This window comes from Dermacentor albipictus, chromosome 2 (genome assembly GCF_038994185.2).
Source record: "Dermacentor albipictus isolate Rhodes 1998 colony chromosome 2, USDA_Dalb.pri_finalv2, whole genome shotgun sequence".
Taxonomy (NCBI): Eukaryota; Metazoa; Arthropoda; class Arachnida; order Ixodida; family Ixodidae; genus Dermacentor; species Dermacentor albipictus.
The window spans coordinates 136,579,955-136,645,946 of NC_091822.1; the positions used below are offsets into that span (position 1 = coordinate 136,579,955).

At 48.3% G+C, this 65,992-nt stretch overlaps 1 protein-coding gene, 1 long non-coding RNA gene and 3 other non-coding genes across 6 annotated transcripts; 1 reads left to right on the plus strand and 4 right to left on the minus strand.

The window, feature by feature from the left end:
* The first annotated feature begins 4,204 nt into the window (after positions 1–4,204).
* LOC135918356 (uncharacterized) lies at positions 4,205–44,217 on the plus strand. Of its 2 annotated transcripts, XM_065452041.1 has the most exons (8): positions 4,205–4,314; positions 6,517–6,647; positions 12,063–12,355; positions 22,660–22,920; positions 27,832–28,020; positions 37,802–38,092; positions 40,309–40,786; positions 44,074–44,217. In XM_065452041.1, exons 1-8 carry the CDS (start codon positions 4,223–4,225, stop codon positions 44,082–44,084), a joined length of 1,746 nt encoding a protein of 581 aa, XP_065308113.1. In that variant the 5' UTR covers positions 4,205–4,222; the 3' UTR covers positions 44,085–44,217. The 2 variants fall into 2 exon arrangements, with proteins under 2 accessions (XP_065308113.1, XP_065308122.1); XM_065452050.1 differs by lacking the exon at positions 44,074–44,217 and having other exon boundaries at positions 39,769–40,346.
* TRNAQ-CUG (transfer RNA glutamine (anticodon CUG)) lies at positions 9,180–9,251 on the minus strand. Its single transcript has one exon. It is a non-coding gene; the product is annotated as a tRNA-Gln (tRNA).
* On the minus strand, positions 9,262–9,333 carry TRNAE-UUC (transfer RNA glutamic acid (anticodon UUC)). The gene has a single exon. It is a non-coding gene; the product is annotated as a tRNA-Glu (tRNA).
* LOC135918352 (uncharacterized) lies at positions 15,118–19,420 on the minus strand. Its single transcript, XR_010569636.1, has 2 exons — positions 18,946–19,420; positions 15,118–16,156 (listed from the first exon to the last, which is right to left on the minus strand). It is a non-coding gene; the product is annotated as an uncharacterized lncRNA (long non-coding RNA).
* On the minus strand, positions 31,735–31,807 carry TRNAM-CAU (transfer RNA methionine (anticodon CAU)). The gene has a single exon. It is a non-coding gene; the product is annotated as a tRNA-Met (tRNA).
* Positions 44,218–65,992: the final 21,775 nt, after the last annotated feature.

Sequence of the window (65,992 nt, forward strand, 5' to 3'; positions counted from 1 at the left end):
ACTTCATCTTTCTTTAGAAATGAAATTAAAATATTCGATTCAACGATTTGGATATTCAAACAGCCCTAGGTGCTACCTTTTAGTAATTGCCCAATTGACTCTTCCTTCGGTATAGGTCGCGCTGCCTCCTTTTGGCATTGGTGGAGAACAACGCCACGTGAATTCATCACGACGGCGATGCAAGATCAGAAGTCTTCTTCTCACGTTGACGGCTTTCAGTTAGATCCGATCATACTAGCCAGGTGCAGATAATGTTGGTGCAGATATAACGCTATAATACATTGGTGTTATGGGCCGCGCCATTTGAATCTAGTGCCCTTTTATTTCCCACCAGTTCCAACGCTTCGAGAGCCCCTATTTTGCCTTCAACAAAGGCCAGCACGCGCCTCGTGCTTCCGGCTTTGTGCTACGTGTTTGCGTCTGCGAGCCGCCTTATATTTGGCGGTGGAGGCGCTTGCGACGAAAGATGTAGTTGCCCACATGTTCTAAATACATCCAAACAAATCAATCATTCGGCACTTGTAAGGTAAATGTACACGGGGCGACCGCAGAAACGAAGCGCACAGGGCGCTGTGTGTGTCAGGTTTCGGTGGTCTCCCCTTGTAAATATTGCGCTGTAGATTTACAAACACATTCTTGAAATGGGGAATTATGGCAGACGTTCCGATTCCAAACTTTCCTTTGCCTCTTCTCCTCTTGACGGGTCGCGAACAGGCCTGCTCGTGCAATAATCGCTTCAACATGCGCAGTAGAGAGAGAGAGACTCTATATTAGAAAAACAGAGAATTCTGCCGTCGCGTATACAACCGCCGGCATGCTACACTGCATGGATATGGGAAATGGGATTAAAGGATTCCAGAGGAGAGAGACTGCTAGAAAAAGATAATAAAAATAAATATGAAATGTGCAAGTGGAACTGATACTAGTATTTTCAGGTGACATGGCGTGTGAATGTAGGCTTTTGTATATAGAATTTTCAATCTTTAAAGCTTTCCTGTTAGACCAATTTATGACAGGTATTCGAACAATAAATCCAAAACCCTCCGCTGTGTTGAAGGGCCGGGCATTGGACCTAACATGCTGGGTGATGTTAACGGATCGTGGCAAATCGTGTCCATTTATTGCTCAATAAAGCTTCTCTAGTCGCGCTACGCGGGACATTCAAGTAATATGTGCTCCATTGTCTCTAAGTTGCCACAGTTATCACAGTAGGGGTTGGGGGTAAGCCTTATGCGGTATAGATAATTGTTCGTGTATGCCACGTTCAGTCGAAGACGATGGTACGATGTCTCTAAATGTCGAGGAACTGGTCATGGAATTTTCGGTCTCATTTCTGGGTTATCATAACGCAGGATGTTATCTTGGTGAAGCGGCAGATTCCAGATGCCGCGTCACCAACACGCAGCCGCAGCGCATATTTTCACAGATGGCTCTACAACTCCACATTGCTCATCGTGCGGACTTTTATTTCCCTCTACACAGCAACGATTCTTGTTTCATCTTGAGCGCGTGTCATTCTCTACTTCAACTGAGATATACGACATTAAGGAGGCCCTTGTGTATGTACTTCGACAGCAGCCGCCCAAAACATGGGTGATTTTCACGGATTCAAAAGCAGCCCTGCAAAGAATGTGGAAAACGGCACAAGCGGTGTATTAACCAACCTGCAGCATTTAACATTGCTTACCTTCACCACAAGGCTAAGATTGCTGGGCATTGCATCAAGTTCCAGTGGATACCTGCCCATGCCGGTATTTCGGGAAATGAAAAAGCGGATGAAGCTGCCCGAAATGGATTAAGCACCGCAATTTCAAAAGAACATCTTTTACAAGAGCCGACGCTTCAAACATGGCAAAAAATATGCCTACCAAGAAAAAGAACATCCGTAGTAAAAATATACCTTACTTTATTATTTCCTTACTTTCAGTACTTTTACGGTTTAGCGTGTTATTTCACGACGTAGTACAATCAACGTATGCTGTGATACAGAAAATTAAAGCCGGATCAGTGGTGTTTTGAATTGAGGTAAAGAAGTAATAATCGCCCAGAAAGCTTTAGAAATTTGTTATGTAAAACTTGAAAGATGCACCTCAGGGAACATGAGTGAAAGTAATAATTTTCTCATTTTAGTATAAGTTGTGAAAATAAAAAAAGTCTGAAAGATTCAGTATAGGCCCCTGGATTTTAGCTCCCACCTTCTCTAAGTCAGACCAGGCAAAATAATTATCATGCCTATTTCTTGGTGTTGATAGTAGACATAGCGATGTCATTGTTACGTGGGGACGCAGTAGCTCCGCAAATGTGAAAGCGGTTTCTATTATGCAGTGCACACTTTTTTTTTTCATTGCAGCAGACACCTCGTCTACATTTTACTGCATTTTTTACACCATGCAGAAGCCTCTTTGCAGTTGATTATTGCATCCGATCAGCTTTGTTCCCTGACCAAGCCGGTCAAATGCGTGTTCAACTGGTGCTGGAGCATTCACTGCTTTCTTCAGGTCAGGCACAGTATTATAGAGTAATGCTGAGAGTTGCACAATATTGTAGCGTATTGAATAAGGAGATTTGCATAGGCGGTCTTAAGAATGTAAGAGATTAGACTGCTCATCCAGCCGCGGTCGGTCTGAAATCGATGGCGTGGATCTCTGTGAGTGAAAACCCCACACGACGGGCACGATTACTCGCAATAATTTGTGCATGCGCCATCGAAACGCTGATGGATAAAAGCAGCCCACGGTGGGAAACATAAATGTGCACTTGATATTAGTCGGACACAATAATCAAACTAACACGCACCCATGAGCATCTACCGTTGTTTCAGACATATTTAAAAGAGCCAATATGCCTGATGGGAAATATATACGTATGTGTCTTCACGGCCGTCGTCATTTAAAGGTTAGGCCGCAGAGTCAACGAAAATGCAAGTTTTGCGTCATTTTATTCAGGAAGTGCTAGGAGCGCTGGAAGGTAGTTTCGGCAATACCTTCAGTCAAAGTATTATTTTTCAAGACTCCCCAATCTGCCACAAATCTTTAATATATATACTTCACTCATGCTTTAAAACGATCCATGGTGTTGCTTGTAGAATAATCCAATGGAAATGTTAACAACGTGTCGAAATACTGTCGATCAGAATTGACTGACTTCTATAGGCCCCATACGAGGATTAAATAGTGGCTGGGATAAGTTAAAGTGTCACATTTTTGCTTTAGAACCTGCCAGTACTCCTTACAGCTGCCTTTAGAATGAAGAGGGATTCCGGTGAAACTGAGCAGGCTCTAACCCACGTTTCCAGGAATGCGCCTTGACCTGGTCAGGATAACGCCTGGCGTGAACGTGCGCAGGATTTCCCATCTCTGGTCGCGTACCGCCAAGCCTTTCGGGAATTCAAGAATAGCGACGTAGGCTATCATTCCATGAATTATACCTCGCCTGTTGTCGTCCTGTCGAGTTAGCAGACCGGGTCGTGGAAAATAAATGTTCTTCACTAAGTGTGAAAGACGACCGTGAAGCCGGTAAACACTTGGTTATAACAATGCGCGTCTGGCACCGGCAAGTGGGTGGCCAAATAGCGAGCTAACGCCCGCGAAATCCTATTCTTTATAGCAGTTCTAAACACTGTGGGACAGACGGAGCTTAAAGGACCGGGCGAGAGAAGCGAGCAAGAACTGAAAGCCATGCAAAATGCCGATTTCACCTTTAAACTTCCCCCCTGCCTTTCCTGTCAACGGGAGCGCGCAAATGCATGGCTTTCTCGGACTAGGGCACTTGACAATGTCGCCTTTAGTCGACCACAAGGAACTTCCGCGTTCCAGGAGCCCGGGGATGGAAACACGGAGGAAGGGAGGGAGCTAGCGTCACGCGATTATACTGAAGCCAGAAAATGTGGACTGCGCCCAGAGCACGCTATTCCGGAAAGACAACGAGTGTGGCGACAAAGTGCGGCGTCCGCACAAGCAGCTGCACCGGAGGCGACAATTGTTGGTGCGCTGCAAAAAAAATGGCTGAAAATATTTAAAATATTCAACCCGTTCAATACGCAGTCCATCCAAACTATAAACGGATCCAAATGTTTCAACTTCTTTTAATGCCTAAATAGCAACTGTGCGAACAGATACTTTATCTAACGAGATCAAATATCATCAAATAAAGACTGTTTCGTAACCGCCAGCTTCCTGGCCAGCCCTCCGTAGTGGGTAAGCGCCATTGCTCTGGAACAAGAATGGGAGATGACATTTACAGCATCGTCAGCATCCGGGCCACGCGGCCCAACAACAGGCCGCTGCGCGGCCTCTCGGGCTCCGAGTATGACAGGCAAGTGAACCTGCAGGGCTTGCGGGATAGTGTGTATTTGTGTGTGCTGCGGTAACACTAACAGTCAGGGTAACGTCCCCGAGCAGCACTGTTGAAAATGAGCGACTCCGTGATGGACGGTGCCACACACGCTACACTGTGGACTTGCTGGGTTCTGAGATCAGAATGCAGCCGCGGCGGCTGGCAAATAACGCTGGTTTTGTTGCTCCCAAAAGCTGCTCGAATTTGGTCGCAGTGTTGGTCTGTACAAGTGCAAAAGAGTGATTACCGGCCGTCTCATGCTGAATGCGCGTACATATGACGTGTAATTGGCGGTTATATATAGTTACGAGATTGCCCGGAGTGTGTATACGCGCTATTGGAAAACGTGTCGCTGACGCTTTCGAACAGCAGCGCCCGTGTCAACTAGAATTTCCGCAGCCACATTTCGGTGATTAAAAACACAATGCTGCCACCTAACACCGCCCAGCAACGACAGTGTCAATACATGCTAAGACGACGCGTCGATGATTGGTGTAACGTTAGGATGTAAGTTTGATGTGGTACTGCGCTATCAGCGTCAAATTAAACGCGAACAGAGGAGCGCGTGGCCGAAGCATAACTGAAGATATACTGCGCGCCGCCCAGCCATCACCATTGAAAGGCGTGCATGTACGTACGTCCGGTTTGACCACATTGCCCGATGATGCTCCCTCTTTTCTAGGATAGTTTCGTTTGTGTTCTGCTTCTCTTTTATTTTAAAAGCAAGAAAAGATGACGTCCTATAAGTGATGATGACGGCGCAAGCAGTACCATGTGCACCGCTATTAGCGTTTCATTTGAATCCGATAGCACATAGTTCCATCGAAATGTGCGATAGTACTCGCCCTATATGGCGATATTTAGCTTCTGTATTCTTCTGTTTCTGTTTTTGTATTCTGTTTTCTTTCTTTTATTGTTTTCAAATAAAAGAGAACCGAAATTCGCCCCGCCGTGCAACAATTGTTCTTCGGCACCTGACGCAAACGCCCCTGCGGTTGTCGAAGTCCGCCCAGGAAGTCCGCCTCAGGAAGTGACAGAATACTACATCAAATGATCAAACGCTTGCACCCTGAAACCCACAGAACACTAGCGGCACTATTTAGCTCCATGTTCTCTGCCGGCTGCATTCCGTCCGCCTCGAAAGAAGCAATTGTGATTTCTATTCTCAAAGTGGAGGCAACGGCCTTTCCTCACCCAATAGTCAGAGGCCTATAGGTCTGACCAGTTGCCTATGCAAACTTTTTGAGAAAATTATTAACCGCCGCCTCATCCATTGTATTGAAAACGACAAAATACTCGATCCCTTACACAACGGTTTCAGGCAACGTAGATCCTCAATAGATCGCCTTGTCCGCATCGAGACAAATATCCGTGATTCGTTTGTTCACAAAAAGTTTTTCCTTGTCAGTATTTATAGAAATGGAAAAGCCATACGACACGACTTGGCGCTTTGGAATCCTGCGTGATCTGCCTGAAATGGGAGTCTGAGCCAACTTACTGAATGTGATTCAGAGCTACCTCTTCCATCGCGCGTTCTGTGTTAGAGTTGGTAACGTTCTGTCTCGTCTTTCCCGCAAGAGGTTGGTGTTCCACTAGGTGGTGCGCTGAGCTGCACTCTTTTTATTGTGAAAATGAACTCGCTCCACACTGTCATACCACGTACCATGTTTTATTCTGTACATGTTGATGACATCCAGATAGGTTACAAAACATGCAATCTAAGTATATGCGAGCGACAAGTACAGCTTGGCTTAAATAAGTTGTCTAAGTGGGCGGACGAGAGAGGTTTCAAATTAATACCCCCCCCAAAAAAAAAAGTGCATGTGTCCTCCTTTTCAACAAGGGAGGTGTGCTACCAGACCCCGTTTTAGACCTTCATGGATAACGACTATCTGTGAGCTTCAAACATAAATTCTTATGTATTGTCCTAGTAAACTGGTATTTTTCTTACATCTGAAGTATCTTAAAGCGAAGTGCCTCAAGACTATGAACCTGTTGAACCTGTCTCTCTCTCTCTCTCTCTCTCTCTCTCATTATAAAGACTGAATCGTTGACGCACTGGTTGACTGATTCCTTCCGCACCCTTCATAAATGACATGCGAGTCTCAAGCTCGTGCATTTGTACTCGTGCAAACATTGTGTCAGGCTTTCGTGCTCGTGCAGACTGTCGTACTCGTGCAGGAACCGGCGGATGAACAAGGCGTGCAATGTGAGCGTCGGAGTGTGCGCCGCCCCCGTCATTCTGGCCCTGGTCGTGCTGCTCGCCATCGAGTATCAGAAGTACTCCCTGGAAAAGGCGCGGCAACAGCGAGGTACGGGCTCGGTACTTCCGATGCAAATATTTGAGATGGACGAAGGAGTCTTATGAATATCCTCTTTGAAACAAGGCAGTGAACGGCGTCACAGAGGTCGCTATTTCTTGCGTCCTTGTACGTTTCTTCTTTTTCGCTAATAATAGTCGTGACGCCTCTTAACGGATAGTTTATTTTTTACATAATTTAGTCTCCTAAGGTCATGCTTCCATTGAATGAATCCTTCCAATGAATCCTTCCATTGTAGATTCACGTGTTCTTAGTTACACTGCCTAAAGCCTTGGGCAGGGTAACAAGATGCTCATTTAGGTCTGGACAAACACGCAGATATGCTGAAAAAACATGTCCTGTGGTGGGTGTGCTACTTGCACAGCAAGAGCACACCTACGGTCGTGCCATCTGTGGACGTAATATTTTGTTGTGACCTTTTGTTGCCATCGACCACTGATTGTACGCCTTACTTCAAGCAGACAACCGCATTTACAAATGTAAGTCCTGGAACCATTACACCTTTCCACATATTCCGGAGCACCTCGTACCTATTGTATCACCGTAGCGTTCTGAGTTTCATTATGGCAGCATTTCTCTTCCCCTTTACTGTTAGGGCACATTCACACCGGCGACTTGAGGAGGCCGCGCGACCGTTTGCGACTCGCAATCAAAAAGCGACCGAAGGCGACTGATGTTCACACCGGCAAGCCCGGCTGAGCGCGACCCGCAAGTCGCAATCCCGGAGATTATCGTTCTCAGCGAGAACTCTCGGAATCTACGCGGAATTTGAATGCGACGCCGATGGAGGCCGGATGTAGACACACGAAAGATCACTTCCGGTGTGCCGCTGATTGGTTTATCAATTTTGCGACCACGGTCGCGCGACTGAAAAATCGCGCAGAGAGCGACTCGCCCAAAATGGTCGCTTTTCGAGAAAGGCGACCGTTTGCGACCATTTGCGACTGGTCGCAAAGCGACCAACTTGGTCGCGCGACCTTCCTCAAGTCGCCGGTGTGAATGTGCCCTTATTGTTTTTTCCTGTGTTTCCATATGTCTATTGCCTTCGTTTATTCATATATCAATGTATTTATATTCTTTTACGCGAGGTGTATTCCTGTCCTTGTATTGACACTGTCTGTTCAGTGTTTTCATTGAATACCATAACACCTGATTTTTAAAGCTAAATTTCAAACCTAGATTATCGCCATCCTGTCAACAGATATTAGCCAGACGTTGCATATCACTTGGCTTGTTAGCTAGCTAAACAATGTCGTCCGCATAGAACAAACCTGGAAGCTGCTACTCTACTACTGTACCCGCCTGTTTGTGTGGGCGATTGAACGCTGTATCACTTCCTTCTAGCGCCCTTTCCACCCTCGCCATGTACATCATAAACAGCAGTGGGGATAAAGGGCACCCCTGCCTCAGTCACTTGTTGATAACTTTCTCCTCGCTCCTCATCCGTTCCCTTTCAATGCACACGGTATTTTCTAGGGTAAATTTATCTCAAAAACTGTAGACAATCGTCGTCTAAACCTTCCCGTTACTGCAGAAGTGAGTTAACAAGATTTCGCTCGAGAATCTTCCATTGAAATAAGAGTTTCTGCCTTGTTGGCAAGTTATATTTATTAGCCTAATTCATAAGTATTTTGTAACATTCTTTTGCTTAAGCAGCGCGAAGCGTTTTGAGCCTACCGCCTAAATATGACAAGGGAACGAAAGGATAACAGCAACAACGTAAAGCATTGAAAGTATAACTGCAACGGAATAGAGCAGAAAAGAATGAATAATAAAAAGAACAAAGGAATGAAAAAATAAGTACAACAGAATAAATCGCAAGAGAAGGAAACATACGAAAAAGCAAACGAATGAATGGATGAAGACAACACAATATCACACAGAAAAAGCAAGGAAATGAAAGGATAACTGAAACAGGATAAAGCAGAAAGGAATGTAACATAGAAAAAACAAAGGAATGAAAGGATATGTACAACAAAATACCGCACAGAAAAAAAAACGATGAAATGATAGGATAACTGCAACAGAAGAAAGCACGAGAGATTGAAACAATAAAAAAGAACAAGGGAATGAAAAGAATCACTGCAACAGAATACCGCACAAAGAAAAAAATGAATGAAATGATAACTACAACAGAATGCAGCACAAAATAATGAAGCCTAGGCAAAACAAAGGAATGAAAGGATAACTTCCGCAGAATACAGCACTGAAAGAGAAAGCACGGAAATGACAAAAGAACGAATGGGAAAGCGTAGTAGAATATCTCAGAGAAAGAACAAAAAAAATGGAATGATAACTGCAACAGAATACAGTAGAAAACGACAGGTAATTTGTATCTCGCACTACAACTAAGTTTAAAACCTATCCTTCAACAGCCGTTTCTAAATTTAGAAAAAGCAACAATAAAGTGGCGGGGGAGATCGCAAGCGGCATCGCGATTACGGTCATGGAGAAAATATTCGCCCCTGTGCAGCGGTGGCGCTACGAATGTATTCTATAAAAGGAAAAAAAAAAGAAATGTTTAGGTCTCACCGAGATTTGAACTCGGATCGCTGGATTCAGAGTCCAGAGTGCTAACCATTACACCATGAGACCTCCAAGCCTGTTCCGACGCCGGGAATCGAAGCCGGGACGTCTGGGTGAAAGCCAGATATCCTAGCCACTAGACCACGCCGGAGACAGCGGCACCCGAGCGAACTTTCGAACCGGTCGCTGTCTGCGGCAACCACGGGGCATTTTCGATGCGTTTCGTGCAGTTCACTGCTGACGATGGTTATCGCAGCAACCGCAAGCTCCCGATTGTTCTTCCTGTCGCTGAATAATATGCAGCTTCGTTCGCTGTACTTGCTGAGGCTTGTTCTCGAAAATCATATTTAAAATTATTAAATGAGCTTGGCGGACATTCGCAGTGTTGAGGAACGTTTACGAGAGGGAAGTTGGCGCGGTGTGTGTTACACTAAATAATAGAAGAAAGGAAGTCTGTAAAGGATTATGCTTCTGAGTTAACAACAAAGATGCATTTTTTTTTATTCGTACTTTCGGGTGCGTGCCAAATTTCTCTGTATATTTTCCCTCAGCCTTGTGGATTTTCGCCGAAAAAGCACACATACCCATGGGGGAAAGCCAACCTGATGTTCTCAAGCCACGAAATGAGTGTGATGAATGCACACACTGGCGCTGCTTAAACCTGTGCCTAAACGCGCTAGCCATATATCAATGGCGGCACTTGAGGCTTCCCTTCGACCGCAAGCGTCATGTGGTTGAAACTACTGTTGCATTTCTAGAACCATGTTGAACCTGACGCTCTTGAACTGATCCAGAGACGTCGCATGTATTTTGCGCTAAACAACATTGTTAGGTACAGTGCAGGTCCAGGTGGGTTCTTCGTTTTTTGTGGTCTCTCACGTTACATAATGACAAATGAGATATGTTTGAAACTAGCGGACGCGGACGTCCTGGCATATAACCATCAGGAAATAGCGTTAGCAGCACTTCGCGTGCGCAGATCTCAAATTTTGGTTGGCTTCTGCATGTGCGTTGCCGCCATCGTGCGATATTCATTTTGTCAAGTCATTCCTTCCTATTTTTTTTTCTCAGATCCAGGAGCGTCAGCTAAATTAGATACGCGAGCTCTTTCAAAAACCTTTGCCAAATGCAGCATATGCAATAATGGAGTCTCTCAACCCTGTAATCAGAGACAACCTAAGCAAAGTACGAAATAAGGTATTGCTAACTGCAACGTGATTTCAATTTGGCTAAATGTGGTATAAATGGGTATAGTATATACCACTGAAGCAATCTTGTCAAAGCCGCACAGGGCTGGTAATTGTAGTTTTCTTGTTAACAGTCTTTAAACAACGCCTAAGCAGACGACGCGTGCACCGTGTGGTAGTCGTTATGACGTACGTAACTCCCTCCATGCTGCCTCCGAGATCTTTCAGTGCGTCCCGGACGCCTCCCTATCTCGGAGGTCATACCGAGTAGTACTCAGAAGCTACTCATTGTAAGTCTTGCGTCACTTCTGCCGAACGGTAATGGCTGCTTTCTTTTTAGTTTTAGTATGAAAATGTGACTTAGAGCGCACAGCGGGGCAAGGGCACGAAACGACGAAGTGCCGAAGTCACAGTAACATGGACGACCAACTAGCCCGGTCTCAAACCTTCGCATGAAAGGTGGTTATTTCTGCGAGCTTTCTATGACCCTGCCGCTCGTATTTCAAACGTGAAATTTTGCAGGGATAGTTCTATGTCTACACTATCCTAAACAAGGGTTCTTATGCGATCCTTATTTTTGTTGCTTTGACCTTTAAGGACCATAAACCATCTTCGACAGCAGCACGCCATATCAACCGAAGAAGAATGTGGGTTCTGTGCATGCGCACTACGTCTGCCGCTATTTCTTGCGTACATGTTAAGTCACTTGCGCCCACCCACCTTTACGCTAGCTCCCACTTAAGGGCCCTGGAATGTTTTGTAAATGTCTGAGTAAACTGGTATTCTAATATAGTTGATACGATGGTGACCCTCTCACATTACGGATCGCCAATAGTTGGTGTTAAGATTTATCCTCCTCTCAACTCAACTAATTGAAAGGTATGAGCAGCTAACGTGGCCTTTTTCTGAGATCGTTTGACGAGCCTATATTTCATAGACTTGACGATGGATCTTCTCGACTCGGACAGACCTCAAACGTGGCGCCAGGTGGCGCCTTATGCGCTAGCAAGAGCTTGGTGGCGCAACCCACCGTCCCGTTCCAAAGAGGACGCTCGTAACATCCATCCATCCATCCATTTTTGTTTGCGTTGCCATGTGTTAAACCAAAAGCCTGCAAGAGGCTCGCACCGCAACGTCTCGCAAAGTGTTTGCATTTAGCGCACACAAAGCGCGTCGAGCGTTTTCTTTACACTTGGGAGATTTAGGTTGTCCGTAAACGTATTACTCCCTGCGGGATACCAGGTTACGGAAGCACCCAGGACTAAAGCCCCTCAATTTTGATTCGCGTTGGTGGCGCCATCTTGTGGTGGAAATTTTAACCATTCAGAGAGCTAGCACAGAGCTAATATATCAGCCACCAACTATATTCCGCCTAACTGGTGTTGTAAAGCTAAGAAAAAAGACTAAGACAGACGACGGAAATTAGAAACATCCGAACGCGTTGTAGTTCGACAAAGCGTCACCAGGTGTTGATACTGCCGTCCATGGCTCTGGTGATCTGGTATTCCGCAAACGGCGACACCTTCAGCGACAATCTATAGCTCTGTACCACGACCTACAGTAGGTCGTGCTCTGTACCGTCTATTGGAGACGTACAAACGAAAGCGGCATACAAGCCTCTTGCATCCCCTAATATAAAGCTACCTATATTGTCTTTCACGTGAGCTCGCGCTCTCCTGCCTGGCACGCAAAGCCAGGGCAAAATTGCAGTCGACCAACTCCACGAGCGGTAACACGACTGCGGGCCGCCCCACCCACGATGCGGGCAAGGCGAGTTCGGAGGCCGGGTCGCCGCCCGCACGCGACCAAGTGGTGTTCCCAGCCGAGGCCGTGCTGGCGGGCCTCCTCTTCAACCGGCGCCGCTTCTTCTTCGGCCGCTCGGTGGACTCCCACCGGGGTCCCTGCGTTGTGGCCGCCCCGCAGCCGCGCTGCCTCGTGGTGTGGCAAGGGATGCCAGCACGATTCGAGGACGACTTCGAGTACCTGGTACGCACGCACGAGGGAAGCGGGCACATATGCGCCGAGAACGACGCGGCTTCCGATATCTTGCCGGAAAAATTACTGCGTGGTCCGATTTATTTGATGTTATCAGATGTTATTGTTAGCGTGCACACCGGCTCTCCAACGCCTTACTGCGTAGCGAGTTTTTGTCGGTTATGTAGCAAATCGTGGAACCAAAGCAGGCAAGAAGGGAAAAAAATTGCTTCGCGGCCCTTGTATTCGATTAGTGGGGCGCAGCTAGGGCACCATAACTGACTAAAAAAAATTGAGCGCCCCCTCCGCGTCTCTTGCAGCTGGACCACGAACTGCAGGTAGGGAGGAGCAAGATCTCACAGCGATAAAGCTATTATGGGGTTTGAAAACTGTAGATAAGGAAGAGGTCAGGGACGAAAGATACGAGTTTGTGCCAGCGCCGTCTTAGTCGTAGTGGTTCGATCAACAAACCGCATCCGACGGGCGTCAATCTCTGTCTTCCAAGTAAATGTAGTTCTTGGTGACGCGAGAAGGCAGGCGTCCGTGCACCGACTATAACTGTAGATCGACTGCGACGCAGTAGAGGCGCAGTTCGAGCCGCTGCCATGAAACTCATCTCGTTCGCCACCGAAGCACTGCAAGCCGAGAATCCTTCGCCGTCCAACCTGCAGGTTATTTCGGATAGGTGCGAGTAGTCTAGGTGACTCTGACACCACACAATTATGGCGTAGTCTTCTCGTCTCTCCTCCGTAGTGCCAGATAGTCTGCGGAAGGAATGAAGCCGATCATGCCGCACATCGGTCAGCTACTCGTCGAAGAACTCGAAAGTTATCTTTGCATCGAACATCTGTAAGCAATCACGAAAAGGTAGCATGAAAATATACATATACACATCTATACCATGAGGAAGAAAACGCTTTCTTGAAAGCAGTCACAGTAAAGTTTTTTGAGGGGGTAGAACTTAAGTATGCCTTCCTATGGCAGAAACTTTTTTCTTGCTGAAGGCATGAAACAATTTCACTTTATTTATTTATTTATTTATTTATTTATTTATTTATTTATTTATTTATTTTATTTATATTTAATCGTTTATCATTTACTATTGGGACCATATGCTACCGCAGAAGAGGCGTTAAATTGCAGAAGGAAACCCTATATTGGTTTGACAATAACATTTCAGTATTATATAATAGTTCGAAGTACAACGACAGTCTTGAGTGACAAAATAATACACAGTACACCGTTCAAAATACGTGTGTATTGCAGCACTTTTTGTTGCTAATGGGAACCGCGTCTGCTTGAGTTAGGAAGCAAACAAAAAAAAATGCTGTATTGATTTGAGTAATGGGGTTATGTGCTCTTCGCACCATAATGAACGTGACTCTGGTGCTCACAACCCTGCATTTGTTGTCCCGTGTATCGTGATTCAACCTTCCTAGAGACGCGAATGTTGCTACACACAATCACATTACCCTTTTGGTGTCAGTTCATATCCAGAAGCGGATGATATTTTTCAGGGGTTGGCATAACTGTACCCGCATTTTCATTGCCCATAGCTAAGCCGTATGCTATCGCCCATTGGATCGTCACGTGTGTGAAGTAATCTTGTCTAGAGTGGCCAAGCGACCGACCACACCATACGACGGCTCCTTTGGAGTAAACAAACCAAATATTTAAGGCTATACGTTTGTGAAATAAAGGCGCTGGAAGCGATTGCAGCATCCACAAACGCGTCATGCCCGCCACGTTTTACGTGGGCGAATCAAAAAGCCTTTGCCCCAATTATGCGAAGCATATTAACGTAGGTTTCGGGCCTTCGCGCGACGCCCGGCGGTGGCCACCATTGACCCTGAAGTGAGATCACATGATGTGACGTCACGTGATGACGTCACACCGGCTGCAGACGGGGCCTCATAACGCGCCATCGGACGTCGCCCGGCGGAGGCCTCCACGCTTCGGTTCGCGCCGTCGCGCGCGACGCGGCGGCGGCGCCACCATCGCTGCATCACGTGATATGTGACGTCACGCCAGGGATAAAGCGGCGCGCACCCGCCGTCGCGTCAGTCTCTGTGCCCGCAACCGCGCCAGCGTCTTTGCGCCGGGCGTGTATGCGGTCAAGATGCCTCCAAACGCTAAGGATACGCTAAGGTTAAGCCCAGTGGATGCGAAGCATCCACTGGGCTTAACCTTGATAAGCCTCCAATTTTTTTTTATGAGGCAAAATAAGGTACGTACAAGTAATTACAAATACACGTACTATTCTGCGTTCCTTGCAGCGTTTTTTCACATAGTCCTCACATCGGTTTAGACGTTTAATTTGTCCCATCATAGCACCAAATTTGATATGCCCCTGTGGTAGACGCTCGTTGTCATGCAAGTCTTCACGGTATTTTACTAACTCACAGCACCACCACCTCACACTTCTCAAGCGAGATACCTTTCTCCGTGCGTGGGCTGCATTTCCTTGTGGATTTATATGGGTGTTCGTCCTTTGCTCCATAGAAAACGAATCACATTTCGTTGCTCGTACGGCGTGGACGTGTGAAGCACAACCGCCATCGCGGCATGTTATGCGGTAAGAGCCGCATGCCCCGATACCTACACCTGGCATAACGCCCTGTCGTGGGGCCAGTCTCGCTGCATCCGACCTTGTTCATCCATCGCACGCTTGTGAGCAGCACAATAGCAGTGCGCAAGCACCCCGTCACGTGGTATTTTTTTCATATTTCGCGGGCTTTCGTTGGAACGCGGAAGAAAGGACCACGTGAGATATGTCGTGTTGGAAACAATTTATTGAGGTGTTTCTCAAGGTGCTCTACAAGTTTGCGTGTCACACTTGGGGTCTGCAGCCAATACTTAAATAGTTGATTAATAAACTGAACTAATCCATTAGTTAAGGGGAGAATAAAAAAAATTGCCCGAGTAACTCTAAGCCAGTGCCAACATTATGCATTCGGTTCAACTCGCATCCGGAGTGCCTTTAATTTTTAAAACTTTGGCTCAAGTTATGCGGGACAACCTGTATATGACCTGGAACACACGAGCTGGCATTTCCACACATTCAACGAAGGGACAAGATATTGCGCAAAAAAAACAGAGGCGCATGTCACGGAACGCGCGCGGACAAGCACAAGAGAACTTTAGCGAAGGTTGAATGGCTGCACACAGGAGACAGTGCTTGTCACAACAATGTGGTAATGCCGGCATGGAACAAACCTTTGGTTGACAAGGATGAAGGCTTCGTTAAAACTATTTGGCATGCAAGAATGACCCATGAATCGCGCGACAATTCAGATGAGCCACGCGCAGTGCACACCAAGCGCATCAATGTAACGACTATGGTAAAGTACCGCCCGTTCTGTCTGCAACAAATATTCAGAAAGAGGGAAAATTTGCCAGGCACTTAACAGACAGAACGCGATCTTTGAAAACGCGAACAATGAATTACCCAATTTCAGCCCAATTTCGGCGGAATTGCGTGCGTATATACAGGAGTGTGTCTCATTAAAGTCATAATAAAATAAGTCCCCTGGTCAGGTCGATTAGGCAAAGCGAAAATTTCTTGTGGCGACAGAAGCTGTTGTTCGCTTGCCGGAGGCCTTGTCAATAAACACGTCTGTGATTTCAGACTCCAGTCACTGTCTTTTCTTAGGGTCGCATGGCCAGGATCTTGTGTATGCGCCGGATCCTGTAGTAGTCACCCAACCTCTCCTCCTTGGCAGCAGATGCTCTCCGGAAGGACCGAATTCGATCACGCAACTCTTCCGCCAACAACTCGTCAATGTATTCGAAAGCGATGTCTGCGTCGGACACCTGTAAGCAGTCACAAATTGGCAGCGAGAAAGTTTACACACCTGAAGACCATGAAACTAATTACTCGTTATCAGTCGCATTTTGTGGGTAGCTGTAATTGATCTATTACTTCATTCTTTTTCTACTCAGTAAGGTTCGCTGTAGTTACTCTTTCTGTAACCGATTACGTGTAACCAGATACGTTGTTTTCCGAGGAACGCGGACTTCGCCTGGCGTCCCCTCACAATTTCACGGTCTAAATGGCTAAAAGAGTGGAGGGCGTCTGCCCTGCTCTAACATATATTGGCCTATACTAATTGAACAGGCGGTGCGCTTGCTTGTCAGTGATGACCAGTCGCGGCCTTAATTAGGCCAGACAATTACCTAGCTATGATTGTTTCAATTTTCGTTCGACCTACCCGGAGCGCCTCCCGTGAGCCTCAGCAACATTGAAGCACTGCGCTTCATAAATAGAGGGCACGTGTAGGCGAACATCGCGGCCCTGAAGTGAACACAGTGTTGCGAGCAAAGTGTCCGTACATTACAACACAACCCATCACTGCTGCGCGCACATCCAGCAAGTTTACAGTGCAGCTGCTGAGTGTACGCTGTAAAAACGAGGAAATTATGACCGAGAAAATTTTAGAAAGCGATTGTTAGCGATAATAAACAAGGTTATGAAAAACTGCAGAGGAGGCACTGAAAAAAGCCAGGTCAGCTCTGTTTTCTCACTGTAATTAGCGACATGGCAATAGATGTGCCGAGGAAAGTAACGTAAACCTAATCGACTTTCTTTTTCAAATTGATCAATTACTTTCGTGAGGAAGGAAATGACCGCTAACAAATTACACTTTAGAAGGCAGTAAGTGCGATTAGTTACTTTTTCGGTAACGTGCAAAAGTTCGCCAGATTGAATGGTTTAATGCAAAAGCATTATATGTCCCGTCACGCGAAAATCGCCGGGCGTGGCAGAAACATGGTACCAAAAATTGCCGACGGCCCAAAGAGTAAAAACACCTAAAGAAAATGGTCGGATTAACGTGAAATTTCTCAGGGAGATTCCTATAAATGAAGCAAATTAACGGATTTTCAAAGAAAACGCGCTAAATTTCGGTCTGGGTGCGAGTCCAACCCGGCACCTCCCGGGTCCGAGCCGAGCATGCTTCCCCGACGCCACGGCAGCTTGACGGTTCTGGCTGACTAAGGGTGTGGCTTACAGAGCGCGCGTCATTGGTGGCGCCACGTCATGAGTGTAGAAAACGAGGGTTTTCACGATGTTCCGAGGTCTACCAACGATGTAATGCTGTTGCATTGGCACACGTAAGCAATACAAATTGTCTATGAGGTTTTATTTGGTTGTACCGCTCCCTTAATTTCACTTGTAGCGCACCTGAGAAAGTTAGCATGTGACCAAAAACACTGGGTGTGTGGAAAAACAACGCGCATCGGGGGAGCAGTTTTTTTTTTTTCGGAAATTCGTTTCACCCTTTCACTTGTTCACTGGCACCATGCAGCAGATCGCACTACTTCCAACACGGCGCGTGCGGGTGGTGCATGCGCTGTTCAGCTCGAGACATTTTTTTAATTGTGAAATTTACTGTCGCGAAACTGCACAAAATGTTAGGAGATTCGCTGTGGTGGAGGATTCCGAAATATGTTTGGGCAACTGAGGTTATTTAACGCACACTCATTGCACGATACACATCAGAATGAGGCCGTGGGCAGGAAGCCGACCCACGACCTCTGCTCGGCTACGCATCGCCATAAACTGTACTTGAGCAGGTTCCGTATAATTGCTACACGCGATAAAATGACGCGTGGAGTGGTCTGGGACACCACCTCGACATTTGCGTGACGTCTGATTATGACAGCATAGTAAGGAAGCTAAAAATAATACCGCAGTTTCACGCGCCGAAGCAGCATGTACAGAACGGTGGTTGTTCAACCATACGAATTAAGCATGAGCACTGTTGGGCACTGTAAGCATGAGCACTGTTTCTGTGCCAATCTAATGAGATAGTGGGAAACACTAAAGGCCCTCCAGTGTGCTATCTTTAAATTGGGTCAGCCATCCTTACATCTTATCGTTGATGAAGAAGATAGCGTTTGTGAAATATATGCCCTAGCCATGGAAGATATGCAAGTCGTTCATGAGCGGGGTGTAAGATGACTAGTTTGTTTTCATTTTCAATTGCGAGTCTCATAAAAAAAAAATATGTTCTTTAAACCTGTAAAAAATACTCACATCAGAAAACTGCGAATTCATACGGCCCGTGTCAGTTGTATGGCGTCCCTGCTTCATTCCAGTTGCCAAACAATCATACACCAAACACAGTGCCAAACAGGAAGAAGTGACTCTGCATAATGGCGCGCAAAGGAGCCACCAACGTTGGAAGGTTATTGTGCGGCGAGGCAGCATAAAAATAGGCTTAACTCTGCCGCATAGAATCAGGCACTTCGTCATGCTGTACAATGTCTCGCAGGAAATGCTGCTTGTCAGTCAGACGCACACTGCATGCATGCGCTTCCCGATGTCGTCAACTGCGGAAGGAGAGGACATCGAGGTACATGCCCCTGTAACAAGTTGAACGGCAGGCCGTGGTGTTGCCCGGTTGTCTCAAAACCCCGTACGCCTGCACAGCTACCTTATACTATTGAGCGCGTGAATAGGACGGTTACCGCCCTGCGATAGTAACAGGTGCGTTGAACAGCTACTTGGCACGAAGCGCAGCACGGTTCCTTGCCGCACAATACAATTAGTCCGCTGCGTCATGAAGTTCAAAAGAAGCAAATAACTTTGAGGGACATACCTTTGGAAGAGTTGAACTGCCGGTCGTGGTGTCGAGCAGCACGACTGATTGTGGCGAATCGTGGAAGGGCGGCAGAGTTCCAGTTTCATTGGAGACTGTATCAAGGAATGCGGCAGGCGAAGTGGCTGGAACACGGCCATCGCGTTCCTCTCTGGTTTCCGGCATCATGACCAACGTCTCTTGGTTGACCGCGCTTTTGAACATCGCTTCGCGACTGTGGTGCATTTTACGTGGCGTGCAGAACATTTGCTGGCGGTCGCCGTAAACTATAAGCGCACGGTTTCGCGCAGGGTGTCGCCTTCCGCGCTGATAATGCGCCCGCTAAGATAAGGTGATAATGGTTTCAACTCGTTCCGCAACTCCTGGGTTAACATTGTCATCTTGAAGTACACCACTGCGCGTTGACTGCCACTTCAAGGGGTCGCCACTGATGACTGAGGCCAACGAGAAATAAACTGCCACGTATTCTTTTCTACTTCCGTTTTTTTTTTTTTTGCATGTGGGGGGGGGGGGGTACGCATGCAGTAGGGAATTTTTCCTATAACAGTCGTTCGTTTTATTTTAATATTTTTTTCGAATTGTGCCTTTATTCGTTAACGCCTGGCGTGTGCCACAAGAATAAGGCTAGAATGATGCATCTGCATCGATAAAGCTGGAAGTCGGTGCTGTGTATCGCGTCTGCTGCCTGCAGCACTTGACGTGTGCAACACCGCCCTATTTGCCTATCTGTAAATTCGGACCATGGCCTCGCATATCGCAGCTACAAAAGGCCACAAAAGCGCTGCTGCGATATTTGAAAGCGACCGGATTGAGTCAGCGTCTGTGATCGGGACTGAGTGACCGACTGATATCTCCAGTGGACCTTCTCTTCTTTTAATCTGTCCGTCCCCCTTTCCCCAGTGTAGGGTAGCCAACCGGGCTCAGTCCTGGTTAACCTCCCTACCTTTCATTTATCATTTTCTCTCTCTCTCTCTCTGTCAGCGACGCCTGAGATAAACAACGATAAACTCGTTGTAATTCAATACCACCGTCAATGCAAGCGATAATTGTGTATTTAGAAAAGGAGCTACACCGTCAGGTGGTCTAGCACTGTAGATACTCATGAAAGCCAGTATTTCTTTCAAACGTGTTATCTCCCACAATTCATTCCACGAATTTAATAAATCACAGTAAATAAATTTAACTGTCATATTTTTTTAATTCGGAGTAATTTCCATGTGTGGGTCGACTTCCTCGCGATTTTCATGAATATTCGGCTAGACGTGGGAGTCACATTACATAGCAGTTTCTGACTTTGCCTCCTTTTGGGATGTTAACTGTTATCCACGCATTTGTTCCACCCTGTTCGACTACAGTGCATAAAGAAATTATAAAAGTACACACGCACTTTTTCAAAAGCTATTCTATTGCCAGAATACATCCGTTCGCCTCGGGTTATCCTTCTAGTATAATCATTGAACAAAGCTGTCTAACATGTATTTGACCAGCCAGAAAAGCGTCTTGAAGTTTATTGCAGACGTTTTTGCTGGATCGCACAATCACGCTAGGCATCTTTATATATATATATATATATATATATATATATATATATATATATATATCGCCTGCTGCGCACCGATCACGTAGTGACCTGCTGGGGGTTACACTTGTCGCCGACTGCTGGCGTCCTTTCGCGCTCTGCAAGGAGCCACTCGGTGCAGTTCCCGAAATATCGTGTCGGTTGTCACCCTATATGATAAATGCATTGCGCATAGTGTTGGAAGCTTGTTGCCATAGCTCACCTCACTTGTTGCTGGGCAGGGCGGCGACAGCATTTGCCGTGTTCTTCCCGCGAAGCGCCGACAGCTCCCGCCCATTATCGCGTGTCGACATCGACGGAACGCACTGCCCTGAGCGGCGAGCCTGAAATTATCTGCTTGCTCTCCAGCTGAGATTGTCTGGTGGTGCAGCCATAGAGAAAGGAATTCTATGTGGTGCAGCTGTCTCTCTCGTGTACGAGGGCACGCACGTGGTCACGTGGTGTATTGATGACAATGCCTTCCTTGGCGAGTTACCTGTTCCTGACGGGTGGGTATGTTACTAGCCTATCTTGTGGGCTGATTCCTGAGAATGTGCACACTCGAAATATAGACCGATCACGAAGGTAGCGCAGTAAAAAAAAATTAAGCATTTAAGTATACTCCTCCTATACTCTTCTCGCGCGAGGGATGACGGGATAGAGTGTTTCTCGCAGTAACTTCACCCCATTCTCAGCCACAGCTCGCTCAGGAAGACATTGTCCTTCATCGACTTCAACTGTAGTGGTTGAATTGCCTGGCAGTTTTTTCATATTTCGTGCGATTTCGCTTTTCGACGGTAAAAGTAAACGCGTCATGGAAACAACCTGTTTTGACGTCTGTGACGATTCTAACCCGCACGGTAACATCTCTACGATTAGAGCAAATAGAAGAGTTAGGTCATTACTATTGGATAAATAAATGGATATTTAAATAAATTAAATAATTATAAATTAGATAAATCAAGGGTTACGGACTGGATTCCAAGGCAAGGGAAGAGTAGTAGGGAGCGGCAGAAAGTTAGGTCGGCGGATGAGATTAAGAAGTTTGCAGGGACGACATACCACAATTAGTGCATGACTGCGGTAGTTGGAGAAGTATGGGAGAGGCCCTTGCCCTGCAGTGGGCGTAACCAGGCTGATGATGATGATGATGAAATAAATGGATGTCTGGAACTAAAAAAAATAGTACAGGTGTTTCTTAATAAGACTAAAGAAAAAACATTTTTACTTAAAATAATCCACCTTTCTTCCGTTTATTTATTTATCTATTTATTTATTTATTTATTTATTTATTTATTTATTTATTTATTCATTTATTTATTGGTGCATTTTTGCTGGGCCACCCTGTATGGGTCCCCCACCACGGCAGCGCTACTTGATGCTCACCAACACCCACCGTGGTTGCTCAGTGGCTGTGGTGTTGGGCTGCTAAGCATGAGGTCGCGGTATCAAATCCCGGCCACGACGGCCGCAATTTCGATGGGGGCGAAATGCGATAACACCCGTGTATTTACATTTAGGTGCACGTTAAAGAACCCCACATTGTCCAAATTATTCCGGAGTCCCCCACTACGGCGTGCCTCATAATCGGATCGTGTTTGACACGTAAACGCTGAGCAAGTTCAGACGCTCGCGAGTTTATCCCTAATATGTCGGCCTCTGGAAGTGCCACGTTGAAAACCGCAAAAACTGCGCCGGCACTTCTAAAATTCCAGTAGGCTTGAGTGCATTTAGAAATGAGGTAGCGCGGCTGAGCTACAAGCAGTGAAAAGTGCAGAGAAAGTTGCGAAAAAAAAAAAAACATTGGCGAATTATTCCAGTGAAAATTGCCAACATGAACCAAAAACTGCAATCTTCGGTTTCGCCCTGGAGCGCAAAAAAAAAAAAACACCTCCTGGTTTAGTTCCTGTTCGAGCAAATTATAGCGCCTTTTATTTTTCCGGTTTCGGTAAAGTTCTGGTTCGATGCCCTTGTCTGTAGAAGTTGTAGTAGCAGGTGTTGTTGCTTCCGTGGTGGTGGTGGTTGACGACGACCACGACGACGTCGACGACATGGTGATTCCGATGATGATTCTGATGATGGCGATGATGATGCGGTACGGATGAAGGCATACAGAGGCAGCGCTTGCGAATGGGGCGCCCTCGCCGGTGGCGCAGGCCCACTCGGCGGGCGTGACGTTCTCGTGGACAGCGCACCAGGCTGGCCACCCGTGGCCGTCGAACGTGGTGCGCCTGACGGCCAACACCGCGTCGGGGCCCGGTCGCCGGCAGCACCGCGCGGAGGAGTTCCACTACGGCCGCAGCCCCGGCTTCGGCCGCAGCTCTCTGCTCGCCGGCGTCGTGCGCCTCTCCGAGTCGTCCAAGCTGATCGTCATCGACAACCAGCGGGTGCGCCTGTTCCCGCACTACGAGCTGCTGGTGAGCGCGATATATCCGTGGCGAGTCCGCCGATTGGCGGCTGTCCGTGCCCTCGCCCGGCGATTCTGGCATAACACTTCTGTCACTCGGTACTCAACTTTGAGGTTTAATTATAGTGTTTTTTTTTACAATACACGATTGTCGAGACGCGGGAGCAGAAGGCGGGACTCTGCACGCCTGACTAGGCTCCTGGCGTGTCACGAGCCCAGCAGACAACAGTGAAAGAAAATTTGTAAAATGTAAAATAGATAGACATATATACATACATACATTCATATATGCACACACACACATATATATGCGTGAGCGTATGTGTGTGTGTGCATGTAATCCACAGTTTTACGTACAATAAGTTACAACCACTCCTTTTCTGGAAAGAAAGCAAAGGGAAGTGAAGGCAGACAGTCTTGCAATATACAAAATTGCATATTAGTTGACAATCAGGAATAGCAATCAGAAAAGGGAAGGTAATTATCGAGAAAATACAGCTTCCATTTTTTTCTCTGAATATTGAAGGAGTTCAGGAATGGTCCATAATATCAAGTAAAGCATGCTCACCATTAAAAGTAATCTGCCACTGTAATAGCTGATTGCCGTAGTTTGTTATGGATTTTATCTTAACAAGGTTCCTAGATCTTAAGATGTAATTAGTTTTGGTATTGGTGTATATACAAAAAAGGAATTTTTGCAATTACTTATCAATTCTAAAAATGCTTTCACATGACTTTTGTTTATACTGACTGTTGACATTCAAAATACTGTCCTGTTGAAAGTACACAGAAGTATGTTCTTACACCGATAGGTCATGAACAATACGAATACGCTTTTTCTGCCTTCTCAATAGAATTTCCATGCTAGCTTTATAAGCGACGCCCCTAACAAGTAAATAATAGTGGTGTCTAGAAAGAATAGTGGAAAAGTGCACCTGACGCTTAAGTTTAAAGGTCACAAAATGGGATACTTATCCAGCATATCGATTAATTGTGCTTGTTACGTTTAATATCACTTGATGCGACCACCGTAGATAGTGGTGTCTAGAAAGAATAGTGGAAAAGTGCACCTGACGCTTAAGTCTGAAGGTCACAAAATGGGATACTTATCCAGCATATCGATTAATTGTGCTTGTTACGTTTAATATAACTTGATGCGACCACCGCAGATTCTCGTGTAAGAATTACACCCGGAAACTTTTACTGGGAAACGCTTTCAATTACTTGTGACTTAAATATTAAAGAAGATGTCAGCTTAACTATCTTGTTAGTAGGAGCAAAAACAATATACTTCATTTCTCTAACTTTCTGCTTTACTTTATTAGCCGATAACCACACTCAAAGCAAATTTAACCATTTATTAAAAAGATTAGAAGATAGATGCTGTCAGAGGAGTAAAATACATTTGAATTGTAGGCATATAATACAATATCGGGTGCTTCTGGTTTTGCAACGATGTCATTCATATAGAGCAGATAAAAGGTTGTGCTTGAAAGAGAACCCTGCGGGACGCCGTACCTAATATCTAATAAATCTGATTTTATGTTGTTGATTTCCTCACATTGAGAGTGATGTCATAGATAGCTACACAGTAATTCTAATACAATGCCTCTGATTATATCAAAGGGTAACTTAGATAAATGTATACTATGTTTAATTGAATCAAATGCTTTAATGAAGTCTGAAAATATACCAATCCTATGTACTCTTTAGTGTTCATTTTATATGTTGGGAACTATTTTATCACGTATTTCAAGTGAAGCGGATTCAGCGGATTAACCCTTTTAAACGACATACTGATTCGTGGATATAAGCTTATGCTTCTGCAGGTGTCCAGTTATAGTAGAATGTAAGGCTTTTAAATTTACTTTAGAAAAAGAAAGTGGTAATATGGATATCGGCCAATAATCAGGGGTGCAATCAATGGCGCGACCTTTATGGAAGACGATGATCCTAGCAATTTTCATGTTATCCGGAGATTTGCCTCTAGAAAACACAAGGTTTGTTAAGTCGCAAATGAAATCGCATAGGTCCGCAACTACCTTAATTGGTCCCACGTTAATACCGTCATGCCCACAAGACTCGCCAATTAACAACCCGGCTCCTGAAAGAAAGAGTGTTCATCATAAATTTTGTTGCATGCTCATTTATAGAAGATACCCAAGAATTTTGGACATTTCCCCTGCTGCCATTTGTTGAATGTCACCGAAATGCGCCAGTGTAACTCAATGGGCAGAATTCTTAAAAGCGATATTTCAAAAAAGCACCCGAGTTTCAACAACCTTTAGTTGGCAACGTTTAGGAGGCACCTCCTGCTAATCAGATGTTTATTTACGGCGCTTATTCCTAATTCTGCTGCTGCAATATAGCAGTGTTTTAATCCTGACCGAAATTCTGCTATAACGCGCCATAGACATCACGACTACGTGCCGTAAATAGGCACGTTAATAAAATGGTAGACACCCTCGACGTTGTTAAGTGACAGTCCTTGAATTACACGCGGCCGTCATATGATATCATTTTTCGAAATGTTCTGTATTTCTGGATGTGGCACATCTTCTCGAGTAACTAGTGTATGGCATGGCCATCCGAGCACAGTTCGTCTACAAGAGAGTACGTTAGTGCAGAAGCAGTGTGATCGCACGGTAACGTTCTCGTACGTTGTGTAGGCGCTCCTGTTGATCGGACACGTCCTGGTGATATAATGTTCCTGTGTACTCTTGCCCGACAGAATACACAGGAAGGCCAACAGAAAGTCGCGGTATCTCGTATTACTCGAATCAGCACCGCGACCGGCACGTGTTCGGGCCTATAGCGAGCAGCAGGGGCGTGTTCCCCATCCCTCGCGCAATCTAACGCGTAATGTACCCTCCAAACAGCACTGAGCGATATGTGCCGCAGGTAACCCAGACATGACACAAATACAAACTCGATCCCCCGTTAGGGTGCCTCGATGGCATCGCCGCCGTTTGGGTATCGACGCACCTATAATCCCCGTGGCTATACGTCGCGCACTCTCGCGGTGACTAACGAGAAGCATGGATTTACTTTTATCGGTTTTGTAAACTTGTAGCGATTCCCTTACGAATTAGATCATCGTAAAACGTATAACCGGACATGTAGAGACAACAACGGCCCCTCAAACGCGTAAAACCGTGAAGAAAAAAAAAATTTACGGCAGCACTAACATCTGACCGCACCCCGCGCCAGTAAGTGCAGCATCCCTGCTTCCGGGAGAAGCCGCCGCACGACACCGCGCTTCCGCGCTGGCTTCACCTGCGCCCTGCACGGCGAGTGGCGAAGCGGCATCCAGCAAAACGTAGCGAAACCGGAGCCAAAATTCAAACGGAATGTTTGGATATCCGTTTTTCGGTATATATGTGAACATGTAGGTGGACTAGTCGGCATTGATGGTCTCGTCGGTATTGCATTACGTAATGTGTAGTGCGACGTGATGTAGCGTCGCGTCTTCGTCATTTCCGTCCCATTGCGAGCCCCGTTTGCGCTACATATGTCACGCTGTTATAGCTGCCTTCACTGATTACAATGCCACCCATCGCGCTGCAAGAAGCGACGCGACGACCGTAGCTATTAAATTCTTCTTCTCGTCGATACCTCTCACCTCGACCGGGGGCTCACGAAGAGAGGGACGAAAGCTGCAGTTAATGCGCATGAAATTTGCATGTTGTAGAAAATAAAAACAACGACCGCGTTGCCAGAAGACGCGTTGTTATGATTACGTTCGCATCTAAACATTTATTTCGATACTAACGCCCAAGCGAAAACGCCCTCTCCATACTTTCAAAAACATCTGTATTTACGTTTACTAAGGAAGGACACGCCTGACTCAGCGACAACTTACTTCCTGTTGGAGGTTCCTTCCTCGGCCGCGCAAGTAAACAAACTGAACGCCACCTTTGCGCCGAAACTTTTTGAAACGCTTAAAACCGCTTTCACGTAGTTGCGGCAAACAGTGAAGGCGTATGCTGATGTCGAAGCCATCCTCCTCCAACCGGCTTCGTAGCGACGGGGCTGACCTTCTAGTCCGCGCGCGGGCTGGTTGTAACCAGGAAGGAAAAAAAACTGCTGAGAGGGCGGCAACTCTAGAGCGGATGCTTCGAGACCAGTTTCGTACTCGACGGAACGTCTGCGATTGCACTCATCGCTGCCAACTGAAGACAGGTTGGCAAGGAGGCAACGTTTTTCTTTTCGCTTTCTTTTTCTTTTATCATATTCCTCGGTAGTCCTGTGCTCCGGAGTCTCTGAAAGAGCTCAGGTGCGCTGACTTGGAAGCACGCACACGTCGGTAACAGCTGTGTGCAGCTGTGGCATGCGGCGTCCTCCGCAGACAGGGTATATGTCATAGTACACTGCACGTACCCCGTGCACGGCAGCGGGACGCCCTCTTTGAAACCTGACGGAAAGCTTGGGAAGACAGGTAGGATTGATGGACGGCTTGGATCGTTCATATTTATTTATTGATTCTTTTACGCGAGTGCCGCAAGAAAAAGAAAAAAAGAGAACATTAGTGGCGGTTTAGTGGTAAACGCGACAAAAAGGCGCCCGCAGCACGTTGCCCCTCTTTGAGGTTCCGGATTGATGGTTTAAACCACGTTCACCACATCGCTAAGTGTTGTTCATTCAGGGCCCACTCGAGACGTGTCCTGCTTCTTCGAGGAGCGGTGTGCGACTGACCTGGGTTTATGACTATATATGTATATTAGTTATACGATAAGAAGCCAATAAACAATGATACCAATGACGTCTTAGGAGAAATTATCTGCAGTTCTTCACTGAATTGAAATTAGCAAAAAAATGGCAATGAAAAAAAAGGAAACTACCAGTAGCTGAGATTCGAACCCACGTCTTCCCATTACGCTCGCATGGTAAGAGCATATCGCACGTCACCTGCCACTCACAGGTACGCAACCCGCCGGGTTACCCCGTGGAGCGCTGGCACCAGTGCCAGGACCGGTGCAACTCGACCGAGGGCGCAGTGTTCGGCGGACTCGAGGGTGGCACTCCCACCCTGGTTGGGAGGGCTTTCTTCGACGGCCGCTTCTCGCCCTGCAAGGTGGTCGCCGTGGGCTGCGTGCTGCCCGGAGGACAGGTACGCGCACGATGCAGTAGCACGTTATAGTAAGTAGTACTTGGCGCTTTATTTTAATTAAGATGAAGAAACTGAAAGTACAGTAGACTCCGCTTTAACGAAACTCGGAGGAACAGAAAACGAAGTTCCGTTTATCAGAATTAAGCTTCGTTTATATGCGAATGATCCAAAATTCTGGAAAGAAAAAAAAAACAATCGTTTTTAGTTCAAAAGCTTGGAGTGTTTTCGTTTGACTACGGTGTCGGGAAAGACGTTATTGTGCATTAGCTGTTTTCGTGTTATTAATTTGCAACCCTACTGGGTACCGTATGGGAGCCCAAGGAGGGGGTGGGGGCTTCGAATATAATTTTCGCCAGCTTAGCCTCTTGATAACGTGCATCGTAAGCTAAGTACACGGTCGCCTTTACGTTATGCTGCCACGGCAATGCAGCCGCCGCGGTCGGGGAACGAACCCGCTGCCTGCAGTACGCATTATCACCACAATACGCAATAGCGAGTGAACCGTCGCGTATGATTGGCGTGGTTACCGTATACGAATGCGTGCGAGGACACATTCCCCCTGTGTCGACGTGTTGAAGTGAGGTTACCGTACGCCGAACATTTCGGCAACTAATTATTCAGAACAGTGCTGGAGATATTCAGTGCATGCAGTGCAAGTAAAGCACAAGTAACACCGGTATTTGTAGGACACGCGTGTGATTGGTAGAACGGAAGCCGATCGTAATAAGACCTTTTTCATCCGCGCTGTGGCAGCAGTGCATTCATGACCCCAGAAAACTTCCGGTCATGCATTTCTGACAGTCAAGTTTGCCAAGAAAACGGAAGTATTTTGCGCATAATTTACTGTAGGCACATATTCTTGATGTGTTCAGATATAAAGAAAGTGCGGCATGTGTAGATATCATGTATGGGATTTTTTCTGTGGCGCTGAACAATAAAATTAATTTGTAGAACATTCCAACTTCTTAGCAAAACTATGCCAGCTGGAGGGTTCTGTAAATTTATAGGCTATTGTAACTTGCGTTGTTTCAGAGGGCTTAACCGGAAGTCTTCTGGGAAGCCTGTTTGTAAGCGTGAACAGGGTCTTATTTTCTGCTCCTTGGTTTATTTGCACCTCCTATACATCTTCATAGGAGTTATACATCTCTTAATGAAGCACTGCTATCTTGCCCTCCTCCAACCCGGTGCACGTTTAAGGCAAAAGCCTTAAGTCGCTCGTTGCAATGGCTCATACCCGAAGAAGGCGGCGTCGAGTGAGACAAAAAATATCATCATCAGGAATGGTTAATACCCCCCCCCCCCCCCCCCCCGTAAGCAAGCAAAGATGCAATGGCTGGATATGAATGAAGAAACAAAAAAATAAAGAATGAAGAAAAGACAGAGAGAATGAAAGAACCTTTAGGTAGTGCATTATATTAGGTGCACGCATGTGTCGTTGAGAGGGCTGACCTGCGCTCCATACGTTTACTTCACGCTGCGGCTCGCTATGTCTTGCGAGAAGTCTGACGCCTCCGATCGTATAACTCGATGCACTGCCACGTGTGCAACAGGCTTTCGCCTTCACGTGTCGCAGGAGGGTAACATATATGCTGCCGACCTTTTGTTTTATCCATGTATTTCGTCCGCCGACGACCGCCAATGGAATCAGAAATTGTCGAACAGTCACCGATGGACTATGCATGTAATTTACAAAAGTTTACTACGTAACGTTCTTTAGGAATTATCCTGCAGAACATGACCGTCTTATTTGTTAATGGAAGCCGATCAGTGCTCCTAGCACGCTCGCTCAGCAGGGTGCGCCCAGTCATTCTGCCAGGAACACAAGGTCGTTCGACTCCCGTGTCGCTGCAGATTCCGATGCAAGCGGGATAGCACCTAATCGAAACGTATGCCAAATAGAGCACACATATATAGTTATCGAATGGCGCTGATATGCGCGCTCATAATAATGAGAGACTGAAATATTCTATTGATAGATGACACACACAAAAAAAATTATCGAGTTTTACGTGCCATAACCATGATATAGTTATGAGTCACGCCGTAATGGGGGAGTCCGGGAATTTAGACCACCGCGGGTGCTTTAACGTGCACCTAAATCTAAGCACACGGGTGTTTCTCGCCCCCATCGAGATGCGGCCGCCGTGGCGGGGATTCCATCTCACGACCTCGTGCTTAGCAGCCCAACACCATATTCACTAAGCAACCACGGCGGGGGATAGAGGGCTTAAGTTGCGCGTTAGCGTATGGAAAATGCTTCTTCACCTTCGTGCATGGGAAAATGAAATTTATCTTCCCTTCATGCTTTGGTGTTAGAAAGAGGGAATGGTGGTGAACAAGAAACAGTGGCGATGACATCACCGGTCTCTTTCGGTGCCCGGTCTCTCGTATAAACTAATTAAACATGCATAAAACGCTATGCGTATAGGTAAAATGCCCGGTCAAGCTGATTACTAACGGCTGTGTTGGAGTTGGTACTTGACTAGGCTCTTGAGAATGCATTTTTCAATTCGAGAGAGCGAACTCGATTTTTATCCCGTACATTTAAGTTCGTGCGCAATGTGCTACGCCTGTCTGAGAACGAGCGGCAACGTCGCAGCGCGCCGAAAGTATGGCCTTCGAGATCGCGGCGCCACGCTTAGTTGCAGCAACAACGTGATTTGGGAGAGTTGGTTATTTTTCAGGTAAAACTTTAAGCAGCGCGTTGAAGACGAGGGCAGGAATCTAAAACAAACACAACAGGACGAGCGATGTACTGCCAACTGGGAAACTTATTGAAAGATCAACCAGCTTTTATAATATCTCAAAAGAACACCAACAATAACCACAAAGGTTTATGAAAGGCATGCGCACTGCCTACAAGTAGAGGTCGTACTGCCTACAAGTAGAGGTGCTTCTCTTCTCTAAAGCACATCTACTTGTAGGCGGTATACGCATGCCTTTAAATAACAGGCATGTGTATACTGCCTACAAGTAGATGTGCTTTAGAGAACAGAAGCACCTCCACTTAGACAGTACGCATGCCTTACAAAATCTTTTCTGGTTATTGTTGGTGTTTTTTTTTTACATGTTTTAAAGGCTGGTCGATCTTTCAATAAATTTTCCAGTCGGCAGCACAGCGCTCGCCCTGTTGTGTTTGCTTGCGATTCGTGTCCTCGTCCCCTTCGCGCTGCTTCAAGCGTAGTTGCAGCGCTGCAATCTCGGAGCCCATGCAAGAGCTGACGCATACTCTGAACTTCGCCGCAGTGTTATGGTGCTGGACGGCGCTTAATAAATACTCAACGCTGGCGTGTCACTTTCTGTCCTTTTTTACTGCAGCGATTCTGCCATGGTACAACGCAGAGTCGTTATTAAACTTGTTTTTTCACTTTTGTTCTAAAATTATTTCTACTGAAGTACAAGAGTATTCGCGGGGTGTTATCTGGACACCGCCCATTAAAACAAAACCGGTTCGTACTGAAACGGTCGCACGATTAAAAAGCATGGCTGTACGCTTTCGTAGAATGGCTGTTGTAATGACTTCTCGATACTGCAATAAGTGCAGAGCCAATAAACTGTTGCGCCGAAGTTGACAGCGAGTTCTTAGGCTTGAATAGTTGCTGCGATTTGCAAAGGTGCAGTGGAATAGTTTGTGCCGAAATGCAGAATATTTTTGTTGGTGCTGTAACTGATAATAAACGCAATAAAAAAAAAAGAAAAAAAAATACACCGCCTTGCCCCGGGTGAGGATCGAACTCACGACCTTCAGATTATGAGACTGACGCGCTGCCTACTGCGCTACCGAGGCGGATGTCTGCGGCGCTGATATAGGGGTACTTTTACTGTTTAAGCGCTGGTGTCCATATCGGACTGTGTTTGTTGAACTTTTTTAACTCTCCCAAGCCATTTCAGTGAGCATTTCATGCTATTTTGCACCACTACAGAGGGTATACAAGCACCTCTTAATACTGTGCACTGTGTGAAAGGTAGAAAACGCCAGGTTGCGGTAAAATGAAGGGAAAGTGAAATTGCCGGTTGCCGCATTTTCGCGGTGATAAGCAGCGCTATTTCGTTAGCTTTAGCGGCTACAAGGGAACTCGGCCTTCCGTAAACTGAGAAGAACTCATCGCACTTTTCTTTGAACTACAAAATAAAAGAGAGGGTCATACAACAATGCCTCAATCCGGGCTTTTTGGTTGGATTACACGAACACAAACAGCAAGTAGCGTCGTTTCTTCGCGATTGTGTCCGTGCGGACTCGGTGTCGAGTGCGCTTTATTCCTTCTAAGTAACAATAATCGGCGAAACTTAGAAAAAATAAATAAATAAATAAGCTTGTCACCCAGATAATCTCGTCAGACAAATTTCATACCAATATTCATTTGTGTTCATTAGTACAATCACAAGCTCATTCAAATGGACCGTGCGGACGCTTTTCTTTTTCTTTTTATTAATTGTTTTTTTTATACCAACACTGATGTCAGCTTCACCGCACGTACATATTAGTTATAGTGGCTCAAGTGGTTGCTAAAAAGGGTGGAAGGGGACTACCCTATTTCTCTCTGATGCATCTCATGTGGACAAGCTACCACCAGGCGTGTCCAAGCTGGGCCATTGCAAAAGCGCCTGTACAACTACTAGTTACGAATCTGCCTCATTGAACAGTTGGAGCTGGCAGTGGGAGTGGATCGAAATAAGCCGATTGCTGCAGTTGTGATTTTGGCGAAATGAATGTTCGGGAGCGCTTGGTTTGACCAACGACGTATTCCCTTGCCGATCCTATCCCCTTGTTTTCTTCATTTTGTTCATTTTTTCACGCTTCCTTACATGACGACAAAAAAGCGTTCAACGTCTGGAACCATGCCATCTGATGTTCGGGCTGAGAAAAGTGGTAAAAACATCCGTTGAAGCTCAGAGAAAGGCTGTAGCCTCAGCGGTCTACTCGAAGCTGTCTCGGTAAATAAGCATAGCGAGGAGATATGACGAGGTGCAAAACCGACACCTTGATACCAGGATTTCCAAGCATCCTTAATTTAGCGGGACAGCTCTTGGGTAAATGTCCCGTGTCCCGTCTTTACTCAGTCGGGATGGCCAAATGTCCTGACTTCTTCTTTCTTTCTTTCTTTTTTACTTGATAACAATAAACAGACCAGATTTCCTTTTTGAAATGTCTGAGAGCTCGTTTAAGCATTCTTTTTTTTTGGTATTTTGTTGCATTGCCATGAACACAAAAGCGGTCTCGTTTGTGCCGTGGTTCTAGTTCTGTTGGAAGGCCCTAACATTCACGTTGCCGTACCTCTACTTGTATTACTAGTACTAGCCGCGTTAGTCAGGCAACTATGCTGGCACGTGCAGACTGGCGGCTCATGGCACTGAAAAGGTATGTCGCCGCCAGCGGCTAGGGATGGTCGATTAATATTTTTATTCGATTAACATATATTTGTTCGTCATATTAGCCTGCAGTCGCTTAATCGCTTGGGACGCAAGGTTTTTCATAGATTAATTGAATAATATAAAAACTTGCAGGACACATTTAAGAAGGCTGAAACACAGTTTTCTACTTTTGTTGGACACTGTTTCAATGTTTCAAAGGTGGAACTAAGCTTGAAACACAAGTCTATAAACGTTTGATACAGTATAATCTTTAACTTGTTAAAGACTAATATAGTTGTCACTTAGTGCTGATTTAAATAAGAAAAATTGCAAAAGTGAAAGGAGAAAGAAGTCCAACTGAAATATGCAAAAATTTGAATATGCATAGGGGAAAAGAAAATTACTGGATTAGGATTTGAAACCACATGCTATTATCTACAAAGTGAAAGAACGTCGATTGGTTGGGATGTTTGAATGAAATCACCCCCTTCTTTGAATGGCCACGCAACCAGCATGTGAGAACAGACGCTCGGACGCTACAGAACTGCTGGAATCGACGTTAACTCCATCGCCATGTCAAAATACATGCTCCAAACCGGCGCGCATGCTGTGCCCCCTCTTTAGGTAGACTGGGAGTGGCACGACGATCAACGACTGGGTTTAAAAACAGTGCGCACACCGTGTACTATAAATCCTCCGCAAGGAGTCCCTCCAGTCACAAGTTGTCTAAGGTCCCTCTAAAGTTGTCGTCCTCTGCCGACTGAAAAGCTTCGGAGGCTAACAGTCGACAGTCGCTCTAGACCACAGCGGTGCAGTCACCGCTCATGCGCCACCACTCGAGCACGTTTCAAAAATCTTCGCGTCACTTCTGTCAAACTCTCGGAAAGGTCTAATCGAACAGGTCTAATCGATTAAATGAAAGGTGGACATCGATGAAGATTAATCGTCTTGTGGGATACATTTAATCGATTGATCATTCATCAATATTACCAAGCCTACCAGCGGCCTCCCTCAGATTAGTAAAAGTAATTAAGAACCAAATTATTATTATTATTATTATTATTATTATTATTATTATTATTATTATTATTATTATTATTATTATTATTATTATTATTATTTATAGTTTCGCGACGATAGCTCAGTCCCGGCCGCTGGATTCTTTTTTTATCCAGCGGCCGTGCCTCAGTGCTCGTCCGTCATGGTGACGTCAGATTCTTAAGCATTCGCTCGTATTTGGGCACAGGAAAACTGCTCGAAACTTGCTAAGTCCAGTCTTTAGTTCCGTTTAGTGCGCATGTATTGGCCTTTTATGTCGACAGATAATTCACTAAGCACAAGCAGAGGCCCTCGAAATGAGCGACGAATATCTAGTTGGTGGCCGTTTCGACATTGCAGAGGTGTGCGTGATTTGCTAAAGCAAACCTAATTTTCTTCTTCAGTGTCCCTCCTAAAGGGGACGCTAAATCAGTTTACGTTAAATCATTCTTTAAAAACCTCATATTCATTCATTTGACGGAAAGGCTCACATCGGCGCCATGCCAAAGTCTACATAGGCGCCATGGATACCAAAGAGATAATTAGTACAAGCAATTAATTCCAACTTCTGTCGCGCTGCTTGAGTAACGTGGTTCAAACAGGGCGACGTCAGCATGACCGGCTCCGCGGACATAACTGCAATATCCGCGAGGGACTGCAGGGACACGTGTCGGTGCACTGTAACAGGTGTGGCTGTAAACCAGGGTTCAGGAATCCGAAATGTGAGCGCAGCTGTATACGTGTTTTCAGTTTGAGAGAGACATGTATCAGTGTCAGCAATCGTCGAAAGTCTGATCTGTGGGTCAAGCACGTCGGTTTGTATACGTGACTCGTCGAATGTTCCACTGTAATAGCTGGTGCCCCGTGGCTTCCAGAAAGTACTATACAATCAGATTACAAAGCAATCACAAATCACGACAATCGAAACAAGCGCGAACGAGACCAAATCAAGCAAACCAAACAAGCGCGAGTGAGAGCTGACGCGAGCAGACGATAGTACGAAACGAGCGGTTCCCGCTGAGACCAGATACGAGTACGCATCGAGTGGTCGGGCGGGTCCGCATGACAACAGTTTCCCGCGCCCACGTCATTGAAGGAGTTGCTGCTCTCATTGATCTCCGCTATTCGCGCCTCCCGTCTTTCATTCTTCGCTGTGCTCGTTCGCTCAGCCACACCACCTACACTCGGCGCAGGAACGGACACCTATAGAGCTGCACTCTAAAAATGCGCTGTTTTGTACGAGAACGCTGACCTGCGAACCATAGTCGGAGCTGCAGAAATGGCTAAGGGTGAGCGTTCATGCGTAAGCTTGCCATCCATTGCTTTGTTAACCAAAGAATTGAGGTATCTATGCGTTGCACGTACAAGTGGTGGTTGACGTGGAGATTCTTGCACGTTACTTGCATTTATTTATTTTAGAGCGCAGCTTTTAGGAGCCCATTCCTGCGGCGAGCGTCGGCATCCCTCGTAACACCGTGCTCGTAACCAAGCGAACGAGCACACCGAAGGATGAAAGAGCGAATGCGGAGCGCAGCAGGGGATGAAAGACGGCGAGAGTGAAAAGAGCGCGAGCAGGAAAGCGGAGGAGGAGGGTATGGCGATAGCATGAGCAGAAAAGCGTAGTGCCGCGCAAGACGGGCTCTGCCGGACCAAGGCCACGAGATGGCGCCAGATTAGCGCGCGTCGTCTGTTCGCCGATGACGCCACCAATGTCATGTATGGAAAGAAAGCGCTGCATGATCGGATGTCTGTCTGCTGCGGCTGCTGTGAATCGCGCCCACGTGTCACCTACGCGCTGCCTCTCGCGATCTCCCAATTAGCGAAGCAGTCGCGCCACATTTCGCTTGTTTGGCACCGTGCCCCACTACACAGATTGTCCGCGCAAGCCAATATATCATGAAATAAAAACATGTGTTGAGCTGCACTCAAATTTCGCATTAGGGGGTATCGTAATAGTTGGTGTACTTTTTTTCTCGCTTTCCTTACTTCTATATGCGCCGAGGTTGTCACTTCTGGTGCTCTTGTGTTACGGGTTCTATATAAGGCTTCTGCCATGTACAAATTATATATGTTCACAGTGATAAAACTGTCGCCATAGCGTTTGTGCTGGTCTTATCCGTTTTGTGGCCGCGGTTCCTGTGCGCTAAATAAATAATAATTGGTAATAATGACATAACAACTAGCTCCCTATATCACTTGGTGACGTGACTTATTGCAATGAATTTTCTCGCAGATGAACCAATTTGGCGTAGGAATTAAGAGGCCTCGAAGCTTGCTAGCCTGAGCCTCAGACTCATTTGGCAATCAATGTATTTTCTGTCGACAAACATTTAACCAAAGTCGAATAAGGCGTTCTTAATACTCATGACGCCACCGCGACGTGCCGACACTTCTGGGTGACGTTGCCAACTCTCGCGTTCTTGCGGCATTTCTCGCTTATCAAGCTTTTTCTCACGGGGAGGATGGCCGTTTCGTTATTGCAGAGGCAGAAAATTTACTAATACAGTTAAACTCGTTACTGACTTTTTTGCGAGCACAAATTGTAAGTAAATTAAAAATAGAACTCGAAGACCTGTTCTTTTCTCTGGTTTTTGTTTTTTTGTCACAGTGAGTTTCCGCACCGACTCAGCGTGACGTCATTGATTTTAAAACTACTATAACAATGTTACATTATTATGTGCTCGTATAATATCGTTCCTATTGCACAGTGACCTTGAACTCCTACTAATTAACGTAGTGGCGATGGCGTAGCGCTTCTAAGCAAGAGGTTGCGGGCTCGATGCCCTGCTTCGGTGGCAGCATTTCGATGGGGTTGAAATGTGAAAACGTCTGGGTACAATGTAGCAGGTGCACATTAAAGAACCCCAAGTGATCAAAATTTATTCAGAGTGTCTGATCATATATTTCGTGCATCATAATCACACCGGTGTTTAGGCTCGTAATATCTCAGTCTTTTTTTCTTATATTTTCTTTTATTTTAGGAATTAACGCTAGTGCACATGACAAAATTTATTCAGAGTGTCCGACTATATATTTCGTGCATCATAATCACACCGCCGTTCTGGCTGGTACAACGTGTATTTTTTCTTACATTTTATTTTATTTTAGGAATTAACGCTATAGAGTGCACATAGGACGCTTCTTCTGGATAGCTTGTGTGTGTGCGTGCGTGCGTGTGCACACACACACAGACACACACACACATCTAGACGATACTCTTTATTTGTGGAGACAGTATGCTACAACGGCGTGTGGAATGATTGTGCGTGTTACATGACGAAAGTAGTAGTTTAGTAGTTTCAATGCCTTAGAGGTGTGTTCGGATAGCCGGCACTGATGTAGTTTAACTACACCAATTTTATTTTACCGGTCAATTCGTCCGGTATACTAGGTGGCCCTCATCTTCGAGTTCCTGGTCGAGTCCCGTGGCGTGGTGTTCGAGTGGGTGGACTTCGGCGGCGGCGGAAGCGCGAAGGGCAACGCCAGCGACGACCTCTCCGGGTCGCCGACGTCGTCGCCCGAAGTCGCTGAGGTGACCGTCGGAGGTGCACTGGTGGGCCGCAGCCGGCCGCTCAATCCGGACGGCAGGTTGCTGCTGGGGGCCGTGGTTTCGGGCAACGGGTCACGGCTTTACGCCTGCGACGTCAGGGAACCACTGCCGGCGCCCTTGGAAACCTTCCAGGTGCTCGTCAAGAGACCTGCGGGCACGGAACTGCGCTTGCACTGAGCGGACGCAAACGCGCTGATGGGGAATTTACCTCTCAGCGACTCGGCGGAACTCTCCTTTTCTTCTCCTTCCTTCTTTTTTTTTGTGCGCGTTCTTTTGTAGACAGCGCCTCAACTTCCTTCTCCAAGAACGTTTTATTTGTTTCTTTTTCTTGCCCATCGACAGTCACTTTTTTTTTCTTTCTTTCTCTTCTTGCCGTTTTGTATGTGACTCGCGTAGACACGAAGACAAAAAGGCCTGTTGCCGATTTAACGTCGTTAGTATAAGGTAACGGTGCGCAGCGGAAGGGAGACAAGACGACGCCCAGAAAACACATTCTCCGTTCGCTCCTTTATTTGTAACAGAGCTGTTTCAAGTGATGAGCAATAGAGTGGAGTAATTGTGCAAAGTTCCGGTAAGAAAGAAAAGGCAGTGGTCGGCTCGCCACGGGGGCACTTTTTAACGAAGACCGCTCTTGCAGATGCCATTTCGCTGTTACGCCGTCGCTTGTTTCGCGGGGATCGTTTCCTCTTACGCATCTCTCTACGTTGAAAGTGAGGTTGCTGTAACGACTTTGCGCTGAATGAAAGCGCTCCGACTTACAATCTGGTGTGCTATGGATGCGATGCATTCAAGGCACACACACAGAAAGACGCCGTATTTAGCTAACACTATTGATAACCGGCCAGAAGCCTGACTTGTGTATTCTTTAATCTGGAATAGCGAATACATTGAGTTTTCTACACTTCTTCCGCGCTGACGGATTTTTTTATCTGTGCTGGACGTGCAGTTCCATCCATCTAGTTGGCGATATCACAACTTTTTAAAAGTATGTTCTGAACTCGCTTGATTACATGTGTTGGGTGGCCAGTGCCAAATGCTGTAGCTCATTAAGACATCACACGATTGGTCTACTTTAAACCTATCGGGCCGATCACACTTCGGAAACGGGTATCAATCTTCGTCCTTTATATTTTTTTCTTACTTTTTCTTTCGTTCTTTTTCTTTTTTGTGGTTGTTCCCTTGTTTTCTTTGGTCTTGATGTTATAGATTGCTGCAAATGAGATTATTACTTGTGTACATGTATATTTCGTGAAAGCTGCCAAAGGACGGAAAAACCTGAAAACCTTGATTATACAATATTTGCAAACAGCCTCTGTTCTAAATCACCTGTTCGTTGCAAAGATATGGCAGAGCTGCAACACTGAAGAATTTTCTTACATTTACCTGTTTAAGATTACGCCTATAATCTTTGGAAGAATATTTAGCTGTCGCGACCGATGCATGTGCGTTGGTGGAGCGCCATCAAATTTTAATCAGCGCGTCGTACTTCGCTTAATTTTATTTTTCTTGCAGTTAAAGGATTACTATACTAGACCCCGTGGCAACACCTTGGTTATGACACATATACTGTCTAGGATAACCGCGTCAAATGTGGTCTCCCAAAGTTTACACGGCGTATGGAGCCACAAACTAACTTTCGCGACAGTCGAATGACGTGAGTTGCTTTAGATCAGAAGTACGGAGTAGTGCGGTTTACGGTATACACCGTGCCTCCAGCAAAGCACCTAGTCCGCCGTTGGTCAAGGCGAAGCCTTCAGTCGGGAGATTCGATCCTCCCTCCCCCCTGTCTCTTCCCTTTCTATCGACAGACCGCGAGCCCTTAGCGGACGCGCCTTCGAGCCCGATCAAGGCTCCGCGAGCGCAGATCTCCGAGACGTGCTTGGACGCATCCGGCGCTTCGACCGAAGAAGGACGAAGCCATAGCGCGCGCAGAGGAAGCGAGGCGCCCTCATTGGAGTGGGACGACCGCGCGCGCCGTGGTGTACGCTACATAAGCGCGCGCGTAGCCCGTGCGACGGCGGCGGCGCCAAGAATTGACATGTGTATGTGGGTCACGGAAAGTGGCATCAGCGCGGCAATTTAGCGCGGACCGCTGCGCCACGGCGCGATCAGGCGCGGCCACCGCCAGAAGCACCCGCGCGCGAGTGTCGCCCCGCGCCCTGTAGTGCGACGAGCGAGAGGGCGTCGCGAAGCCTCCCCTTCCATATTGGCCTTGCGCTGCGCGGCGGCCTCCTCTGCTGCGGCGATAACCGCGAGCGCGAGCCCTCCCGACCATCCCGCGCTTCCTGTGAACCGCGCGCGCGTCGTCGAAGGGCGAGCGTCGAACGAAAGCCCGGGTGCATCGGCAGGACGGCCTCGTTGCGGTGACGAACGCCACCAGCCATGGCGCGGCTCCGGAGGAGGACTTCGCCAGCACCGGGACCGACGGTTCGGACCCCCTGCGGGTCGTCGCTGTCCCGTTTCGCCCTGTTCGCGCTGACGCTCTGCGTCGTGGCGTCGTCCCACGGAGTGGCGGCGGCGTTCGGGGCCGTCCGCAAGCGGGGCGAGGACGTGTCGCTCGTCGAGTGGTCGCACGGCACCAACAGCCGCTGGAAGCTGGAGCAGGCGCTGAGCGGCCGCGCGGCGCCGTACGTGGAGGCGGACGTGAGCCAGGCGGACGGCATGGCCGTGATGGCGCACCCGCCCGTGCGCTCGTGGGACCTGAGCCTGCGCGAGTTCCTGCGCATCGTGTGCGGCTCGCCGCGCAACGTGACGCTCAAGCTGGACTTCAAGGCGAGCGAGGTGCTGGAGAGCGCCTTCCTGGACATGGAGAGCGCGCCCCTGGAGGTGCGTCTCGGTTTTGGGTTTATACTCGGCCGTTTGCGCACGATGCCTTGCCTTGCACGAGCAGCGCGCGATAAAGCAAATGAATGGCTGACAAGGCCCCGGCGCCTCGTCGTCCCTCGCGCATATGACACAGCGCCCGGAGTAGGAAATTTGACATAATATTACATGACATGACATAATATAGGATGCAAATTCAGTTTCCTAGGATGGCATGTGGACACGAGGGATCGTTTTCATATTTCAGCTGAAACTGGCCGATGCCGTGTTTTATCGGTATAATTAGCGCGGTCGTTAGAGGGCTCTAGGTATGCACTGTGTGCACGTATCACCCGTACTGTGATATGGCGTGGCTTTATTTTGTCGGAGGGATAGATTTGCCGTACGACCAGGTGCGTTTCCAATCGCTAATAAGCCACGGTTTTTCCCGTAGAGAGATAATATAATGCTCGCGGAGGGTGTGTTTCAATGTTTAACAGTGCCCGCGTTGAGGTCTGCGTCTGTTTCAGCTCGTTATCGCTGTAAATGTGTAACACAAAAATCACTCGCCACGTGACTCTCCAATCTTTTTCTTTCTTTATATATTTTTTATTTGATATCTGGGGTGGACAGGAGGACAGCAAAGAGCGCATTAATTAAGCTGCAAGAATCGCTATCTCTGCCGAGCGAAAAGAGCTCAGAGAAAGTTACAACTTAGCGGAGGATAACCGATAAGCTGTAGCGTAACAGTGTTATCTCACAGCGTCAGAGCCCACGCAAAGGAGTATCGCCGATGCATCTGCCGAAGCACTCCACAGAAGCGCCATGCACCGAAGCAGCGATCACTCCACTTTCACCATACCGCCATTCGATTCACAACACGTGGCTTCCACGAGCAGTTCTATTGTTGGGAAAATTATCGTGTCGAGTTGTTTAAGCGAGCTTGTATTCAAGCCGAGTGATACTGCCTTGCACTTGCAGAACTGGCAGCACCGCTAATCTCCACGTGTCTAGGTTGTCTTCACGTATGAACTAGTTATCTTGTGTGCCAGATTATTATATTTATTTTCGCACCATGACAATCGAATTGGCTTACCGTTATGCGCCTTTATCGCCCTCCCCTCAACGTCCCCCCCCCCCCCAAAAAAAAAGAAAGAAAGAAAATGTACCTTTGCGTTTGTGAAAAAAAAAAAAGAAACGACTGACTATGACAATTAATGTATATGATTTTTGTGTCTGCTTATAATCGTGCGTTCGGGATTTCTCAGTTATATTCATCGCGTATATGTATACCTTTAAGAGGACCGACGCTGGTATATGGTTTTATTCTGACCACTTATATGTCCTTCTTCCCCACTGCTTCTTATAAATACACTGTTACGGTAATATGCAAAACGAACTTGCACTAACACTCGCTCACTGTCGTTTAAGGAAGACTACAACATACGCGGTGTAAACTATAAAACGAGCGAACGTAACCCGTGGAAAACTAACACGACCAATTATTTTATGCTTACGGTCACCGACGAGCGGCAGGTTGCTGGCAGGTTTGATGCCGGAATGAAAAAAACTAACAACATTGGAAATAACAGTGCTGCAGGCACTCTGAGCAATGTGTATGGAATATTATCATAAGATGTGTGTATGAAGCGTAGGGACTTTGTAGTTATCTTAAATAGTTTTTTGTAGTTTATGAATTTCTACCTTCTGTCTTCTCGTAAGCTCTGTTTGAACGCGGGTGTCGCAGAAAACATTGATTAAATAACGCCCGCTTTACCACTGCATTGTCTCTGTTACTTTTGGTCACAAGCACCATTTTTCGCTGTTTTAAGTCATTTGTAGACAGAATGTAATGTTTTTGTTCCGTTTTAAGTGCATAGAAAAACAATTATCTTACACAGGCCAAAGGAAGCACTCCTTTCAGAAGTCGGCCCTATAGTCTACTTCTCTGCCTCAACGTTGTTAAATGATTGGCGCGACCATCATGAAACTTGCCAAAAGAATTTCCCATCACAAAGAACTAGCGCACAGGCAATGAAATGAACTTACACTTATTATTTCGTAATTAGCACTTGCGTCATATTTTCCCTATATCACGACAAGATTTCTCTTGGCAATGCATGAGTGGCTGAGACAACTAGTGCCGATAAATTGAGGTGCTTAGTGTTTCAGCATTTCACAACGCTCTGTAAGCTGCATCTAATTGTCATCCGCGTATGACATAGCGTGGAAGCAGGTCGCGTTGGGTAATTACCTGTCGTAACCAGCTAAGATGCTGCTGTTTAGCATACCCATGATCTATGATCTGCTATGGACGTTGCGAAATATAACGTTATTAGCACTCCATTTTTCCTCGATGGTAATACCACATGCGAGGTTTACAAATGACCAACCACCAGTCCGCGGGCTATGACGGACACAACGGCGCAATGATATGGATTGATTTGTCCACGATTAATCTGTCCTTGCTCTCATAGCGAAAACCGTAATCTTTAAAGAGCATATACTTGTCTGTAATGCACACAGCGTCGTGCTCAACCACTACAGTATGGCCTTCGAAGTATACGTTGTTGGGCCACACATTGCCCCGAAGTCACAACGGCGTGCAAACAGGCCGCATTGCCTCACGCGGCTGTGAGGCGGAAAGCTCTGCGCAAATTTCCAATAGCTAAGACTGCTTCATAGAGCATCTAACTCCCAAATGCGAATTTGCCGCATAGGCGTGAGTTTGAATACCGGCAGCCGTGGGCTAAGTTGTGTTTTCCTTCGCTCCATGGCGAGGCAGAAAGCTGAAGAGGTGGCCTGGCGAAGGCATGACTACGTCACCTTAATAAAACGAATAACGCACACTGCAAAATAACCTTAGGGCTATTAAGTGTTCTCGCGAAAAAAAGATTAAACTTACTTTAATTCATCAGAAAGCGGAAATCGCGTCCTGAAAGCCAAGGGGCAACTCTGCATCAGTATGAAAGGGCCCATAAGCAGCTGTGGGTGGCTGATATTGTTTTATAAATATTAATGTAAAGAAACTATGCGGTTTAGATTTGATATGTCTATAGGCTGATTTGCATCGGTACGCAGACGACCTATAGAGAAACGTCGCTAACAAATCTACCCAATTTAACCTAAATTGTGATTTTTAGAGTTCCAGACGTGTTGTCTGCGGGGCAATAGCTCGGGAAAATGTAAGGCCATAAGTTCACAGGCTGTCTGAGGTCATCCTATCGACTTTACCGTAAAGCACCTCCAGACTTTATGTCGAACTAATTTTAGAGAGACGAATCTAAGACGAATGTCACTTTCCTTTGCAGAACTTGCGTGACCTCTGGCTGAACGCTGACATCGTCGAAGGACCGGGCGGCAGTCCTGACGTGGATGCCCAGCACTTCTTGCAGCTGTGCACCAGCCGTTTCCCGCAGGCCACCCTGTCGCTCGGCTGGACCACGCGTCCCATGACGTCTTACACCTGGGCTCACGTCGAGGCCATGGCCCGACTCCTGGTCTGCGGTCCGTACCGCGTTCCGCACGTCACGTTTCCCGTGCGAGCCTCCATGCTGGCCGCGTCGACAACGCAGCTTCTGTGGCTACTGGACGTCATCCCTGGTTCGACGCTCACTGTCTGGTCTTCGCCGCGAGACCCATGGAGCACGAAAACACTGGTCAAGCTACGGAGCCTTCTCCCGCTGTCGGCCGTGTACTACGACCTGCCGTCCGACCAGAAGCAGGACTTTGACCGCGCTAAAGCCGCCGTCGCGTCTTCCGAGCAGCACAACCAGCACGTCGACGATGGTCCGCTACCGGAATGGTCGCTGGGCGTCGGCTACTCCTGCCAACACCGGGCACTCGCTGGCAAGCGGGCAGTCGTGTTAGCCGGACCCGGAGCCTGGCTCCAGCTGCCAAAGAAGTGGCACCTCGTGGAAGCCAAGGTGGATCTGACCCGAATCGGAAGCTTATCGCTGGGCTGGGGACCGGACACGGACAAGGTACAGATCAACGGAGGCTGCTTCTATGTGACGCTGACAAACGGCCCCAACATAACGGTGCAGGTCTGGGCCTCTCCTTGTCTGCCCACTACCTCTTCTTTCGATGAAGCAGACCACGACAAGAAGAGTGACAAGTTGCGCTCGGGAAAGCCTCTGGTGACCCGCAAGTGGCCGTCGTCGTCATCACCGTCGCCGCAGACGTCATCGCAGACGGCGATGGCGGCTGCGCCTCCAAATTCACTCCTGCTGGAGTCTCCGGGCCCCGCCGTGGTGTACGACGTCCGCATTTCATCGTCGGCGGCCGCTTCACGCTCGACGTCATTGACCACGTTACTGCTCTTGTGCCTCGTGACTGCTTTGGCTGTCTTCCTGCTCGGCTGATGGTGTGACGCTTGAACATGCGTGTGAGCGGGTCTCCGTCAAATTCAAGTTCACCGTTTCTTCTGCACGACTACAAATCGAAGCGATATCGGCTCAGCGAACGCGTGCTCTAGTTTTTACAAAGTCATGGGAAGTCAGGAATCTACGCCCTAAATTGTCACTTTTCATGCTGACATGGCTTGACGGCTGGCCGTCGTGTCCTTTGGCCTTGCTGGCGACTACTCTGGGGACCACCGCGGAGGTGTTGCTTGTCACATATCCTCCAGAAGTCAAGACACTTGTTTAGAGCGCGCAAGACGGGTGCTTTGGACTGCCGTGGCGACGTATAGTGATGATAACTTGTGCGAAACCAACTGGATATGGGCATGCAAGCTAAATTTACGGGGTACGCTGTCTTCTCTCTCCATGCTGGTTGCCTCGTGCTATGGCGGCTGCTTTGGCCGTCAGGATCGCGTTCTATACAAGTGTCACCTTTGTACATGTGGCAAGAGCGTGACGTTACATAGACTGCTCACGAAAGATTATGTAATACTTTGGAAGCTAGACAGCTCGTAGCTGTTCTCCCTGGTGTTTCTGTTGTTGTGGCTCGTCAAATTTAGGTAATGTTATTAGCATGTGTTATCGCACATGGCAAGAATCACTGAGCCGCGTTCTAATATGCTTCTGGTCATGGGAAATTGTACCAGGTACTAAATAGCTAATTAAAATTCATCGAGACTACTTTCTTCGCCGCCTAACGTACGGGCTTGTTACAGCGTACCCGAGATCTATGTTGCATTCTATACGCATTGGTGGGCAGTGATAGTGATTCTTAGGAAGCCAGCTTACTTCAGGCCGAGGTAAAATTTTATCAGCTTATATATAGTGGGCTTGCTGAATGAAAGGCGCGGTCTTGTCAATGCTTCCGTGTATATACATTAATCACCACAGATGATATATGGCTTGCGACAAAAGGCTAAAAACCACTGCCTTCAAACCCCTACCGATACTTAACATTTATCGGTATTGCACGAGATCCTGTGTTGTGTGCTAATAAAAAAAAAAATAAGCGAAGGTAGCGTCGCCGACTTTCTGTTCTTAGGTCTGTAATAAAGTGGTTCTGGCCGGTGCATTTTGTCTTGTCATATTAATGAACCGATAGTCGGTCAAGATCGCATGCACACACACACGTACGCATGTGCACACAACGCGTCTGTGCACAGCATGAGTTGGCGCAATCTGTACACGCAAATGAAGACATTAGTAAGGTTGCGCCTGACGTATTGACATAGCTGCTTAGTTTGTTGGCCGACCCTTACATACGTCACCGACACTTTGGCCTATATGGGCAGTATAGTCCACCTCGTCTTTGTATAGCAAACTGAAATCTCTATAAGCATTTCGTATGACGTGCGATTGGTTCTCCATAGAACCATGTGAATCGTTTAGTCACGTTATTGGGGCCATGCAGCCAGTTTATAGGAAGTGAAGAAGCTGAGGCCTCGTTTCCGACCAACAATTAATCGGTCTTTTAATTTGATTTGAGTCACGTAAGACTCGCCGCAGCGTCGCACTATTTATGATGTGCGTTCCTTGACGACGCCTGCGCCCACAGAGCATCGAGAGCGCAATACACGCGTCGCAGTAGGCCTGCGCACATTGAGCCGTGACGTGACATACCCGCCGTGGTTGCTCAGTGGCTATGGTGTTAGGCTGCTGAGCACAAGGTCGCGGGATAGAATCCCGGCCACGGCGGCCGCATTTCGATAGGGGCGAAATGCGATAACACCCGTGTAATTAGATTTAGGTGCACGTTAAAGAACCCCAGGTGGTCGAAATTTCCGGAGTCCTCCACTACGGCGCGCCTCATAATCAGAAAGTGGTTTTGGCACGTAAAACCCCATAATTTAAAAAAAAGACAGACAAGTTATCGCGCATTCTGTGGCCCCCAACATTATTGTAACTAACGTCGTTATATTTGGGGTAGTTTGGAAGCACGGTTGCCGCGCCCGGCTTATTGACGCAGTTGGCGAAAAGCAGCTCGGCTGTGTGCCGAAGTTAGTTTCGCGTGTACTGAATCTTACTGGTAGAAGTTCGTGACGAATTCTCTAACCCGAAAAAGTATTGTAATTTATTTGGTAACTTTTTGAGATATCTTGAGGCTTGCTCGCCGCGCCTGGGAAATTTCTGGTTTTGGCACGTAAAACCCCATAATTTATTTATTGAGCCGTGACGTCATGTGGGAAGACCGAGAGATCACAGGTGTCAGGAAACGGTGACGCTGCCGGGAAATCAAGTCGACGCCCGGCGTTCTTCGGACGTGCCTCGCATGGGCTCCGCGATTTCTGCTCCTGGTTTTAGCATCTCGCCCGGAATATTCTCCAGCTTCTGCTACCGAGCACCCGGAGATGTAAGGACCTTCCTGACACCTCATCTGCCCAGACCCGCCAACCAAGGTTTCACCAGGACCTCATTTTTGACCAGCCACGGGGCCGCCGAGCTAAGCCCAACGCTCGGAGCAACGCCACCTCGCCCGCAGCGCGCAGCTGCACCTAGCGTCGCACCGGCGTCCGCTGCGCCGGCACTCGCTCCCCTTGTCTCGAAGCCGCCGATATGAAAACTATAGTCGACGGTACACTCATCTCCCAACAAGAATTTGATGACGACCCTCGCTGGTCCCGAATACTCCAAGCCCACCGTGCGGCCCATCCAAAGGAAGCCGTTTCAACCACGAACGCCCACCTCAAGTCCGCCATGGCACCCCCGCCATCGCTGAAAACTCACCGCCTACGCCGCCACGTCCCGCTGCCTCGACTCCCAGCGGAAGACTACAAGATCGTCTTCCGCCCTGGAGGTGGTCTCGACCTCCGCACAACCACCAATGGGGCCCTCCTTGCCTCACTCTGTTCTAGCGCCAGAGTTGAGTACGGCGACGCCCGTGTCGAGGACCGCGTACGCATAAACCCGTACAACAACTCTTTCACCGTCAGTACACCCTCGGAGCAACGCACCCGACAGTATGTACGAACCTCCGAGTTGCACCTCGCCACCCAGCTGTACCCACTGCGCGCTTATGTGGCCGCACCTGACAACGCCCTCCGCGGCATAATCTACAACGCCGTGGACAATCAAAACCAAGAGGAGATAATCGAGGACCTGCAGGCTATGAATCCCAGCAGCACTTACGCCATCGCCGACGCAAGGCAGATGGGTCGCACCCGGTCCATCCTTATCACCTTCGTCGGCACGAAAGAACTCCCTCGCACCGTGGTGTTCAACTGCGGCCTGTTCATCTGTCACCCCTTCCGCCCCAAGGCTGAAGCCTGTTTCAATTGTTGGAGCCATGGTCACCGCTCCGACGTATGTACCAAACCCAGGTCCGGACGCTGCCCACGCTGCGGAGCTGTGCACGCGGCTCGGGACCCCCCTGACTGCACTCCTAAATGCATCTTGTGCAGCGGCACACATGTCACGGGGTCCCGCCCATGTAAGCTCCGCTTCGAACGGGGGGGTCCCTCCCCACTCGCATACAGTCCTAAGTCAACGCCATCCAACTCAGCGCAGTCAACACCATCCGCAAAAGACAACCGCTCATCGCGTCCCCGTCAACGATCCAGCTCCCGATCAAGCCGGGACCGCAGCCCCCGCCACCGCTCCGTCTCATTTCCACCGCTACCGGGGCAAGACAACCCATCGACTGCTTCCCAGGTGAGCTGGCGATCGCAGCCTCCCACACACGACCCCGAAAAAGAAAAGCTCAAAGCTCAAATCGCAGCCCAGAGCAACGAGATTGCCCTACTGAAAGAACAGCTGCAGGCGCTGCTCGCGCGCCCCCACATCCCCACCTCATCCCCTCACCAAACCTCACAACCCATCGCTCTCCAGACCCCACCGCCACCACCTCCCGCCCCTATGTCCGCCTCCTCTTCGGCCGCGTCTTCTCGTGCCGCCTCCCCCTCCCGCAGCCCTCCACATAAGAGGCGCTCCTCTACCGAACCTGCCGCCACCCCGGAGATGGAGGCTGTCATCCGCCACACGGCCTCGTTCCTCGAGGCACATGAACGACGCATCATGGCCGCCATTACAGCTCTGCGTACGGACACGCAGAGCTGGATGGCTCAAATTAACAACCGCATGGCCAAAATTGAGGCCCGCCAGAGTTCCCTCGAGGCCGATCTTGCCCAGATAACCATTAATGTCTCATCCCTCCTCCCCTCATCTTCATCTCCCAAACACCCTGCACCAGCAGGGGCACCCAGGCCTCAAGATGGCCAGACACCCCCCCGCGCTTTAATTTCTGGCAGTGGAACTGCCGCGGCTTCCGCGCAAAACGGAATACGCTGCAGCTCCACCTCCAGAACATCCCTCCCTCCGACCTCCCCGCTATCATCGCCCTTCAAGAAACCTTCTCCCCAGTAAAACTGCGGGACTACACAGCTTTCCACCCTGCTTCCCCTTCACCTCCGAACGTTGCCACGCTAGTTCATCGCGCCTACACGGCAATCGAGCATCCGCTCGACGTTCCGGAGTGCACTCACCTCTTCTTGGAACTCCTTCCCCGGCGGCGGCAAGATGCCAGCCTCTTTGTTCTTAATGTCTACAGCCCTCCCCGCACACCTGCAGCTCCCCTCCTCCTCCTTCTCCGCAACGCCATCTCATGCGCGAGCCGGAACGCGCTCCTAATTCTTGGGGATTTCAACGCTCATCACGTAAGTTGGGGCTACCCCAAGAACTGCAGGAAGGGCCTGGCACTATGGACCTTCTTGCAGAACGAACAGTTGACCGTCCTTAACGATTTCTCGGAACCCACCCGCATTGGCTCCAGCGTACAACGGAACACTAATCCGGACCTTTCCATCTGCAAAAATATCCCGGACGCGGTGTGGACGAACACCTGGGTCTCTCTCGGCAGCGACCACTATATCCTGTCCGTCTCTTTCTCCTTTCCCACCCTATCTTCCTCCCGCAAGCGTCTGGTGCAGGTGGTGGACTGGGATCGCTTCCGCCAGTCGCGGCAACATGCCTCCACCTCCATCTCAGACCTTTCTCAGTGGACCACTAACTTGCTTCAGGATGTTTCTTCTGCCACCTCCACCGTCCCCACCCCTCCTCACTCCTACACGGCTGATAGTCGCCTCCTGCACCTCTGGGAGGCGTATCACTCCCTGTACCGCCGCTGGCTTTCCCAGAAACACAACCGCCCGCTGCGCCTCCGCCTTGCTCGCCTGGCAATGGACATGGAGGAGCACTGCTCCTCTCTCACCAGACAACAGTGGGGCCAGACCTGCGAGCGCATGGCCGGTAGCCTCGGGCTGAGGGATACGTGGGTTCTCCTACGTGTCCTCCTTGACCCGTCGCATTCCAAGGCCACGCACCGCAGGGACGTGACGCGCCTCCTCCACTCATCTCCACTCTCTGATTCCGACTTTCTTCTTGCTCTTCGTGATCGCTATCTCTGCACCAACCCCCCTTCCTCTCTCCCTTCCTACGCCGGCAACCCTAATTCTGCGCTCGACGCAGATATCACCCTGGGTGAGGTTCGTGCTGCACTGCATAAGCTCCGCACCACCTCCACACCGGGGGCCGACCAAATCTCTAACAAGGCCCTCCGTAATCTGGACACCCCATCTCTCGAGGCCATCACTGACCTCTTTAACAAACATTGGCATGAAAGCACTCTGCCTTCCGAGTGGACCCACGCTAAGGTAACTTTCGTCCCCAAACCTGGCAAACCAATAGACATCCAAAATCTCCGCCCTATTTCCCTCACCTCTTGTCTCGGTAAGCTCTTGGAGCACGTTGTTCTCGACCGCTTGCAGAACTTTCTAGAAGACAACCACCTTTACCCCGATTCGATGTTTGGCTTTCGCCCTTCCCTTTCTACCCATGACGTTATGCTCCAGCTCTCCGAAGAAGTTCTTCACCCTCTTCACGCCAAGCGCACTCGTGCGGTCTTGGCACTGGACATGACGAAAGCATTTGATAACGTCCTTCATTCCGCCATCCTAGATGCTCTTTCCACCCTTAACGTGGGTCCTCGTATCCACGGTTATATCACGGCTTTCCTTGCCCGTCGCACCGCTGAGATTTCATTCGGCCATCTGACTTCTCCAAATTTCACTCTTGGAAATCAGGGCACCCCCCAGGGTTCCGTCCTCTCCCCCCTTCTCTTTAACATCACTCTATTCCCCATGGCACGCACTCTCGCTGCCATTCCCAACCTGTCCCATGCTTTCTACGCCGATGATATCACCCTCTGGGTAACCACCGGAAATATTGGAGAGATGGAGGCCGTCCTCCAGGCGGGTGCGGACGTGGTTGTCGGTCATGCTCGCGCAGTCGGGCTGGCCTGCTCCCCGTCAAAGTCGGAGCTTCTGCTCCTCCCGGCTCGAGGCACGCCCGCCACCTCTTCCCCCACCCTTAGCATCATTATTGACGCGCACCCCGTCCCTTCTGTCTCCTGCGTCCGCATTTTGGGTCTCCTTCTCCAATCCAACGGCAAACACACTGCCGTCCTTTCCCGCCTAACTACCACCGTCCACCAGACCGTCAGACTTATTCGACGTGTCGCTAACCGGCACCACGGCATGCGTGAGCACGACCTCCGTCGTCTTGTCCAGGCGTTCGTTCTCAGCCGCTTTGTCTACTCCCTCCCCTATCTCTTTCTCTCTCGCGCCGAGGAAGACAAGGTGAACTGCCTCATCCGCCAAGCCTACAAGTCAGCCCTTGCGCTCCCCACCTACACCCCCACATCTCGTCTGCTTGCAATGGGCGTCCACAATACTCTTTCAGAGCTTGTGGAGGCCCATCGCACGGCACAACTCGACCGCCTTTCTCGCACCCCATCTGGTAGAGCCCTTCTCTCTTCCCTCCGCTTGACCCCTGTGTCCCCTGTTTGTGTAACCCAGCCCTTACCCTCCTCTGTATCTTCCATGCTCACTGTCAACCCTCTTCCCAAGAACATGCACCCTGAGCATCACGCCGCCCGCCGCTTTGCCCGTGCCTCTACCCTCTGGCGCCAATACGGCACACAGTCTAACGCTGTGTATGTCGATGCGGCGCCATACAATTCCCACCCCGCCTACGCCCTTGCCACCATTTCCCATACACTTTCTCCCCTGACCGTTGCCACTATACCTGCCCCCACCTCCACTACCGCAGAGGAAGCAGCTATTGCGCTCGCCATTGCCACTACCCCAGCCCGTTTCATACTCAGCGACTCCAAAGCTGCAGTCCACAACTTTGCGAAGGGTCGCATCTCTGCCTCCGCGCTCAGCATCCTTGTGCACTCCCCTCCCCCTTCTCGTCGTATCCAACTCCTGTGGGTTCCGGCTCACGCGGGGCACCCTGGCAACGAGGCGGCAAATTCCATCGCTCGCGAGATGACAGACCGAGCTGGCCCCCTCCACTCCGGGATGGACACGCGTGACTCCCTCCTCAGCTTCCATGACATCACCCTTCATTACCGCAACTCTCGCCTATCTCTCCCTCCCCCTCACAAATCCCTGTCTAAGCTCCAACAGAGCACGTGGCGCCATTTACAGGCCCACACTTTCCTCTCTCCTGCCCGACTTGCCCTTATTCACCCCGGTGCCCTCTCACCTGAATGCACGCTCTGCAGTCACCCACGAGCAGACTATGCTCATATTCTGTATTCGTGCCCTAAACACTCACCCCCCTGCCTCTTGGCATGTATCTAGTCCGCAGCTGTGGGAGGCTGCTTTGGCCAGCTCGGAGCCGGATGTCCAGCTACGGCTAACGATCTGGGCAGCGGAAGTCGCCGCCAGGCATGATTTGGTGGCCACGACCGGCAGCCTGAAGGCCACCCACGGAACGGCGGCATCTTAATTTCCTTTCTTTTTTGGCCTTCACTAAATAAAGTTTGTACCACCACCACTGCCGATGACACGATGGTCATTGGGTCATCATTTATTCCAAAATAAATTCTGTCATGAAAGCATCGGCCTTTCTATAAATCACGTCGTGGACAGGACGTGAACACGCTATCCAGGAACTGCATTCGCGCTCGCGCATAGCTGCCACGTTATGTTTTTTTAGACAAGCGTTCCACCGTTTTCCCTGCAAAGCGCAGCGCCACGAAAGCATGACCGCGACAGGTGTCGTCGCTGCTGGTTTATCAGCGCCACATCTGACATTACGGGCTGCGGACGCAGTCAGTGGCGTTGCACGTCTATCCGTAGCGTTCCTTATTCGTGGAATTAATGAGGCTATCGACATGGGATAACCGAATCTGAAAAAGCTGGGTGAGCTTGGATGCCCCCTTGAGCAAACAGAAAAGCAGAAGTTTATCAGCCGTCGATCCATTACATAATAAGTGATGTTTTTGAGTGGACAACGTCACTTTGTTTTGTTGGCGTTGTTATTGTTTTTATTCATTTCATAGGGCCACATGTTGTTAGTATACTCTGTCACTTTTTGATTAAAATTTGAGATGCGAGTAGGCACTTGTGTGTGCGTGTGTGTGTGTGTGTGTGTGTGTGTGTGTGTGTGTGTGTGTGTGTGTGTGTGTGTGTGTGCGCGTGCGTGTATGTGTGTGTGTGTGTGTGTGTGCGTGCGTGCGTGCGTGTGTGTGTGTGTGCACGTGCGTGTGTGTGTGTGTGTGTGTGTGTGTGTGTGTGTGTGTGTGTGTGTGTGTGTGTGTGTGTGTGTGTGTGTGTGTGTGTGTTTGTATCAGTACCATAGCAAGCTATCCAACTTAGTGCAGAGTGTACAGTTATGAGCGAGCTACGCCAGCGGAGCGGTTATAGGCCTCCTCGCCCTCGATCTCGCGGCGGCGTCTCGACCTCCTCCGTCCCGTGCCATATGGACAATTAGACCCGCCACGTGACGCATCTGGCAAAGTGGGGCGCCAGTGAGGTTACTCGTGGGCGGAGGCGTCGCTCCGTGGGAGGACAGACTCGCGCCTTCCCGAGCGCGCGAAGGCAGTGCTGCAGCAATGGCTAATTGTTTCACACAGTGCTAGTCTGCGCATGGCGCCAAGCACACGGGCGTTGCACAGGTCATGACGGCCGCTGTGAAGCCGACCGCGTCGAATTGGGTTTCTGCGCGGCCCGGGCTCTGCGAGCCATGTTTGGCCGCGAATGACGCAACCACACACCTCTCCGCTCTCGTACTAGCGACTATAGTGCAGAGTGGAAACTGCCGAGAATGTTTTGTTCGAATGTCGCAGTGTATACGCAAGGACGTGGGTAAGTGCGGACACAATTACAGGGCTCATTCACACCGGCGACACGCATAGATCGCGCGACCACCTTGGTCGCAAAAAGTCGCCTCTCTCGAAAAGCAACTCTTTTTCGGTCACACGCTCAGCGCTGTTAGATTTTTTTCAGCCGCTCGACTGCAACTACAGAGTGGCTCAACCAAAAAGCAGCGCAGTTGGACGACGTCGGAACACGCCTATGGTTATTTTGTGTGGTGATGGTGGCGCGAATCGAAGCGAAGGGCTCACTCATTTCGATGTGGCAACTGGAAGTCGCGCTTGCCGGTATAGGGAACTTCGGCGGCCGCGAGTCGCTCCTCGGTCGCCATGGATGGATGGACGGATAGATGGATGTTATGAGCGTCCCCTTTGGGACGGGGCGGTGGGTTGCGCCCCCAAGCTCTTGCTGTTATGCTGCCTAATGTGCTACCTAGGTTAAAAAAGGAATAAAAAGGGAAAGAAAACAATATGAACTTCCACAAACAAATTTTTTGACCACCTATTCCGAACTTTGCGTTTGTGCGTCTCCGTTTTCTGTCGTTTCCCTACTTTTCTTCCACCAATCTTCCCCTATCGCCTCTTACTACTACTTACTCCGTAGGTCACGCGACCTCTGTCGGTGGCCAGTGCGAATGCTCCTTCAGCCTGACCGAGGCTGTAGATGTTCACCACAACGGGCTCCCCCAGTGCTCCGCAAAACCTGAGCTCTTCATTATGGCGTGTAGATTTGTTTTCTCTTTCATTTCGTACAAAAGCTGCGCGTTAGCATTTCATCGCCGCAAACTGTTTTCTTCTAGCTTCATCGTTGTGGAAAAGTCGGCAACAACGTTGACCAGGTAGGACGCTTCGGATAGCTGGTTCTACAACAGCCGGGCAAACAGCAGTGCGAAAGACGTGGACGAAAGTAAGATGTATACGTAAGACACACACCACACAGCGCCTGCGTGTGTCTAACGTCTTCCTTTGATCGACGTGTCTTCTGCGTGGCTGACTGCATTCCTAATGACGGTAAAGGCTGCTAACACATATTTAATGTCATCGAAACAGGCAGCCAACCAAGCAAACGCATTAGTTTCGGTTGCATGAACGATGACGCATTTGTAAGGTTGAACTGTCATTAGGGACGTGTCTATTGCGCGTGGGCCAATTTGTAATGATATATATATCTCTTTGGGAAAAATCAACCGCATAGCACGCTGCGCACTTCCGTCCGCAGTGGAATTTAACCTTGCTGGCGTCGTACCTTTAGCCATGAAGGAGATTAACCGTTTCGTGATTATGCCCAAAAAGAAAGCTGTGAAAATCAGGTCGTACGACGAAAAAAAAAATCCTTAATCTTTGACTTCGCCGAGTTCCGTAAGTTGTGTCCGTAGCATTGGGCATACGAAGGCCGTGCCACAAGACTGTAGTTACATAAGGCAAACTCCGTTGAATGCATTGGGTATCTATACTTCGAAACTGTCTAAACGTTTGCGAAAATTCGTAGCACTCGTAGAGCACTAATAGCAGCAATAAATTACTTTAGTTCATGGGGGCGTTTCTGTTTACGCAATATCGTCGTTACCGCATACCTTCCGGATTCAACATGATAAGTAAATCACCTGTGCATAAGGGGTCTTGAAGGCCATCAACTGGCATCTGTTCGTGGTAATGAAGGCCGGAAATACACGCGAAATCGCCACGCGACTGGCCGCTCGAGGCACTTCGCGGGATTCTTTCACTCTCGGAAAAACACTTTTATGTAGCACGTATCGAACAACAGGAAGCTGTACCGGCAGTTTTATGCGTTACATATTGCAATCACTCAGTTCAGCCCTTGGGCGCGGCCGGGCAGCCACCATTGAGGGTATGAGCCATTGTTCATTGCTGCGCGTCTCATATGTGGGTCTATTCTCTTTTAAGTTTGCTATGTTTGTTATTAAGTTGTTTCTATCTTTATGCGTTGCATATTGCAATCACTCAGTTCAGCCCTTGGGCGCGGCCGGGCAGCCACCATTGACCTTTAGCGCAACCACGTGACGTGACGTCACGACAGCCGGAGGAAAAGCTGGGCCCCAACTCGCGCCATATGCAACGCATTCTTGGCTTAACCAATCTAATAAGCCTGGCCATTTTCCATGTGGCTCTACAATTTTCTCATTTACACTTCTAATATAACTATAATATTCGAAAAGCTGATTAATTATTTAAGACTAGTTATCTAATTAGGCGGAACGAAAAAAATTAATCTGAGTATCGCCAAGCGAAGGCAAACAACATTACTTTGGTCCTGTCCAGCTACGTGGCATTTGCATATATTTAATGTTTGGCTCAAGCTACATGGGACACCCTGTGTAATTGACACAACACTGCCTACCCGTCAAGAGTCCGTCTCTGAGTATGCCCGCGACGTCATTGCCCGCGAGCCGAAGAAGCACGCGAAGTTGCTCACCGTCACCTTTGGGCTTCTCAGAACAAGCGGAAAAGCATTTATGACCGTCATCCGTCGTCACCGTGGCAAACACACACACAAACACACACACACAAACACACACACACACACACACACACACGCACACACACACACACGCACACGCACACGCACACGCACGCACACACACACACACACACACACACACGCACACACACATACACAAACACACACGTACGCACACACGCACGCACACACACACACGCGCGCACGCACGCACGCACACACGCACACACACGCCAGCACGCACAGTGAAAGTTGCTGGGATCCGGTAGTTTAACAGGCATTTGTTGGTTGAGGACGCACGTATACCAAAAAGGAGAACGATGCTTATTTCCCTACGGTATATATATATATATATATATATATATATATATATATATATATATATATATATATATATATATCAGGGAGCGACTTAACGCGCCACATTTGCACAGATATAATTCGAGCCCGAATGAACGCAAAGAGCCGCCATTGACCACTATAGGAAAAAAATAAGACGATTGTAACACGCAGGAACGATAAGCACTCCGACTCATATAGTGGTCTGCATAAAGCAGAATGTCAACGTCAATATAAAATATAATAAAAATAGAGTGTTACCCGAGATCCTCTGCAGAGGTGCACGCCAGTGTGAGATCACGCACAGACGCGCTGGCGCTCGCACGAAAGTGCATGGCGTCAACGGTGCAGCCATGGCGCTGTGCTAAAACGCAGAACGTCAACACGGTACCACGATCAGATGTACGCCAACTAGCGGTGGCAGCTGCGTTCGCGCAGAGAAGCACGTGCAGAACCACGTGGCCCTATCTTGCCAAGACATTTAGGCAATAGGGTCCCGAAACACGCTTTTGGTGCGACAGTGAGAGGGCGGCTTTCTTGCAAAGCTCTGTCGCGTTGTGGTCGAGCTCGTCAAATTCCACAAGAAAATTTCGCAAGTGCGCTTCTGCGCTTATCTATACAGACCAACAACCTGGCATAGCTTAGTCTAAACCTAGAGCAATTCCTCGTTCATGTCCGTGTTCCTTTTGTGTGTGCGCAAACGTTTGCAGCGCTGTTTTCTAATATTGGAGTTGTAAATAAAGCACGAGAAGAAGCTAAAAAGACTATAGAAAGGAACAAAATTTCAGATAGCAAACCAACCGACGCCTCCCCATTTCCTGCGAGGTCCATTCGAGCTTCGAATATTGGGAAATAGGCCCTTCATGGTTGACTGACCATGCAAAGCATTCTCCGTTAGGGGCAGCTTCTTTGACACCCTTGTCACGATCGGCCCTCACCACCGTCTCGCCATACCATTCTCCGCTCTACTGTCCCCAACACTAATTTGCCTAGTGGTGATAGTTCGTCCAACACGGGGTAGGGCCTATTGCCCATGAGGTCTTTTTCATACTTTTTTCGGTATGACACATGACGCTCCCTCCTAGTATCTTTAATTCCTCGATGAGACGCAAGGTGTCAGAGCGACTAAATTTTTTATGTGAGAAAAGCAGTGACGTTGGCCTGGAGAGCTCGTTCCCTGATTTGCTACACGGTGTGAGGGAAAAGGAGAAGTGGAACGAAATAGAAAAGAGAAAGTGCGGATGACGATGATAGTGTACAGTAAACTATGTGGACATGCGATGTGAACTCATGGCCTTGCACATAGCCCTGTGATACAGTACGTGCTAGAGTGTAAAAGTGGGGCCTGTATATGTCAACAATTGTGAAGAGTGCTTCAACTATCCTTCTAGCGGGACCACATTGGTCAGATTAGGTATATAGAAGACTGTCTACAGAATTTGTGTAATATTGTGGAAAAATTGTGCAATATCCGTGGCGGTATACCGAATGAAACGCGAGGTGATTTCGCGCAGTGGTAATTGCAGAAAAAAATATACATAATCGGGTTATGTTAATGCAAATATGGTATTTTCAACACCTGGGACTATCACCGCCATTAAGTAAGTTCGCTAATTTCCCCCCTTCGACTCCAAAGCCCAAGCTGAGACTATCTTTATCGTATACCGTCCAGGACGCATGTTAGTTTTTTACATTTCGCTGTAAACGAGTGGCCCTCCTCATGCTCAGTTCAGCGAACGTATTTGGAAGCTTCTCATTATTCTGCGATTTCGTTTGAGCGTTTTCCGGCAATCATAATTATTGCTTACATACGTTTTGAGGCAAATCTTCTTTCTTTAAAACAAGCTTTCTTTCTAACGCTTTTGTTTTAGATAAAATGTAAATGAGGAAAACAAAAATATTTTTTCGAGTCAGGACCAGTGAAAGCTCGATGTAAAAACAATGGAACTGTATTATTTTTTTTTATGCGTTGCATATTGCAATCACTCAGTTCAGCCCTTGGGCGCGGCCGGGCAGCCACCATTGAGGGTATGAGCTATTGTTCATTGCTGCGCGTCTCATATGTGGGTGTATTCTCTTTTAAGTTTGCTATGTTTGTTATTAAATTGCTTCTATTTTTATGCGTTGCATATTGCAATCACTCAGTTCAGCCCTTGGGCGCGGCGTGGCAGCCACCATTGACCTTTAGCGCAACCACGTGACGTGACGTCACGACAGCCGGAGGAAAAGCTCGGCCCCAACTCGCGCAATATGCAACGCATTCTTGGTTTAACCAAGCTACGCCTGGCCATTTTTTTTTACTCTCTTTACACTATGGGAGAGGGGGAAGCTGACTAAATCTTGGAATCGAATGGTTAACGTGCACCTAGAGACATAAATTCCGAAGCGCTTTTTTATATTCCGCATGTATAGAAATGTGGCTGCCCTGGCCAGAAATCGTACCCATGACCTCGTGCGCAGCAGCAGAGTGTCATAGTTATCAAGTTGTGGCGATGATTGCAGAGAGATGAAGAATGTTGGCTCACACTTTAGCAAAACATTGCAATTGGGAAGTAAAGTTGGATGAAACACTTACCTGCGTCAAGGCGCACGTATTCTAGTCAAGACACTAACGAAGATGGATGCACTCGACGGAAGGCATAGCCTTACTTGTCGTGCTGCAGAAAAGCTGAGGGGCCCGCCTTGAGTGTGACAACAGGTACGGTGTACGCGTATACGCAGTTAAGGGATTCCGCATTTTTTTGTTCGCTCTTTCTTTTTTTGGTCCCGTTTCAGCTTAGTTAACCCAACTTCAACAATGTGGCTTCCGTCGTGAGGACATGTGTTGCACTTCGGGAGGTAAGTTTTGCGAGGACACTTGACAAGACGCCTTCAACGGGGGCTTCTTGTTATCCGATTGTTGGTGCGTGACTGATCATTGCGTACGTCCTAGAAATACCTGGGCAAATCGAGCAAAGAAGGGAGACGGCATATGGCTCTACCGAGCTGTTTCATTTTTTTAAAGCCATCTTGTAATTCCGTAGTTACAGTGGCTATAAGTACAATACGTTTCGCATTCTCTCTTAGCTTTATTGCTGCTTACCGATTGCGTAAAGGGCGGGGAGGTTTGGGCGTCACTTAGAGACGATGGGTATGACTATCGACTATGATTTTTGCTACCTATTCATGCGTTCGTTTGGCCTTCATGCGGCCCCGATCATTCCTTGGTAGTATGACTGTCCTCATTCCTTGTTTGACGGCACCGATGGTCGCCGCGCGCAAGCGCCTAGTCACGTGGTATACTTTGTTGTTGCGATAGCAAATATATGGGCACTCGAGGCACGTTGGCGCCGTCGCCGTTGTCGTGCTGTTACGAGATCGATGCGCTCGTGAGAAGGGTTGGATCTCCAGTGACGCACAGTGGCTTTGGAAGCAAAAGTGACGAAGCCAAGTATCGAAGTGCCATCACGCGCCGCTCAATCATCTCTGCGTGCCCGTACCATCCCGTAGCGGATACACTGGTTTGAGTGGAAAGGATAGCGAACGTCCGATCGTTCCAATGGGCGCCGGCGAACGCGGGCGGTTTCCCGTCGGTCTCATCTGGCGCACTGTTGAGGTGCGACGCCGGTTGCGGCGCTGGCGTTGATCATCGCGCCATGCATATATTGACACGCGCTGTACCTGCTGTGTATAGGGCGCTGTTTATTCTGTTGCGCAGCACAACACCGCCCGAGGAGCCTGAGTGCAACGGTAAAGGAAAACTACCGAAGGACCCTGCTATCGCTTTCAATGCTTCGGGCGAAACGGCAAGTTACACCAACACTAGCGAGTATTGTCTGCGGTCGGGAAAAAAATTCAAAGCAGCGCAGCTATCTCTGTGACAGGGGGGGGGGGGGGAGATATTGGGCATGTTTGAATGGGGCTCTAAGAGCTCTCCATTGAAGATTTTGCACTTAAAGGAATTCGTTAAAGGTTGGTTAATTAATGATTGTTAATTAATGATCCAAGCTTGACGTAAGAAATACTTTGAGTTACTGAAGAGGACAGCGGTTTTGTTCTCGTAGCGCACGCATGGATTTTTTTTAAGGCTTGGCACAGGTTAGCTGAAACACTTTGTTTTATTTGAAGCATTTGGAAACACTTGGAAGCTCCTGTTTATTCTTTTTCTTTCGTTTGCTTTACTGTACGCGCTTGCGCGCACGTGTGCACATACATGCATACATACATACATACATACATACATACATACATACATACATACATACATACATACATACATACATACATACATACATACATACATACATACATACATACATACATACATACATACATACATACATACATACATACATACACACACACACACATACATACATACATACATACATACATACATACATACATACATACATACATACATACATACATACATACATACATACATACATACATACATACATACATACATACATACATACACACACACATACATACATACATACATACATACATACATACATACATACATACATACATACATACATACATACATACATACATACATACATACATACATACATACGCAGGCACGCAAATACGATATGAATACAAGCACGCACAGCTTATGTTGGTATAATTGTGCGCCGCGAAAGTGAACCGACCGCCGCTGCCGCCACAGAGGTCCCTACAGCATCGACGTAGTATACGTAATAGTGTCGAGACCCCCCATCACGCACGCCTTGTACAGGCATACGAGACACCTGACGAACCAACCACTCCGTCACCCTGAGAGATATACTCGGCGGCAGTGCTGCGCGGGTGACAGGCGCGGCGCGCCGTTGCGTGATATTACGAGAATCACGAGGACGAAATTGAGGTGGGAGAGGCGCGCGGTCACGAATTAAGACCCCGTTTCGACACCCGCCCAGCGTCGTCCTTGTTCTCGAAATAAAACTCCCTCGGGCCGACGACGCCCGTGGCAACCGCGACTCCCGAGGGCAGCGCGAAACGCGAACGGCAGGCGCAGCAGATGCGCAGCGAGAAGGTGCACGGGATAGGCCGCAACGCGGGAGACTTGAGGCTTCCCGTGCAGCTTTCCGGCATCGCGTACAAGCGGAAGCCATACCTACGGAGATTCCAAGCGTGATTCGGGGCGGAAAAAATAAATGTACACAAGCGCCCGAAATGGAATCGACAAGCCGATGCATGCCGAGCCTGGTGCGATGTAACTGCGGAAATATTTGAATGCGCGCCAAATGGGTTGCGCATTCAGAGAGGAAACTACCGCACCGTATTCATCAAAAGGCAGCGATTGCCTCTCCCACATTCGAGCGCGGGTGGGTTTTCCCACTGAATGCGCGTGTGCGTAGCTTTTCTTTACATGCGTTCTCGTCAAAATAACTACCATGGCAGGTACTTGTGTAAGTAGTTCAGCTCAGGATAGAGCACCATCCATTCCAAAGGGACATTTCATTCAATCTACCACGCAGTATTGAAAGTTCGAAAGGCTGCGGCTGCAGGTCAGTTAACAATAGCATAGTATACAAGGTGCATCCATTCGATCATGGCCGCCGTATAACGGACAGCGCACCGCTTGAATGATATCGACAGCCATGGCACTCATGACACCGGAGAGAGACAGAAACAACTTTATTGATCCATAATGAAATGGAGCGCGTCAAGCGCCTGATGGGGTGGCTTCCTCTTCCCGGGTTCCATATGCTTCCAGGGCCACCTGGCCCCTGTGGATCAGTCGGAGCTGGTCTTCCAGGGCGGGGCTGGATATCATTATCTCCCATCCCTCGTAAAGGGTGGGGATAGTAGGGGGGTTAGTTGTGGGTGTAGGTGAGGGGTGGTCTTTGGAGAAATTGCGCTCTCCTATGACGCGCCCGAGGGTGCCTACATAGTGCATTGCAGTGAGGACATGTGTTTTCGTATCTTTCTCGGTATATATATGCTGCTCTGGAGGCAGGGGTAGCGAACGGATCTTGCTTGGATTTGCCTGAATATCGTTTGTTCGGCTGTGGTTAAGGAGCGGTGGGAAGGCGGGAATGTCTTTTTACCGTCCCTGTAATACTTGACTATATCTATGTATCTGGGGATGAGTTGCCATCCCCTGGCCTCCTCCTCGGTAGCACTCGGTCCTGTTGATGAGCATATTCGGCGTCGCTAAGGAAGCTATGGCTAATTAAGCACCGGCTCAAACATTGCACTAGTAGGACTAAACTCGCTGCCTACACGACACTCATTAGACCACTGCTTGAATATGCCGATGCTGTGTGGGATCCCCACACAAAGACCGGTGTCAACAACGTTGAAAGCGTGCATAAGAAAGCCCTTATATTTATTTATAATATTTATAGTAGACGAGTCTCGATCACTGATCTCAGAACACGGTCTAGCCTCCAATCGCTAGAATTTCGACGTAGACTGCATCACCTACAAACTTTGTTTAATATCGTTAATAAACAAACAGAAATGGATCCCGACATCTACATCAATTTTAATGAAACAAGAGAAACCAGACGCAAGCACATCAAAACGATTGTGATGCCACAGACTAAAACTACTGCTTATCGCTTCTAGTTTTTCCCTCGAAATATAGCAGAGTGGAATGCTCTACCGCAAGAAGTCGCTTGTTGAATCATTTGTGTCTGCCGTGCAATCTTTGCAATGAAGCGTGTTCGTTTTAGAATCACTATTTTCCTATTTTTGTAATTTTGTACATGCTGCCTTTCCCGACGCAATAGTCTGTATCTTTAAGCATTTTTTTTTCATGGTTCCTTGTAACTCATATATTTGTTATTTTGACTTGCAGTGCCGACTTTGTACTCACTCACTCCTGCCTGAACTGCCAAGAGGCAGTTGGCAGTATCTAATAAATAAAGAAATAAAATAAATAAATATTCATTGCCCTCAACTGAGAAGTGGGCTGGGATCCAGACCAGTTCGATTGTTTGTTTAGGAGGCGTAGCTTTTCCGAGGATTTTTAGCGCCGCAAGGGACACCCAGCCAGATCTGTAGTTCTTGTACGCAGCTTGTGAGTCCGTGACGATCTTGGTGACCTTAGGTTGCAGGAGTGTGAGGGCCATCGCCGCTTCTCCTGCTTCCTCCGAAGACGGAGTATTGATTAATGCGCAGGTGACCAGCTTGTACAGCCCGGTGACTGCGACCGTTGGCCTCCTGGAGCATTTGGGCAGAGAGGCGTCTGTATATAGGACAGTGTCGTCTTCTTCCAGGGTCCTGGAGATCGCTCTTGCCCGGGCGTCGCGTCGTGCGGCGTGCCTTGTGGGGTTCATGTTGCGCGGTAGTGGTTTGCATTCCAGCTTCCCAGTCCACTTTTCGGATAATTGGCCGTGGCGGGTGTAGTGGGATTCTTGCCATCAGATATTGCGGAGGACGCTTCTGCCCACCTTCGTCTGGCTAAGGCGGACCCTTTGATTGGATAGGTGGTCTTCTACGAGCTCGGTTACTGTGTTGTGGACTGCCATTTGAAGTAATTTTGTTGTGGATGAATTTGTGGGAATACCTAGGGCCTGCTCCGTGGCTTTTCTGATTATTGTGTCAAGTTGTATGACGTCCTTCTTGAGGAGTTGCATGTACGGCGCTGCGTAGACGATTCGTGAGATAACAAATGGCTGAACGAGGCGCAAGGTGTCCGATTCCTTCAGACCCCTCCGCCTGTTGGCCACTCGTCTGATCATGTTCAAGACCTGGTACGACGCGAGCTTGATTTTTCTTATCATGGCCGTTGCCTTATCAACGCAGTTATCGTGGCGTTGGCACCGGAAGTGCATACTTCGCAGCTGGAGATGAAAGGGGTAGCAAAGCGATACAACAAATAATCTTCCTTCCTTTCCCCCGTATTAGGCCCTTAGTCAACAACACTTAAACTAGCTAGGTGGTGTTGTCCCAGTGGACGCTCCATGCTCTATGTTGAATAACAAACACACGTAGAAGCTCCTCAACCACCAATCACAGACTGCGTTAAGCAGCTTCCGCGTCACGCACCCTTCAGCATGACTTAGCAATCCCAATCATGTGGTAGATAGTCCAAATGCTTACAGAAGCGTTGCTCAATCACAGTCTTCCTTTCAACGTCACCCCTGATCGGTAACTGTAGTCACTTTACGTGCCTCTACAGGCTGGCTCTACCTGTATACACCGAATGACTATTGCACTCGCACATCTTGGTCGCGTGCACAGCGCGTGGTACGTTGCTATAACTAGAGAATTACAGCTACTGAGTGTCATCACGCTTTCACTGAAACGGCTGCTATGTTAATTAAAGTGAATGTCACCAACAACGGTTGCAGAGAGAGGCCACTGTGTTCGGAAGATGCCCACTACTCTCCTGGTTCAAAGCTGGAAGGAATCAGCAAGGGAACGGAAAGCGAGATGAGGGAGGGGGGAACCGAGCTAACAACTAACGTTTCCCGTCACAAGGCACCTTCGCAGATTCGCAGAACGCGTGCACAAGCTGCAGCGCGGCGAAACAGCATTCATTACAAGCTAAAGGCACGGCCCCGTAATGGGACCGACGAAAGCCATATTGTTGACACTGCGGCCCTACCACCACTCAACGTGCCATCGCACGCGTTCTGCAGGGCATCAACAAGGCAAACCAGAGGCGCACTTCTCGCAGGACCGCCGCCACCAATTTATCTCCCGTGAAAGAGCCCATTGCGCAATCTAATAGGGCCTTGCACCCTCGCCTATTAGATTACACCGTTGCGCAATGACGTCACCACGCGCCCGAAGGGGTGTGAGCACGAAGCGCGAGCACGCACGCACATACCCTGCGTCTAGAAGGCGCGCATATGCATGAAGAGCCCAGGCGACCATTAAAAGGCACATCCTCAACTCCTCGA

Excerpts from the sequence above, each read along its gene's own strand:
- LOC135918356 (XM_065452041.1), top strand. The coding sequence starts at position 4,223 with ATGGGAGATGACATTTACAGCATCGTCAGCATCCGGGCCACGCGGCCC. Across the intron at positions 6,648-12,062 it reads AAAGGCGCGGCAACAGCGAG|CCAGGGCAAAATTGCAGTCG; the intron begins GTACGGGCTCGG and ends TGGCACGCAAAG. Across the intron at positions 28,021-37,801 it reads GCGTGCTGCCCGGAGGACAG|GTGGCCCTCATCTTCGAGTT; the intron begins GTACGCGCACGA and ends CCGGTATACTAG.